General features: G+C 49.5%; 3 protein-coding genes across 3 annotated transcripts; all 3 read left to right on the forward strand.

The window, feature by feature from the left end:
* Positions 1-644: 644 nt before the first annotated feature.
* Positions 645-2453, forward strand: IMP3 (IMP U3 small nucleolar ribonucleoprotein 3). Its single transcript, XM_029066806.1, has 2 exons — positions 645-1496; positions 1573-2453. The coding sequence occupies exon 1, from the start codon at positions 698-700 to the stop codon at positions 1250-1252; it is 555 nt and encodes a 184-aa protein (XP_028922639.1). The 5' UTR covers positions 645-697; the 3' UTR covers positions 1253-1496; positions 1573-2453.
* Positions 2454-9119: 6666 nt separating this feature from the next.
* Positions 9120-25424, forward strand: LOC100086972 (snurportin-1). Its single transcript, XM_029066641.2, has 9 exons — positions 9120-9292; positions 9688-9853; positions 12794-12950; positions 17285-17389; positions 18290-18386; positions 20188-20285; positions 22862-22936; positions 23580-23660; positions 24236-25424. The coding sequence occupies exons 2-9, from the start codon at positions 9696-9698 to the stop codon at positions 24365-24367; spliced, it is 903 nt and encodes a 300-aa protein (XP_028922474.1). The 5' UTR covers positions 9120-9292; positions 9688-9695; the 3' UTR covers positions 24368-25424.
* A 2939-nt stretch (positions 25425-28363) lies between these two features.
* Positions 28364-52914, forward strand: LOC100090260 (snurportin-1-like). Its single transcript, XM_029066659.2, has 9 exons — positions 28364-28448; positions 29727-29892; positions 32246-32411; positions 40306-40410; positions 40504-40600; positions 42673-42770; positions 44238-44315; positions 46337-46417; positions 51159-52914. The coding sequence occupies exons 2-9, from the start codon at positions 29735-29737 to the stop codon at positions 51477-51479; spliced, it is 1104 nt and encodes a 367-aa protein (XP_028922492.1). The 5' UTR covers positions 28364-28448; positions 29727-29734; the 3' UTR covers positions 51480-52914.
* Positions 52915-65297: the final 12383 nt, after the last annotated feature.

Here is a 65297-nt window from a genome sequence, read left to right on the forward strand (position 1 = left end):
CCCGCCCCCCCCACATGCCAATCACCAGCGACCCGGTGACGGAGACCAATGAGGGCGGGTGGGGGGCGGGTCTCCCGAGCTCGCTGGCCAATAGAGAGAGCCTGCGAGGAGGAAGTTGCGCGTCCGTCTCCCCCCCCACATGCCAATCACCAGCGGCCTGGTCACGCGGGCCAATGAGGGCGGGCGGGGGGCGGGTCTCCCGAGCGCGCTGGCCAATAGAGAGAGCCTGCGAGGAGGAAGTCGCGCGTCCGTCTCCCGCCCTCCCACATGCCAATCACCAGGGGTTTCGTCATGGGGGCCAATGAGGGCGGCTGTGGGGCGGGTCTCCCGAACGCGCTGCCCAATAGAGAGAGAGCCTGCGAGGAGAAAGTCGCGAATCCGTTTCCCGGCTCCGCACATGCCAATCACCAGCGGCCCGGTCACAAGGGCCAATGAGGGCGAGTGGGAGGCGGGTCTCCCGAGCGCGCCGGCCAATGGGAAGAGAGCCTGCGAGGAGGCAGTCGTGCATCCGTCTCCCGCCCCCGCCCATCCCCAACGACCCGATGACGGGGGCCAATGGGAGCGGGCGGGAGGCGGGCCTCCCGAGCGCGCCGGCCAATAGAGAGAGGGATCCCGGCGGGCGGCCTCCTCCTCGTCCTCCTCCTCCTCGTCCTCCTCCTCCTCGTCCTCCTCCCCGTCCTCCGCCGCCGCCGCCGCCATGGTGCGCAAGCTGAAGTTCCACGAGCAGAAGCTGCTGCGTCGCGTGGACTTCCTCAACTGGGCGTCGACCGACCAGAACCTGCGCGAGCTGCGCGTGCTGCGGCGCTACCGGCTGCAGCGGCGCGAGGACTACACGCGCTACAGCCAGCTGAGCCGGGCGGTGCGGGCGCTGGCCCGCCGGCTGCGCGACCTGCCCGAGGGCGACCCCTTCCGGGCCCGGGCGTCGTCCGCGCTGCTGGCCAAGCTGTACGGGCTGGGGCTGCTGCCCACGCGCGCCTCCCTGGAGCCCTGCGCCCGCCTGTCCGCCGTGGCCTTCTGCCGCCGCCGCCTGCCGTCCGTGCTGGTGGCGCTGCGCATGGCCCAGCACCTGGAGGCGGCCGTCGCCTTCGTGGAGCAGGGCCACGTGCGCGTGGGGCCCGAGCTGGTCACCGACCCCGCCTGCCTCGTGCCCCGCGCCCTGGAGGACTTCGTCACCTGGGTCGACTCCTCCAAGATCAAGCGACACGTGCTCGACTACAACGACCAGCGCGACGACTTCGACCTGGACGCCTAGCACGCCCTCTCAAATCCCCTCCCCGGGCCCTGCGAGGTCGACCCCCTGACCTTTAACCCCCGCCCCCGGGACACGCGACGTCGACCCCTGACCTTTAACCCCCGCTCCCGGGCCACGCGAGGTCACCACCTGACCCTTAATCCCCTCCCCGGGCCATACGAGGTCACCGCTTGACCTTTAACCCCCTCCCCGGGCCACGCGAGGTCACCCCCTGACCTTTAACCCCCTCCCCGGGCCACGCGAGGTCACCCCCTGACCCTTATTCCCCGGGCCATAGGAGGTCACCGCTTGACCTTTAACCCCTCCCCGGGCCACACGAGGTCGACCCCTGACCCTTAATCCCCTCCCCGGACCATACGAGGTCGACCCCTGACCTTTAACCCCCGCTCCTGGGCCACGCGAGGTCACCGCTTGACCTTTAACCCCCTCCCCGGGCCACACGAGGTCGCCCCCTGACCTTTAACCCCTTCCCCCAGATCACACGAGGTCGCCCCTTGATCTTTAACCCCTTCCCCCAGACCCCACGAAGTTGCCCCCCGACCTTTAACCCCCTCCCCCAGGCCACGCAAGGTCACTTCCTGACCCTTAACCTTTCCCCCAAGCCACACGAGGTCGCCCCTTGACCCTTACCCCCCGTCCCCCAGGCCACCTAGGGTCACCCCCCGACCTTTTCCCCCTTCCCCCAGTCCACCCGGCTTCGCCCTCTGACCTTTAACCCCCTCCCCCGGTCCACCCCGGGGTCGCCCCCCGACCTTTACCCACCTCCCCCAGCCCCAGGTGATGGGGCAGAGGAGAGGGTGGCGGGTGGGGTTAGGAGGGCCCCGCCTCTCCCCGAAGCGACGGGATCTCACCCTCTGACTGCAAACCTCCAGGCCCGCAAAAGTCACCACTGTCAGGGTGCTCCCCGCGGGTTGCCCGGAAGAGAAGAGCCTCAAGGAGCCAGAGGGAAAGGCGACCGACGGAATCCGGGTGTTCCCAGTTGCACTTTGGGAATTGGTGTCGACGGGGACCACGGGCTTTCTCTTCTCCCCAGTTTGGAGGAAGACAAGACGGGGACAGAGCCGTGGGGGCCCTTCTCGAAAAGGACCAAAAGTTTCTCGCCGTCCATTTGCGGCTGCGGGGTCCCAAGGACTGTTGCCTTTTATTTCCCTCTTTGTTTACATAATAAAATAAGGGCTGTGGCAGCCTCGTTCCTCGAGAACCGTTTCTTAAGATTGTTTCATTGTGTTAACTTAGAGATTGAACCAGATTATCTTGGTTTTACAAGAAGGCCTAACGGCATCTCTGCCGATTCTGAACCTATTTGAGAGAGTATTGGTGGTGGCTCTGTGCCGCTTTACCAGGGTCTCTGTCGGTGCTGCCCGTAGAAGGGCAGTGGATAAAACTGGCAGTTGGAAAAATTTCTTGGGGATGAAAAATTGGGTCAATGGACTCTTATCAGGACATAGTTAAGTGCTTACAATGTGCCCAGGCACTGTACTAAGCACTGGGGTGGATACAAGCAAATGGGGTTGGACACAGGCCCTGTCCCTTAAGGGGCTCACCGTTTCCATTCCCATTTCACAGATGAGGGAACTGAGGCACATTGAAGTGACTTGCCCAAAGCCACGCAACAGACAAGTGGCAGAGCTGGGATGAGAACCCATGACCTTTTGACTCCCAGGCCCACGCTCTATCCACTAAACCACGCTGTGTCTGACCCGATTTATCCTGTGTCTTTCCCAGGGTTTAGTACAGTGCCTGGCACATAGTAAGTGCTTAAAAAGTACCGTTAAAAAAAAAAAAAAAATACTCAGACTTTGGACTGGCCAGATAGTGGCTGTCCGACCTGATTTGTGTCTTCCCCCAGGTTTAGTACAGTGCCTGGCACATAGTAAGTGCTTAATAAGTACCGTTAAAAAAAAAAACAATACTCAGACTTTGGACTTGTCAGATAGTGGCTGTCCGACCTGATTTGTGTCTTCCCCCGGGTTTAGTACAGTGTCTGGCACATAGTAAGTGCTTAATAAGTACCGTTAAAAAAAAAAAAACAATACTCAGACTTTGGACTGGCCAGATAGTGGCTGTCCGACCTGATTTGTGTCTTCCCCTGGGTTTAGTACAGTGCCTGGCACATGGTGCATAACAAATACCGTTGAAAAAAAAACCAACACTCAGACTTTGGACTGGCCAGGTAGTGGCTGTTACCTTAAAAATGGTTTGCATGTTCATGATGATGATGGTATTTAAGCGCTTACTATATGCCAAGAAAATCTCTGAAATGTTGGTATTATCTTTAAAGCACTCAATGAGCCCTCGCCCCATCCTACCTCCCCTCAATAATCTGACAGTCCAGCCTGCACGCTCAGCTCCTCTAGCACCAGTTTCCTCACTGTCCCCTGGTCTTTTCTATCCCTCCTCTTGTCCGTGATAGTAAGCGCTTAACAAATGCCGCTATCATTTCATGCGGTTAACAGGCAGAGAAGCCAAGCCCCATGGTCACGCAGCAGACACGTGGCAGAGCCAGCTCCCAGGGCTTCAACGGATGATACCCAAATCCACGTCTTCTCCCGTTCTCCCCCCTTCCAGACTCACATCTCCTGCCTCCAGGACGTCTCCACCTGGATGTCGGCCCGCCACCGAAAACTCAACGTGTCCAAGACTGAGCTCCTCACCTTCCCTCCCAAACCCCGTCCTCTCCCTGACTTTCCCGTCCCTGTGGACGGCACGACCGTCCTTCCCGTCTCCCAGGCCCGCGACCTCGGTGTCATCCTTGACTCTGCTCTCACCCCACACATCCAATCCGTCACCTACGCCTGCCGGTCTCACCTGGGCAACGTGGCCAAGATCCGCCCCTTCCTCTCCATCCGAACTGCTACCACGTTAGTACAGTCACTCATCCTAACCCGACCGGGTTACTGCATCGGCCTCCTTTCTCATCTCCCAACCTCCTGTCCTTCCCCACTTGGGTCTATATTTCACTCCGCTGCCCGGATTATCTTTCTACAGAAAGGCTCCGGGCAGGTCGCTCCCCTCCTCAAAACCCTCCAGTGGTTGCCTATCAACCTTGGCATGAAACAACAACTCCTCACCCTTGGCTTCAAAGCTGTCCATCCCCTTGCCCCCTCCTACCTCACCTCCCTTCTCTCCTCCTCCAGCCCAGCCTGCAGGCTCCGCTCCTCTGCCGCCGCTCGCCTCCTCCCTGGGCCTCGTTCTCCCCCGTCCCGCCGTCGACCCCCGGCCCACGTCCTCCTGCTGTCCTGAAATGCCCTCCCTCCTCCCCTCCGCCAAACTAACTCTCTTCCCCCCTCCAAAGCCCTCCTGAGAGCTCACCTCCTCCAGGAGGCCTTCCCAGACTGAGCCCCCCTTTTCCTCTAGTCCTCCTCCCCTCCCCATTCCCCCAACTCCCTCCCTCTGCTCTTCCCCCTTCCCCTCCCCACAGCACTTGTGTTCATATTATTCTATTCATTTTACTAATGATATGTATATATAATTCTACTTATATTACTTGCCGACTTGTTCATTCCAAGCGCTTAGTACAGTGCTCTGCACATAGTAAGCGCTCAATAAATACTAGTGAATGAATGAATGAACGATTCTACTTATATTGCGGCTATTGATGCCTGCCTTTTTGTTTTGTTGTCTCTCTCCCCCCTTCTAGACTGTGAGCCCGTTGTTGCGTAGGGATTGTCTCTATTTGTTGCCATATTGTACTTCCCGAGCGCTTAGTACAGTGCTCTGCACACAGTAAGCGCTCGATAAATATGATTGAGAAGCAGCGTGGCTCAGTGGAAAGAGTACGGGCTTTGGAGTCAGCGGTCATGCGTTTGAATCCCGGCTCTGCCACTTGGCGGCTGTGTGACTGCGGGCAAGTCACTTCACTTCTCCGTGCCTCAGTTCCCTCATCTGTAAAGTGGGGATGAAGACTGTGAGCCCCCCGTGGGACAACCTGATTCCCCTGTGGCTACCCCAGCGCTTAGAACAGTGCTCTGCACACAGTAAGCGCTTAACAAATACCAACATTAACATTATTATGATTGAATGAAAGAATGAGTAGAACCCAGGTCCTCTGACTCCCAGGCCTTTGCTTTTTCCACTAGATGGTACCGTTTCCCTACACACTTGTCTGCTGTGTGACCTTGGGTAAATCACTTAACTTCTCTGTACCTGTTTCCTCATCTGTTGAAAGGGAATTTGATAACTGCTCTCCCCCTTGGACTATGAACTCCATATGGGGCAGGGGCTTCCTTGTTCTGATTATCCTGTATCCACTCCAGTGCTTGGCCCATAGGAAGAGCATAATACTAAAATTATAGAGAAGTAGCGTGGCTTAGTGGCAAGAGCACGGGCTTTGGAGTCCAGGGTCGTGGGTTCTAATCCCAGCTCCGCCACTTGTCTCCTGTGTGACCTTGGGCAAGTCACTTTAACTTCTCTGTGCCTCAGTTCCCTCATCTGTAAAAATGGAGTTTCATTCATTCAGTAGTATTTATTGAGCGCTTACTATGTGCAGAGCACTGTACTAAGCAGCATGGCTCAGTGGAAAGAGCACGGGCTTTGGAGTCAGAGGTCATGGGTTGGAATCCTGGCTCTGCCACTTGGCAGCTGTGTGACTGTGGGCGAGTCACTTCACTTCTCTGTGCCTCAGTTCCCTCATCTGTAAAATGGGGATTAAGACTGTGAGCCCCACGTGGGACAACCTGATTCCCCTGTGTCTACCCCAGCGCTTAGAACAGTGCTCTGCACATAGTAAGCGCTTAACAAATACCAACATTATTAAGCGCTTGGAATGTGCAAATCGGTAAGACTGAGCCCCACGAGGGACAACCTGATTACCTTGTATCTACCCCAGAGCTTAATACAGTGCTTGGCACATAGTGACTTAACAAATACTTTAATTTGTTTAACAAATACTATTTGTTATTTATTTAAGCAAATACAATTTGTTTAACAAACGCTTAACAAATACCATTATTATTACCACTCAGAAAGAATATGAGGGTGAGAATTAGCCGGGGTTCTTGTCTCCCAAGAGGCTCACAATCTCTAAAGAGAAGGAGGGGGCCTGTGATGGATATTGAGAAAATAAAACAAAGAAACAATCAATGAATCATTTATTGAGCACTTCCTCTGTGCAGAGCACTGTAACTAGCCGTTTGGGAGAGTGCATTATAACAGTGTTGGTTGACACATTCCTTCTTCACAAGGAGTTTATAGCCTGGGGGGGAAACAGACATTAATGTAAATCAATTACAGCTATATACATAAAAATAATAATGGTATTTGATAAGTGCTTAAACACTACTAAGCGCTGGGGTGGATACAAGCAAATCGGGTAGACAAAGTCCCTCTCCCACATGGGGGCTCACAGTCTTAATCCCCATTTGACAGATGAGGGAACTGAGGCACAGAGAATTTAAGTGACTTGCCCCCTAGTCACACAGCTGACAAGTGGCAGAGTCAGGATGAGAACCCACGATCACTGACTCCCAAACCTGTGCTCTTTCCAGAGAACCACGCTGCTTGCCACACAGTAAGCGCTTAACAAATACCATCATTATTATTATTCTGTTTAACCCAGTGCCTAGCACATAATAAGCCCTTCACAAATATTAATAATGACAATAACACCAGTAATTATTAAATGCTTACCATGTGCCATTCATCCATTCGATCGTATTTACTGAGCGCTTCCTGTGTGCAGAGCACTGCACTAAGTGCTTGGATTGTACAATTCGGCAGCAGATAGAGATAATCCTTGCCCAACAACGGGCTCGATTTGGGGTCGATAAGCGAAAACCAAAGCAGACCTAGGCCCTGTCCTTCCTTCATTGATTAATTCAATAGTATTTATTGAGTGCTCACTATGTGCAGAGCACTGTACTAAACGATTGGAATGGACAATTCGGCAACAGATAGAGACAATCCCTGCCCACTGACGGGCTCACAGTCTAATCACCGCCTTGCCTGACATATAGGAAGTGCTTAACAAATACCATTATTATTATTACCATTATTATTTATTATTATTTTGGGATTCGATCCAAGAGGGATGAAGCTCTGCCTTCCTTCCAGCGCTTTCCTTCCCGGTCCCGGGGTTGAGGCCCAGCGGATCCCCTTCCCCTCCCCACAGCACTTGTATTAGTACATCTTTATTGCTCTATTTTATTAACGATGTGCATTTATATATACATTGATATTTTGATGGTCTTCTTTATATTGATGAGGTGTATCTATGATATGATGGTGATCGGTTCTAATCCCCGCTCCACCACTTGTCGGCTGTGTGACCTTGGGCGAGTCGCTTCACTTCTCTGAGCCTCAGTTCCCTCATCAATAAATTGGGGTTGAAGACTGGGAGCCCCACGTGGGACAACCTGATTCCCTTGCATCTCCCCCAGCGCTTAGAGCAGCGCTTGGCACATAGAAAGCGCTTAACCAACACCACCATGATTATTATTATTGTTTCGCTGCCTTTCCCCTTCTCGACTGTGAGCCGGCTGTGGGGCAGGGACTGTCTCTCTCTCGCCCAATTGTACTTTCCAAGCGTTTAGCCCAGTGTTCTGCACAGGGGCAATAAATCCGATGCAGCGCATGCAGGAGGCGGAGGATGGGACTGCGCCGCGGGGGCGCGGCCTCGAGGGGGCGCTCTCTCTCCCTCCGGGCAAGGTGGAGCTCGCGCCTGCGCAGTTGGGGCCTCTCGCCCCCCCCCGGGTCCCGCCCCCTCCATGACGTAATCCCCTAACGCTGGGACGGCCCGGCCTCCGGCGTAGGCCGCGTCTAGGCCGGCCGCCGCCCTGCCGAGCGCTTGGCCCGGCTTCCCCTCGCTCTCCTCAGCCTCCCGCCCGCTCCCCCCTGCTTCCCGCCATCCTCCAAACGCACTGCCTCCCCTCAGCGTCCCGCCATCCCTCCATCGTCCCCTCGGCTTGCCTTCAATTTCCCGTCATCCCCCTCTTCCCCTCGGCTTGCCTTCAATTTCCCGTCATCCCCCTCTTCCCCTCGGCTTGCCTTCATTTTCCCGTCACCCCCCGCTTCCCCTCAGCTTTCCTGCCCCCCCCCTTCCCTCATCCTTCCCGCCCCCCCCTTTCCCTCATCCTTCCCGCCCCCCCTTCTTTCCCTCAGCTTCCCGCCCTCCATCCTCTCTGTGCCTCCCCCCAACCCTCCCTCAGCCTCCCGCCATCGCCTGAGTCTCCCTTCAGGCCCCCCCTCAGCCTCCTCCCATCTTGCCCGCCTCCCCTCAGCTTCCTGCCCCCCCCCCCCCAGCTCTCTGCCAACCCCAACCTCTCTGCTTCCCTTCAGCTCCCCTTCACCCTCCATCTTCCCTGCCTCCCCTCAGCTCTCTGCCATCCCCATCCTCTCTGCCTGCCCTCAGGTCCCCGTCACCCTCCATCCTCTCTGCCTTCCCCTGAGGCTCCCTTCATCCTCCTGCTGCCACCATCATCTCTGGCTCCTTTCAGCCCCCCCCCCCCAAGGTTCCTCCCTTCAGGCCCCCCATCTTTTCTGCCTCCCCTCAGCTCTCTGCCATCCCCATCCTCTGCCTGCCCTCAGCTCCCCATCACCCCCCCATCCTCTCTGCCTCCCCTCAGCTCCCCATCACTCCCCCATCCTCCCTGCCTGTCCTCAGCTCCCCATCACCTCCCCATCCTCTCTACCTCCTGTCAACTCCCCATCACCTCCACATCCTCTCTGGCTCCCCTCAGCTCCCCATCCCCTCCCCATCCTCCCTGCCCTCAGCTCCCCATCCCTCCCATCCTCCCTGCCCTCAGCTCCCCATCCCCTCCCCATCCTCCCTGCCCTCAGCTCCCCATCCCCTCCCCATCCTCCCTGCCCTCAGCTCCCCATCCCCTCCTCATCCTCCCTGCCCCCAGCTGCCCATCCCCTCCCCATCCTCCCTGCCTGTCCTCAGCTCCCCCTCCCCTCCCCATCCTCTCAGGCTGTCCTCCGCTTCCCGCCACCCGCCCTCGCCTGTGACTGCCATCAGTCCCCCCTCCGCTCCCTCCCGTCCTGTCGGCCTCCCCTCCGCTTCGGGCCCTCGCGCGTCGGCCCAACCGGCGCTAGAGAAAGGTGACCGGGATCGGGCCCCATCTCCCCCGGACCGTTGTCTTCCCCCTCCGTCCACCCAACTCTTCCATCGCTCCCGCCATCCACCCAACTCTCCCCCTCCCTCCATCGCTCCCATCTCCTGTCCCGTTCTTCCGCAGGCCTCATTTCCCGTCACCCCCTGGATTTTCCATGGTGGGGGGGTCCCCACCGCCATTCCTTTCCCCCCACTCGCGCGAGGCTCAGCTGTCCACCGTCGGGTGCCCTTTTCCTTCCTCCTTGGAGCATCGCCGCCCCTCCTCAACCCTCCACCTTTGCTTTTCCTCGCCCGGCCGTCCGCAGAGCCGTCTCTAGCCTCGGAGACGGAAGGCGCGCTTGGCTTTCCCGTTTTCATCCTCTCTCCCGTTTTCCCGTTGCAGATAACAAAATGGATGAATTGACCCAAGCCCTGGCCAGCAGCTTCTCGGTGTCCCAGGAGCTGAACAGCACGGCGGCCCCACACCCTCGCCTGGCCCAGTACAAATCCAAGTACAGTTCTCTGGAGCAGGGAGAGAGGCGACGCCAGTTACTCGAGCTCCAGAAATCGTAAGTGACTCCTAGACAAGACTGATCGACCTTCTTAATATGGGGAGGCAACACCGAAGACACTCGGAATGGCCCACTCTCAGCGCCGTCTTCCCAGTTCACTGATATCAGTGATATTCAGTGATGGTATTCAGAGAAGCAGCGTGGCTCAGTGGAAAGAGCACAGGCTTGGGAGCCAGAGGTCATGGATTCGAATCCAGGCTCTGCCACTTGTCAGCTCTGTGGCTGTGGGCCAGTCACTTCATTTTTCTGTGCTTCAATTCCCTCATCTGTAAAAGGGGGATGAAGACTGTGAGTCTCACAGTCTCACCTGGGACAACCTGATTACCCTGTATCTCCCCCAGCGCTTAGAACAGTGCTCTGCACTTAGTAAGCACTTAACTAATAATAATAATAATGTTGGTATTTATTAAGCGCTTACTATGTGCAGAGCACTGTTCTAAGCACTGGGGTACATACAGGGTAATCAGGTTGTCCCACGTGAAGCTCACAGTTAATCCCCATTTTCCAGATGAGGTAATTGAGGCACAGAGAAGTGAAGTGACTTGCCCACAGTCACACAGCTGACAAGTGGCAGAGCTGGGATTCGAACCCATGACCTCTGGCTCCCAAGCTCGGGCTCTTTCCACTGAGCCACGCTGCTTCAATATTATTATTATTATGATGTCAGTGGTATTGAGCTCTCACTCCATGCCCAGCCCCAAGGTGAGAGCTTGTTACGATACAACAGAGTTGGTAGACACGTTCCCTGCCCACAAGGAATGTACAGTTTAGAGGGAAAGGTAGACATTAGTAGGAATGAATAAATTTTGGATACGAACAGGTTATTCATTCATTCAGCAGTATGTATTGAGCGTTTACTATGTGCAGAGCACTGTACTAAGCACTTGGAATGTACAATTTGGCAACAGATAGAGACAATCCCTGCCCAATGACGGGCTCACAGTCTAATCGGGGGAGACTATGGATATGTCCTGACTCTTCCAACTCTTGGGGATTGATGGAGTGAAAGGCGGGACCAGTGTGTGGTTTTTAATAATGATAAGAAGAAGAATAAGAGTAGTAGTGTTGATATTTAAGTGCTTACTATGTGCCAAGCACTATTCTAAGCACCGGGGTAGATGCAAGGTAAACAGGTTGTCTCTCGTGAGACTCACTGTCTTAATCCCCAAGGATCAGATGAGGGAACTGAGGCACAGAGAAGTTAAGTAATAATAATTATAATGATGTTGGTATTTGTAAGCGCTTACTATGTGCCACACACTGTTCTAAGCGCTGGGGGAGACACAAGGTAATCAGGTTGTCCCACGTGGGGCTCATAGTCTTCATCCCCATTTTATAGATGAGGAAACTGAGGCACAGAGAAGTCAAGTGACTTGCCCAAAGTCACAAAGCTGACAAGTGGCGGAGCCGGGATTAGAACCCGCGACCTCTGACTCCCAAGCCCGGGCTTTTTCCACTAAGCCACTCATATTTCAGGGAAAGGTAAATCAATTCCAACAGTGGCATTTACTGAACACTTAGTGTGTGCAGAGCACTGTACTGAGAGCGTGGGAGAATACGGTGGTGTAATAATGTCTGATTCTTGCCCTCAAGAAACATACAAAAACTATCATCATTACCCCGAGTCTTTGACTTAAAACAGATCTGATGATATTCATCATTATCTCATAGAAAGAAATTCCATTGAAGCATGACTTTTTAAAAACATTCCTTTCCATTTCTTCATTCTCTTCAGGATTATCCCCTCCCCTTAAAATAAAAAGACTTCAGATGTATTTATTCTTGGAATAAAAGATTGTGTGTGTGTGTGTGTGTGTGTTTAGCTTGAAATAGTTCATGAAAATCTGGTTATAGTACTTTTGGGGTTGGAAAATTCATGTAAAGGAGATGCTGTTAATAAGCTTCAGGGTAACTTTTTAAGTGATATTTGTTAAGCACTTACTGTGTGTCATGCAATGTATTAAGTGCTGAGCTAGATTTAAAATAATCAAGTTAGACGTCCATAGCGTGGCTCAGTGGAAAGAGCACGGGCTTTGGAGTCAGAGGTCATGGGTTTGAATCCCGGCTCTGCCACTTGTCAGCTGTGTGACTGTGGGCAAGTCACTTAACTTCTCTGTGCCTCAGTTACCTCATCTGTAAAATGGGGATGAAGACTGTGAGCCCCACGTGGGTCGACCTGATTCCCTTGTGTCTACCCCAGCGCTTAGAACAGTGCTCTGCACATAGTAAGTGCTTAACAAATACCAACATTATTATTATTATTACATGGGACTCACAGTCTTAATCCCCATTTTACAGTTGAGATAACTGAGGCACAGAGAAGTGAAGGGACTTGTCCAAGGTCACGTGGGGACTGTAGGGAAGAGTAGCTTTAAAGAACATGTAGATGTCAGATAGGAAGCCAAGTTGCCTTCTTTAGTTTGATGTTTATAAATGAACTGGTGGAAGAATCACATTCCCTGCCCTGGGAAATGAGGAGCCACAAAGTTGGGTTTGGAGCACATTTCTTTTTCCCAGAGCTCTCTGAGCTTTTCTGCTCCTCTCAGGCCTCAGTAAAGCCAGGTTACCGTGGGAGATTCCCACAGAGAGAGGTCGGGCCCAACTTATTCTTTGCATGTGATGCTTGAGGGAACTCAAAGTCATTTCTGAAAACTGCCTGGGAGATTCCCTTTCCTTCTCTGTTTCTATTTAGGAAACTGCAGTTTTAATCTCCCAGAAATTTCTGGAGCTTCCCTTGGGTCCCGGGGTGGTGGGAGGAGGTGAGATTTGTTCCTCAGTAAGGCTCCATCACAGCTGGGACTTAGCTGGATGCCCTTTGCTCCCACTGGAACCCTCGAAGCCGCCTCAGCAGCTGGAACTCCAGAAACAAGAGTCCGAGTCGCTGCTTGTCAGGTGTTTGCGGGTGAGAGGATCTGACCCTCTCTGTGCCTTTTTAAGCAAGCGTCTGGATTACGTGAACCATGCCAGGAGGCTGGCCGAGGACGACTGGTCAGGAATGGACAGCGAGGAGGAGGAGCAGGAGGGAGACAAAAAGGAAGATGAGGAAATGGACATTGATGTCAGCAAGAAGTTACCAAAGCGCTATGCCAACCAGGTGAGTGAGTGGCCACCTCTGCCTCCTGGAGTGTCCTCATGTCTGGTGACCGATGTGACAAATGCATATGATCATGGTTCCTTCTGGGCGCCGTATCTTAGATAAATCATGCAAGGGACAGTTCACTTGGCCAGAAGCAGTGTAGCCAATCAATCCATCAGTTGTATTTAGTGAGCACTTAATGTGTACAGATAAATGCTTGGGAGAGTACAACATAACATAGCGGTAGATATGTTCCCTGCCCACAACGAGTTTGTGGCCTAGAAGGGAAGAAAGACATTAATATAAGTAAATTATTTATATGTACATAAGTGCAATGGGGTTGAATAAAGGGAGCAAATCAGGGTGACGCAGAAGGGAGTGGGAGAAGAGAAAATGAGGGCTTAGGGAAGGCCTCTTGGAGGAGACGTGCTTTTAATAAGGTTTTAGAAAGTGGAAAGAGTGAACATCTGTTGGATATGAAGAGGATGAACATTCCAGGCCAGAGGCAGGATGTGGGCAAGAGGTTGGCGGTGAGATAGATGAGATCAAGGTACAATGAATAGGTTGGCATTAAAGGAACCAAGTGTGCGGGCTGAACTGTAGTAGGAAAGCAGTGAGATAAGGTAGGAGGGAGCAAGGTGAGCGCTTTAAAGCCGGTGGTAAGGAATTTCTGCTTCATGTGGGTGAGCAACCACTAGAGGTTCTTGAGGAGTGGGGAGACATGGTTTTGTAGAAAGTCTATCCGGCCAGCAGAGTGAAGTGTGGACTGGAGTGAGGAGAGACAGGAGGCAGGGAGGTCAGCAAGGAGGCTAATAAAATAATCGGGGCCAGGTAGGATAAGTGCTTGGATTAACATGGTAGCATTTTAGATGGAGAGGAAAGGGAGGATTTCAGCAGTGTTGTGAAGGTTTAACTGACAGGGTTTGGGGACAGATTGAATATGTGAGTCGAACGAGAGAGAGAAATCGAAGTTAACACCGAGATTACAGGTTTGTGAGACGGAGTATGGTGGTGTGGTCTACCACAATGGGGAAGTCAGGAGGAGGACAGGGTTTGAGTGGGAGTAGGAGGAGTTCTGTTTTGGACCTGTTAAATTTGAGGTGTCAGCAGGACACCCAAGTAGATTGTCCCAAAGGCGGGAAGAAATGTGAGACTGCAGAGAAGGAGAGAGATTAGGGCTGGAGATGTAGCTTTGGGAAACATCTCATAGAGATGGTGGTTGAAGCCATGGGAGCGAGTGAGTTCTCCAGGGGAGTGGGTGTAGATAGAAGGGGATCCAGAACTGAACCTCAAGGGAATCCTACAGTTAGTGGTGGGAGGCAGAGGGGGAGCCCGTGAAAGTGACAGAGAATGAGCATTCAGAGAGATAGGAGGAGAAACCAGGAGAGGACGGTGTCAGTGAAGCCGAGGAAAAGGGGGTGGTTGATAGTGTCAGAGGCAGCTGAGAGGTCACAAAGGATTAGGGTGGAGTAGAGACTGTTTGACTTGGCGGGAGGGAGGTCACTGCGGACCTTAGAGAGGGTGGCTTCTGTGGAGCGAAGGGAGAGGAAGCGGAGATGGTGGGTGTAATAATAATGATGGTATTTGTTAAGCGCTTTGTATATGCCAAGCGCTGGTGTAGTTCCAGGGTAATCAGGTTGTCCCACATGAGGCTCACGGTCTTTATCCCCATTTTACAGATGAGGTAACTGAGACACAGAGAAGTTATGTGACTTGCCCACAGTCACCCTGTTGGATTAGAACCCAACAACTCTCTCCAGAAGTTTGGAGAGAAATCTTTCAGGAGGGAGATGAGGCAATAATTGGAGGGAGCCATATAGTCCAGGGAGGGGTTTTTTTTAGGATAGAGGAAACATGAGCATGTTTGAAAGTAGTGGGGAAACAGCCATTGAAGAATGAAGAGTTGAAGGTGGCAGTCAGGGGGTGAAGATGGAAGAGGGCAAGCACTTTGATAAGGTGTGAAGGAATAATGTTGATATTTGTTAAGCGCTTACTATGTGCAGAGCACTGTTCTAAGCACTGGGGTAGACACAGGGGAATCAGGTTGTCCCATGTGGGGCTCACAGTCTTCATCCCCATTTTACAGATGAGGGAACTGAGGCACAGAGAAGTTAAGTGACTTGCCCACAGTCACACAGCTGACAAGTGGCAGAGCTGGGATTTGAACTCATGACCTCTGATTCCAAAGCCCAGGCTCTTTCCACTGAGCCACGCTGCCAGAGGCACAGGGCAAGTCACTTAACTTCTCTGTGCTTCAGTTTCCTCAACTGCAAAATGGGGATTGAATATCTGTTCTTCCTCCTGCATTGATAGTGAGCCCCATGTAGGTCAGGAACTGTGTCTGACCTGATTTATCTTGTGTGTGTCCTAGAGCTTAGTACAGCGGGTGACATACAGTGAGTGCTTAACAAATGCCATACAAACCAATAAGTAAACATTTCAGCCTCAGTTAGTGCTCCCTTAATTGGTTCCATGAAAATAGTGTTAGGTGAAAGAGTGCTAAATTAAATATATGTTGTATTAAATTGATAAAAAAATACAATTAATATTAGCAAAGAACAAGGTAAATATATATCAATCATAAAATACTTTGTAAATAACCAATTAACATCTACACCTAAAAAACATAATTGCCCTCTTCAATAAAATGATGACATTTATTAAGGGCTTACTATGCACCAAACACTGAGAAGGTAGAAGGTAATCCCATAAAACACAATCTCTGCCCTTCTCCTGCAGGGCAGGAGAGCAGGGATTGTTTCTTTGCTTTGCAGGTGATGAAGATGATGGTATCTGTTAAGTGGTAACTGAGTGTCAAGCGCTAGTTCTAAGCACTGAGGTAAATACAAGCTAATCAGGTTGGAGACCCGTTCCTGTCCCATGTGGGGTTCACAGTCTTAATCCCTGTTTTACAGATGAGGAAATTGAGGAGCCGAAAGGTTATGCGACTTGCCCAAGATCCCACAGAAGGCAAGTGGGAGAGCTGGGATTAAAACCTAGGTCTCGGGGCACCTAGCCCCAAACTTTTCTCACTAGGCCACCCAGTCTCAACCAGGCCTTTGAGTTGATGCTTAACTGAATTCAGACATTTCCACACACCTAATTTATTACCAGACTGTAGCTCTTTTGATGGTGGCTACTGGCAGCACCTGACTCTGCTTAGAGCCACCTGATTGCTGCATGTCAGGTCATCGTTCAATCAATAAGTAGCATTTATTGAGCATTTACCGTGAACAGAATACTGTTCTAAGTGCTTGGGAGAATGCAACATTGTAAGTAGACATTATCCCTGCCCTCAAGTAATTTACAGTTTAGTACTGCATCTGTCCCTGTGGCTTCTCAGCAGGGTATCCGAGATTGGCTCTGAAGTCATGATGCACTGAACTCTGAGGAGTAACTAACCTCAATGCAAAGCACAGTGACTGCGATTGTGTGTTGTGAATTGTATGTGCATGTTGTGTGTATGTGTGTGCAGTGTGTACATTTATGCTGCTCACAGCGCATGCACGGAAAAAAAAATGGTGCTCGTGTGACTTGTGCAACCACTCTTAGAAACAGCAGCCTTAAAATTCAGCAGGACCATGACGGAAGAATGTTTCAAGGAGAGTATTAAAATGGGGGATGACTGTATTTTAAAGCTCCTCACCCATCACTGAGATGCTCTGTTGAGAAGCGCTCCTCCGGCCATCCTGAAGGAAGTTCTCCAAAGAAGTTTACTGTCCTTTTTTCCCTGAATGTATTCCAGTGATGACCACGGAGAGAATTTTATACATTTTAGAATTATCCTTTAATGATTGCAGAGGGCTAGGTCTTAGCAGAGGCCCTGCAACCTTTAGTTATATCTCACAGTATCTTAGGGGAGATCATTTGACTGGCAGGGTCGTGTGATCTAAGCTCACTGTGGGCAGAGAACGTTTCTACCAACTTGTTGCACTGTACTCTCCCAAGTGCTTAGTATAGTATTCTCACCCAGTAAATGCTCAATCAATACCACTGATTGATTGACGTCATGGACAGATTGTTGCGACACGGATCAGAAGAAAACTCTCTGCAAAAACCACTCTTAGCTCTCCCAGCCACATAAAAAGTTCTTGTAGTGTTCAGCTCTGCGTATGTCCAGCTTTGTGTATCTACCCCATTAGAGTGCAAACTCCTTGTGGTCAAGGAAACTGTCTTATGCCTCCATTTTACTTTCTAGGGACTTTGAAGAGTACATTGCATTGAATAAATTCCATTACATCTACTACTATATGTACTGCTTTCTCATTTTTTTAATCAAAAATCATTTTGCTGTCAGCAAATGCGGTCTTCTCCCAACCTCTGCCTTTCCATTACCTGGATCTCTTCCCCAGCTGATGCTCTCCGAGTGGCTGATCGACGTCCCTTCAGATCTGGTGGAGAAGTGGATCATGGTCGTGTGTCCCGTTGGAAAACGGGTCCTTGTTGTGGCTTCTCGGGTAAGAATCAGCTTCACTCAGCAGGGGATCATGTGTGTCTCATAGAAAAACCCCCTTCTTCCCACTCACTGAGCACTTTCTGTTGGTTTCCCGATTGGCACAATATCTGCTTTGGTGCTTTTTGTTATAATAATAATAATGATGGTGTGAAGTGAAGCACTGTTCTAAGCGCTGTGGGGGGATACAAGGTGATCAGGTTGTCCCACGTGGGGCTCACAATCTTAATCCCCATTTTACAGATGAGGTAACTGAGGCACAGAGAAGTTAAGTGACTTGCCCAAAGTCACACAACTGACAAGCGGCGGGGCCCGGATTAGAACCCATGACTTTTGCCTCCCAATCCCGTGCTCTTTCCACTGAGCCGCGATGGAGGCTTGAGTGTTGTAACAGTGTCCCAGCATAGGCCTTTGGGTTTGATTTTGTTTGTTATGTTTTTGGGGGGGTTTTGTGGTTGTTTTTTTTTATAGTTTTAAAGTGCTTATTATATGCCAGGCACTGTTTTAAGCACTGGAGTAGATACAAGCTAATAATAATGATGGTATTTCTTATGCACTTACTATGTGCCAAGTCCTGTTCTCAGCACACAGTTCACGTCCCACATGGGGCTCATAGTCTTAATCCCCATTTTGCAGATGAGGTAACTGAGGCACAAAGAAATTAAGTGACTTGCTTAAGGTCACACAGGAGGCAAGTGGCGGAGCTGGGATTAGAACCCAGCTCCTTCTGACTCCTGGGTCCGCGCTCTTTCCACTAGACCACGCTACTTCTCAATTTTTGACCATTTTATTGACTGCTCTTTGGAATAGACAGCCCCACTGCCAAATCCGGGCAGTGGAGGGGAAAGGCGGAAAAGGATAGCAGCAAGAAAATAACCAAGAATTTTGGCTTCTTTCATTATAGGGCTCTACTGCAGCTTACACCAAGAGTGGATATTGCTTCAAAAAATTTGTTTCCCTTCTGCCAGGAGGCAGCAAAGATAGTTCAGGGACAGGCAAAGGTAATAATGCAGTAAATCTTAACATGAATATAATAATAATAATAAAACCCTTCAAAGCCCTATTAAAGTGGCATCTTCTCCAGAGGCCTTCCCTGACTAATTCCTCATTTCCCCTACTCGTTCTCCCTTCTTTGTTGCCTGTTCACTTTGATCTGTACCCTTTAAATACTTGAGATTCACCCCTTTCCTCAGACCCACAGCACTTCTCTGGAATTTATTTTAATATCTGTCTCCCTCTGTAGACTGTAAGCTCCTGATGGCCAGAGTTTGTGTCTGTCAGCTCTGTTGTATCGTACTTTCCCAAGTGCGTGGTACAGTGCTCTACACACAGTAAGCATCCAATAAATGCTTGCTTGATATGAAGACTCTAACAAATGGAATTTATTGAACAATCATTTTGTGCAGAGCACTGTACTAAGCTCTTGGGAGATTAATAGGCAGGGAAAACCCGCACTAAAGCAGGTCGGAGGAGATAATATATGTAGGATATGCAGTTAAGTACGGGACGAGTGGGATTTTAAAGGTGGGAAGAGCTGAGGTTTGTCAGATATGAATTAGGAGGGAAATCCAGGCGGGGAGAGGAAGTAAGGAGAAGGTCGGAGGTGGGAGCTTAGCTTGAGAGGAATGAATGAATGAGTCTATCAATCAGTAGTATTTACTGAGCGCTCACTTTGTGCAGAGCCCTGTAGTAAGCAATGGGACAGTACAATAGTGTTAGTAGACATAATAATAATAATGATATTTTTAAGCACTTACTCTGTGCCAGAAAATGTACTAAACGATGGATCCCTGCCCTTCAAAGGTTTACAGTCTAGTGGAGGAGACAGACAATAAGATATGTAACAGGTAGGGGAGAGCAAACGATTTAAAGTACGCTAGTGCTCCAGGGGACTGGGTCAGGGCAGGCAAGATGCATACTCAAGTTCCTAGCTGATGCAGCGGGGCTGAAGTGGCCGATGAATGATTAATCAGAACAGGCCTCCTGGAAGAGTTGTGATGTGAAGACGGGAAGAACAGTGGTCTGCCCGAGGTGAAGTGGGAAGGGTGGTCCGTGCAGAGGGTGGGGAAGGGCTTGAGCAAGAAAGGAGGAATGAAGTGTGCCAGCTGGAATCTGGAGGGAGAAGAGAATGGATAAAGAAGAGGGAGAGAGTTGATTGAGTACCTTAAAACCCGGAGTCTAGAGTTTCTGTTTGGTGTGGAGAGGGTTAGGCAGTAAGCTCGTTGTGGGCAGGGAATGTTTCTGTTTATTGTCATATTTTTACTCTCCCAAGTGCTTGGTATAGTGTTCTGCTCAGTAAATACCACTGAATGAATGAATTCAAGGCTTCTGTCATTTTTAGAAAAATAATCAGGATGGCATTCTGAAGTATGGAATTACCTCTAAAGTAAGAGTAGCACCTAAGAGGGTGGAGACCCTTCCTTCAGGATTTTCTTAGGGGTCTTCCATCCATAAACTATTTGGTCCTGCCCTTCTTAACCACAGTGGCCACAGTTTGAATACCTCCCTGGGGGAAATGACCATTTGGCATTTTCCAGTGGCAACATTTCTTAAACTGGCCGCATCCGTAGTGGAAGCGAGAAAGGAGTGCTCTTCCCCACCTATTTCAGAGCCTAAACGGTCATGAAGAGTTTCAGTCTCCAAGGCAGGAGAACCCTTTGCCTAAACGCCATCCTGTGCTAAAAGCTTCTTAAAGGCGACGTCCTCACAAAACTTTTGGCCGCTGTTGCAACGGAGAGCTGCAAGATTGTACTTTGAGTTTCGAAAGCTGTTTTGCTGAATTCATTGCATTTTTCTCCCTAGACTTCACCATCCTGGATTGCATCTACAGCGAAGTGAACCAAACCTACTACGTTCTGGATGTGATGTGCTGGAGGGGACACCCCATCTATGACTGCCAGGTAGGGATCTTCTGCCTCGGTCCCCTTCTCATCTACGGGGTTCCTTCCTGGAGAGAGTCCCTGTTACCGCCTATGTGACCTGCTCCTGAGTTTGTGTGGGATGCGGCGTATCGAAACCACGATCCAATGCTTCTTCCGCCTCAGTCTTTGTTTTGTTACCTGGCTCTGACGTAACTCTGTAGGGAAAAAAATGAAGTATGAGAGGAAACATAGGAATCGTGAGACGAGGTTCAAAGTGAAGCTTTCTGAGAGCAGCTCCGGTATTCTCCTCTCTAGGAAGACAGAGTCCGGCAGGGAGGGGAGAATTCCTGGCAAAGGAGGAGGCTGCATGGTGTAGTGGATAGAGCACGGGCCTGGGAGTCAGAAGTTCACACGCTGTAATTCCAGCTCCACCACTAATCTGCTTTGTGACCTTGGGCAAGTCACTTGGCTTCTCTGTGCCTCAAGTTACCTCATCTGGAAAATGGGGATTGAGACTGTGAGCTCCATGTTGTGCAGGGACTGTGTCCAAACTTATTTGCTTATATCCACCCCAGCACTTAATATAGTAGCTGGCGCATAGAAAGCGCTTAACAAATACCACCACTGATATTATTTTTACTCCTATTAATTATTATCATCCGTCTGGGACCATTAATAAAGTTTTCCTGAGCACCAAGAGTAAAGAAAAACCTAATTTACTGATCATCGTGCCTTAAGATATGTTCACTTCTAGGGACCATTTGCCTGACTTTGTCTCAGGGACAGAACAATCAGTTGTATTTTTTGAGCACATACTTTACTTAGTGCTTTATATTGTACATATTGGGAGAGTATAATATAACAGAATTGGTAGAAATGTGTCCTGCCTACAGAGAGCTTAAATACTTCCTAGAGGGGGAGACAAATATGAATATAAACAAATAAATTACAGATATGTACTTAAGTTGTGGGGCCAAGGGATGGGTGAATAAAGGGAGCAAATCCAAGTAAAAGGGTGAAGCAGAAGGGAATGGGAGAAGAGGAAATGTGGGCTTAGGGAAGGCCTCTTGGAGGAGATGTGCTTTTAATAAGCCTTTGAAGAAGGGGAGAGTGATTGTTGGTAATGAAGAGCGAGGGTGCTCCAGGTCAGAGGCAGGTGTGAGCTAGAGTTGGGTGGAGAGATAGAGGAGATTGAAGTACACTGAGTAGGTTGGCAGGGACACTGAAGCAGAGAATAATAAAGATTCATTCATTCATTCATTCAATAGTATTTATTGAGCGCTTACTATGTGCAGAGCACTGTACTAAGCGCTTGGGATGAACAAGTCGGCAACAGATAGAGACAGTCCCTGCCGTTTGACGGGCTTACAGTCTAATCGGGGGAGACGGACAGACAAGAACAATGGCAATAAATAGAGTCAAGGGGAAGAACATCTCGTAAAAACAATGGCAACTAAATAGAATCAAGGCGATGTACAATTCATTAACAAAATAAATAGGGTAACGAAAAATATATACAGTTGAGCGGACGAGTACAGTGCTGTGGGGGATGGGAAGGGAGAGGTGGAGGAGCAGAGGATGATGTAGGTCAAAACCAAATCTCAGAAAGGGGGAGAGATGGGGATACCCAGAAAAAGTCAAATGGGAAGAAAGAAGAATAGATTCAATAACAGAGGAACAGAGATAGGGAATAGAGGCAGAGACACAGACAGGCAGATGCATCAATCAGTAATATTTGTATTGGGGTATGGTACTTTCCCAAGTGCTCTGCACATGGTAAGTGCTCTATAAATACAAATGAATAAATGAATAGTATTTGAGTGCCCACTGTATGCACTTGGGATGGTACAGTGGTATTAGTAGACATGATCCCTGTCCTCCAAAATATTGCAGACTACCAGGAAAGACAGACACTAACTTGTTTGATAGGAGGAAGTGATAAGGTCTAAAGAGATGTACATCGGGAGTTGGAGGGCGGTGAGAGTACTGAAATGCTTAGATGGCAATCGGGGGAGGGGAGCAACAGATAGAGGCAGGAACAGACAAAAACAGGCAGATTCAGAGAAGGACTGAGGCACAGACGGGCATTGTAACACAGATAGGGAAACAAAGGAAGGCCAGGAGACCCAAACAGGAAGACACCGAGCCACCAAGGCAGATCACGAGAGGGATTTGAGACACCACGTGGTTTGGTAGCAGTGTGTGTCTTGTTGGGTGGGTAAAAGGCAGGAGGGATAAAGGTCAGGTAAGGAGACATTGCCCTCATTTTAAAAGTCACGAAGAACATGCATTAAGTTCTTGCACTGCGCTGCGCCATGAACAGAATACATGGACGCTGATTCCAACACCGTCCCCGACCCGGGAGGGACTGACCATCTGTAGGAGACAGGAAAAAATAAAAAAAACTGGTCCGAGACCGTGCACGCATTACACGTGTCAGCTAGTCGTATGAAGTGACAAACTCGGCAGAATCAAAGCCATTCACAAGATTGGCATCCTGTAGGGAAACTCAGATCAGTTGGGTGAGTGTGTGGAGCGGGTTGCGGACTGCCCTTCCTAAGGTCAGTGAGTTATAGATCAACTCCATTTTATTCTCTTTTTTTCCCCCTTTCCAGACAGATGTCCGATTTTATTGGATGCACACTAAGCTGCTAGAAGAGGGACTGGGAGAAAAAAGCAAGCACAATCCGGTAAGTTGTTCATATCTAGAGCTCAATTTTTTGGAAATCTAATCTATTTCAGTGAGGAGCTTAACTTCTCCGTGTTGCTGCTTAACAATATTTAATATGTGCATTAGCTCTTTGCAATTTTCAGACTGTTTTGCAGTCACTAATTAAGCCTTGAAAACGATCGTGGCTTAGATGCCTAGACGGGTTTCCCCGGCCGACAAGGCAATTGATCCACTGGGGGAAGTGGTGGGGGAAAATCTGGATCGTTGGCTGCATCTGTGACTCAGGAGAACCAGCGGCTTTGAAAAGCCTCAGGGGTCAGGGAGGGTGGGCGGAAGGGTCCCTCCAGCCTGGAAGGGAGGGGTGAGAAGGAGAAGAGAGTGGGGAGAGGGAAAGGACAGGGAAGAGAGTCAGCAGCAATTGCAGTTAGGCTAGAGAGAGAACCCATTTCTTCCAGTGAGATTTTACCAAGTCAGGAGACAGGGCCTTAGCAAGCAGATCCACGGAGCTGAGGAAGAGGAAAGAAAGCCCAGCGTCATACCGCCCATTCCTGTTCTGCGGTTGCTAGGTCAGGCTGGGTCCCTTTGTGGCTCTCGTGAAAGGCTGGAACAAAAGAGGGATTACCCCTTGCATCGCTCCAGTTACTCTGTCCTTTCTCTTCTAGTTCAGATTCGTGGGCCTGAAGAATTTCCCATGTACCCCTGAAAGCTTATGCAAAGTCCTATCCACGGACTTCCCTTTTCAGGTAAGACCCGTCTGGCGTCGACGAGCCCAAGCGTCGGGAGAACTGAAGTGGCTTGTAACCACTCCAGCGCTTAGTAGAGTGCCTGGCACATAGTAAGCGCTTAACAAATATCACAATTATTATTATCCCTATAATATATCCCTATCCTATAATTATTATTAGCCCTTGACAAACCCAACTAGCATTTCTTGTAAATCAGAGCTGCCCTTTCCACCTGTTTTAACGAGACACAACTTTTCCGGGCTGTCCTGCAGTTTTCCTTCCTTGTTGGTTGCCCGCCTGTCATTCTTGGGTTCATAGTGTTCCACATGGTTCAGAGCTAATGGTGCAATGTGTTTTTTCAGGGTGATTACCCTGGGTGGTGATCAGTGGGGAAAGGTGTGTGATAGGACATAATTGAAATGTTTCCTCTTGGTGTGGAAGCCTTGGTGAGGATGCACTTTGATCCATAGGGGTGATTGGTTTTTCAGTCAGCTGTCCCCTTATGGTAGTCGGGCTTCTTGAAACTTTTAATCTCCTGTACTGCCCATGTTCGGCAGATTCCTCTTCATTTCTCTCTCTGTCTCTCTCTCTAGGTGGATGGGCTCCTTTTCTACCACAGGGCCAAACACTATAGCCCCGGGTGCACCCCCCTGGTAGGTTGGCTGCGCCCCAACATGGTGTCGGATGTGCTGGGCATAGCGGTGTCCATAGGCCGCTGGTGCTAGAAGCAAGTGGATGCTCCAGTTCCCTCGGTAGGAGCTCCAGAAGCCAGCCGCTGACCACAACTCGCCCCAGCCCTGGGCCCCGCACCGGAATTGGCCGCAGCGGTGGGTGGACTACACCCGCGAGAGCCAGTTGAGCCAGGCCTCGTGGGGACAGACTCCCCCGCTCGCTCTCCGGATCCATCACGGGTACGGGCCCTGTCCCGAACTGCCGGATTACCGGCGAGCCCCGGGGTCGGTCCACCGAGAGCTCCTGCTTCCTGCTGCCAGGAAACCAACCGTGCAACCTCGTCCTTCTGCCACCCGAGACGGGACCACCCGAAGGCAGCTGTCATCTCCGGGGTCGGGGGGGGGGTCCCCGCCCCAGAGAGGCCGTCGGTTGCCAGGGACCTGGCCGAGCTCGTCACCTGCAGAGCGAAGGACTCCATCACTGGAGATTCCTGGCCACGTCATGAACTACAAAACGGGGCGGACGGTTTCAACCCGAGTTCCTAAATTTCCACTGTGGACTTGGGTCTTCATTCCAGATGTGGGCAGAGGCTAACAATAACTGGAGCACCACCGGTGATGGGGCGCTCCCGGGTTTCCAGTTCGAGCAGCCAGCCGGTCTTTATTGAAGAGCGTCCCGGGGGCTGAGCTTACACCTAACCCCTGGGGTCGTTTAAGCCTTGGTCTTTGCCCTCAAGAAGTTTACAGTCGAATTGAGTAGACGAGTCAGTAGCCTAAAGGAGCATAAATTTGAGCTGAGAAGAAGGCGACGACTCCCATTGGCATGTCGAACATTTTTAGAACGTGTAGCAGCCGTGATTGTAGAAGGACAGTTAGATGTGGGGGTTTTTTTTGACTTAGTAAGTCAGGACTGTTCTTAGGAAAAAAAATTGTAAAATTGCGTTACTCGTTCGCTCCAATCTTTTAAAGGTGAAATGGCCTTCTCTGTCTTTATATCAGGAAAGAGTCTGTACTGTTTGGTCTCAGTTGGTTTTTTTGTTTTTTTTAGCACTTTTCTTTAATTGTAATAAGAGATGGATAAAGTTGACTTGTTAAAAATAGGAGCAGTGTATATTTGGAGACTCCCTGTGAAGTGATGGTGACAGAAAAATGCTGAAGTTCCTTGCGGAGTCGTCAAAATAGATGACGCCTACCTTGTAGGCTGCCCACCTACTGACTTATTGCAGTGATTTTCAAATGAGTCACAGTAAGAACCCCGACCTTCAGTTTCTGCACACCCAGATAGCGGGGTTATTTTAGACATGCAGAACTTGAGCATTAAAACGGGATTAGGGTTAAGTGTCACGTAACTACTTCTCACTTGGCCTGGAACCACGGGCCACTGGAGGTCAGCAACTGACCTAAAGAGAACCTGTCGGTTCATTCATTCAATCGTATTTACTGAGCGCTTGCTGTATACTAAGCGCTTGGAAAGCGACAAAGAGAGACAATCCCTGCCCAAGCAGACTCATGGCCTAGAAGCGGGGAGACAGATCTCAAAGCAGGTTAATAGGCATCGATAGCATCGATATAAATAAATAGAATTACAGATATATACATAAATAGAATTATAGATATACACATCAAAACAAGTAAACAGGCATTAATATAAATAAATAGAATTATAGATATATACATAAATAGAATTATAGATATATACATAAATAGAATTATAGATATATATACACATCAAAACAAGTAAACAGGCATTAATATAAATAAATAGAATTATAGTTCAGTGCTCCTGCAGGAGAAGCAGTGTGGTCTACTCCAGCGCTTAGAACAGTGCTCTGCACATAGTAAGTGCTTAACAAATACCAACATTATTATTATTATTATTAGGAGAAAGCCCAAGTCTCCTGGCTTTTTCCGCTAGGTCACGTTTTTCCGCCGTTACCACACACTGAAGAAAGGCTAGGGAAGGAGAATCAGGCAGAGGCCTATTACCCATTCCTAGCTTGGGCAGTGGCTAGCGAGTGGAAGGCGATCTGCTACAAATCCAAACTCACCCGTGCCGGGCAGGAGCGGCACGGGAGAGAGTCAAGGGCGGAGACTCGAATTTACTGCGCGGAAGGCGGCAATGGTAAACCACTTTGCTATTTTTAGCAAGAAAACTCTCTGGATCCACGACCAGAACAATTGCAGATGGAGGTGGGGCGTTCTGGGAGAGAGATGTCCGTGGTGTCGCTCTGGGTCGGAAACCACCCGGCTGCCTAAAGCCAGACAAGAGAGCAGGTAGCAAACCAGCTGCTAACTGGAACCAACAAGCTGGGAACATGGTCATTATGCAGAGAGTGGGCTACGAGGAACTTGAGGAGCCTAATTCGGGACAAGAGTAGCCTAATAAAAGCAAAATAATAATAATGATGGCATTTGATAAGCACTTACTACTACTAATAATAATGACACTTGTTAAGCACTTACTACTACTAATAATGATGGCATTTGTTAAGCACTTACTACTACTACTACTAATAATGATGACACTTGTTAAGCACTTACTATTGCTACTATTCATTCAATAGTATTTATTGAGCGCTTTCTATGTGCAGAGCACTGTACTAAGCGCTTGGAATGAACAAGTCGGCAACAGATAGAGACAGTCCCTGCTGTTTGACGGGCTTACAGTCTAATCTACTACTAATAATGATGGCATTTAAGCACTTACTACTACTACTAATGATGACATTTGTTAAGCGCTTACTATGTGCAAAGCACTGTTCTAAGCGGTGGGGGGGGATACAAGATGATCGGGTTGCCCCACGTGGGGCTCACAGTCTTCATCCCATTTTACAGATGAGGTAACTGAGGCACAGACAAGTTAAGTGACTTGCCCAAAGTCACACAGCTGACAAGAGGTGGAGCTGCGATTAGAACCCATGATCTCTTGACTCCCCAGCCCGTGGTCTTTCCATTGAGCCACGCTGCTTCAATCTATATATCTACCCCAGCGCTTGGAACAGTGCTTGGCACATTGTAAGTGCTTTAACATTCAAGCGCTTAGTCCATTCATTCAATCGTATTAATTGAGCACTTACTGGGTGCAGAGCATAAGGATTGTCTCTATTGCCAAATTGTGCCTTCCCGGGGCTTAGTACAGTGCTCTGCCCCCAGTATAAATAATGTTGGTATTGGTTAAGCGCTTACTATGCGCAGAGCACTGTTCTAAGCGCTGGGGGAGATACAGGGTCATCAGGTCATCCCACGTGAGGCTCACAGTCTTCATCCCCATTTTACAGATGAGGGAACTGAGGCCCAGAGAAGTGAAGTGACTTGCCCACAGTCACACAGCTGACAAGTGGCAGAGCCGGGAGTCGAACCCATGACCTCTGACTCCCAAGCCCAGGCTCTTTCCACTGAGCCACGCTGCTTCCCCCATGCACTCAATAAAGATGATTGAATGAATAGACTAAGTGCTTGCCCTTTTAATAATAATGACAATGATAATTATGGCATTTGTTAAGCGCTTACTTCAAATCCCGGCTCCGCCGCTTGTCCGCTGTGTGACCTTGGGCAAGTCACTTCACATCTCTGGGCCTCAGTTCTCTCCTCTGTAAAATGGGCCTGTGAGCCCCACGGGGGACAACCTGAGGCCCCTGTATCTCCCCCAGCGCTTAGAACAGTGCTCTGCACGTAGTAAGCGCTTAACAAATACCAACTTTATTATTATACAGGGCAATCAGATTGTCCCCCATTTTTTCATGCCCATTTTGATGAGGTGAGGTGAGGCTCCCAGTCTACCTCCCCATTTTCCAGACGAGGGAACTGAGGCCCTAAAGGGGGGCTCGCCCAAGGTGGCGCAGCGGGCCAGTGGCGGAGGCGGGATTCGAACCCACCACCCGGGGCCGCCGAGCCTCGCGCCTTCTCTGGGCCAATGGGGGGCGGGGGCGGGGTCCGGCGCGGCGGGCGCGAGGCGACGTGAGGAGGGGGCGGGGCCGGGCGCGAGGCGGAGCCGGAGCCACGTGGCTCGCTCGGGCTCGGCTCGGCTTCGGCTCGGCTTCGGCCCGACTTCGGCTCGGCTCGGCTCGACTTCGCCTTCGGCACCGGCTCGGTTCCGGTTCGGCTTCGGCTCCGCCTCCTGCTGGTCGGGTGTTGGGTGAGTGTCGGTGTGGTTGTGGGGGGTCCCCGGGCCGAGCCGCCTCCGCCCCCGCCGCCTTCCGGACCCCAACCCCCGCAAGACCCGGGCACCCCCCGCCCCAACCAGGGCCTCCTCTCCCCCACCAGGCCCGGGGCTTCCCCTGACCCAGGATCCTCCCCAGACCCAGCACCCCCCCAACCCAGACCCAGGACCTCTCCATTTCCCCGCCCTCCCCAGACCCGGGTCGCCCCCTGATCCAGGCTCCCTCCACCCCCAGACCCAGGACCCCCCCACCCCAGACCCGGTGCGCCCCCGACCCAGCATCCCCCCCACTCCCAGACCCAGGACCTCCCCTCCCCCCTGACCCAGGATCCCCCTCCCAGGACCCAGGACCTCCCCAATCGCCCCCCCCCCCCAGGCCCGGAGCCCCCCCGACCCATTCACCCCCACCCTTGAGCCTCACCTCCATCCACTCACCCCCCTGACCTAGGACATCCCTGCCTGGAGCTTCCCCCAAACCCCCCTGACTCGGGACCTCCAGGCCCAGGCCTCCCCATGACAGCCACCCCTAGCCCGGGTTCTCCCCTGACCCTATTACCCCCTGACCCAGGACCCCCAGGCCCAGGGCTCCCCATAAGTCTCCCCTGACCCTATCGGCCCCTGACCCAGGACCCCCAGGCTCAGGGCTCCCCATGACAGTCACCCCCAGCCCGGACTCTCCCCTGACCCGGTCACCCCCTGACCCAGGACCCACCCACTCCCCAGGTCCAGGGCTCCCGCTGACCCGTTCACCCCCACCCCCGGGCCTCCCCTCTATCCAGTCACCCCCTGACCTAGGGTATCCCCAGCCCGGAACTTCCCCCAGGACCCCCCCCAACCCGGTCACTCCCTGACCCAGGCCTCCCCCTGATCTAGGTCACCCCCTTGTCCTGGGACACCAGATCCCCAAGCCAGTCCTGGGCCTGGGACCACCTCCTGACAATTGATCCATCATAATTCATTCATTGAATCAAAATTATTGAGTGCTTACTGCAGGCAGAGCACTGTACTAAGCACTTGGGAAAGCACAGTGCAACAGTAAGCAGTGACATTCCCTGCCCACGAGGAGCTCACAGTTTAAAGTCTGTTATATTGAACTGTCCTAAGCGCTTAGTGCTTAGTGCCGCTTAGGCGGTGTTCCCCTCCCACTGATCCCTTTTGCCAGTGAATGATGCCTCCACCAACCCAAAAAGCAAATCCCTCCTCTTGCTGTCCTCATTTTCTCCCTGACCTCCTTTTCATGTTTCTCCTTTGCAGGCGTCAAGATGGATGAGCTCAGTCAGGCCCTGGCCAGCAGCTTCTCGGTGTCCCGGGAGCTGAACAGCACGGCGGCCCCGCACCCTCGTCTGGCCCAGTACAAATCCAAGTACAGTTCTCTGGAGCAGGGAGAGAGGCGACGTCGGTTGCTTGAACTCCAGAAATCGTAAGTGACCCCTTAGCTGATCCCCTAGAGCAACTCTGAAGGCACTGGGGTTATCTATTAATCAACCAGTCCCAATCGATAAGATTTATTGAGAGCTTACTCTGCTCAGAGCATAGAGTGTGCCTTCCTGCTGCCCGTTTTTCCACTGGCAGAGCAGTTTAAAGGTAGAAATCATGACAAGGGACACTTCTTTTTCTTTTTTCTTTAATGGTTTTTGTTAAGTGACTAGTATGTGCCAGGCACTGTACTAAGCACTTGCGTATATACAAGGTACTCAGGTTAGGCACATTTCATGTCCCACAGTCCTAACCCCCATTTTGCTGAGGAGGTAACTGAGCCGCAGAAAAGTGAAGTGATTCGCCCAAGGTCACCCAGCAGACAAGTGATGGAGCCGGGATTAGAACCCAGATCTTCTGACTCCCGGGCCTGGGCTCTTTCCCCAAGGTCATGCTGCTTCTCTGTATGGCCGGTCCTCAGTAGTGGCTCCTTTCCCCCAACAAGACTGGTTGTCCAACTGAGAGGCCGTGTTGGGACAAAAATTTGCCCTTTGCCCTGTCCTAGATGCCAAGATGAAAATAGCAGGCGAGCCATTGTGAATTCAGCCTGTAGGATCAGTTGATGAGTTGCCTCTTGGACAGAGAGTCTGATTTTGTTCTGAGGGCGCTATGGCAGTCCAAACCGCAGTGAACCGCTGCTTACTAGAAATATTAAGAGTTCCAGGGAGGCCTGATAGTCTAGCGTCAGTACCCAGTTCACCTCACTGTTCAGAAAAGCTGTTTCTTCATGGCCTTGGGTTCATTCCAGTTTGTTCTTATTCATGGAGTAAATCAAGCGGTGGTATTTACCGAGCCCTGACTGTCTGCAGAACACTATTACGCCCTTGGGAGTGAACAGTAGGAAAGGGTTCAAAGACATTTTCTCTGCCCACCAGGAGTTTACAGTCTAGAGGGGGAGGCAGACATTGAAATAATTTATGGATCTATACAAAAGTGCTGTAGGGATGAAGGTGGGGTGAATATCAAGCGCTTAAAAGGCGGTGCCCAACTATTTATAAATATTTTTAACTCTTTGAGGAGCAGCGTGGCTTAGTGGAAAGAGCACGGGTTTGGGAGTCAGAGGACATAGGTTCTAATCCCGGTTCCACCACTTGGGTAAGCTACTTAACTTCTCAGGGCCTCAGTTCCCTCACCTGTAAAATGGGGATTAAGACTGTGAGCCCCACTGATTACCTGACAACCTGTCAAACTGAGTGTGTCTAAGTGTGAGCTTGTGGTGTTTTCTGAAACACTGGACTGTAGTGCTGTTGTCATTGGGTTGTTCATTCACTTGGGGTGCTCTTAAAATTAGATTAGAACAGCCTAAGAGACGTGTAATTTAGCCTTAAACTGCTCAGGTGACTTCATTTTGTGGGGGTTTTTTTTGGTGGCATTTGTTAAATGCTTTCTATGTTCCAGGCACGCTACTAAAAGCTGGGGTAGATACAAGATCATCAGGTTGGACACAGCCCCTGGCCCACATTGGGCTCACAGTCTTAATCCCCATTTTACAGATGAGGTAACGGGCACAGAGAAGTCAAGTGACTTGCTGAAAGTCACACAGCTGAAAGTGGTGGAGTGGGAATTGGTACCCAGGTCTTCCTGACTCCCAGGCCCATGCTCCTTATGTTTTATTATTATTATATTGTTATTATTATGTTTTTGATATTCTCTCCCTCTAGATTGTAAGCTCTCTGTGGGCAGGGAGCACGTCTACCAACTCTTGCGGTATTGTACTCTCCCAAGCATTTAGAACTGCACACAGTAAGCCCTCAATAAATACCACTGATTGATGGATTATGAATGAACTGTTGAAAGGATTGATTTCTTCTCCAGAAAGCTTGGGAAACTGGAGAGCCACAAAGTTGGGTTTGGAGCATTTTTCTCTTTCCCAGAGCTCTCTGAGCCTTCCGTTCCTCTCAGGTCTCAGTAAAGCCGGGTTACTGTGGGAGACCCCAACTGAGGGAGGTCGGTCCTAGCTTTTTCTTTCCATCTGATGCTTGAGAGAACTCAGTGGCATTTCTGAAAACTGCCTGGGAGATTCCCTTTCCTTCTCTGTCCCTGGTCAGAAACTGCAGTTTTAGTCTCCCAGAAAGCTAACTCACATCGCCGGACCTTCCCTTGAGGGGCCTGCGAGGGGGCCAGGACGTGATCCTCTCTAAGGCTCCATCGCAGCCGGGACTCAGCTGGTTGCCCTTTGCTCCCGCTGAAACCCCCGAAGCCACCTCAGCAGCTGGAGCTCCAGACACGGAGCCCGAGTCGCTGCCTGTCGGGTGTTTGCGGGCGAGAGGATAAGACCCTCTCTGTGCCTTTTTAAGCAAGCGTCTGGATTACGTGAACCATGCCAGGAGGCTGGCCGAGGACGACTGGTCAGGAATGGACAGCGAGGAGGAGGAGAAGGAGGAGGAGGAGGGAGACAAAAGGGGAGATGAGGAAATGGACATTGACGTCGGCAAGAAGTTACCAAAGCGCTATGCCAACCAGGTGAGTGAGCGGCCACCTCTGGCTCCTGGGGTGCTCTGATGTCCGGTGATGGTTGCAGCAAATGCATATAGTGACATTAGTAGTAATACTGATGGTAATAATAATAATGTTGGTATTTGTTAAGCGCTTACTATGTGCAGAGCACTGTTCTAAGCGCTGAGGGAGATAAGGGTAATCAGGTTGTCCCATGTGAGGCTCATAGTTAATCCCCATTTTACAGATGAGGTAACTGAGGCACAGAGAAGTTAAGTGACTTGCCCACAGTCACACAGCTGACAAGTGGCAAACCCATGACCTCTGACTCCGAAGCCCAGGCTCTTTCCACTGAGCCACGCTGCTTGTGCAGAACACTCTAGCAAGGCCCAGTGGAAAGAGTACAGGTCTGGGAGTCAGAAGACCTAGGTTTTAATCCCGCTCTGCCACTTGCCTGCTCTCTTACCTTGGGCAAGCACTTCTGTGCTCCATCTGTAGCTCACCTCCTCCAAGAGGCCTTCCCAGACTGAGCTACCCCTTTTCCCTCTGCTCCCTCTGCTCCTCCCCCTTCCCCCCTTCACCTCCCCTCAGCTAAGCCCCCTTTCCCTCTGCTCCTCCCCCTCCCAGTTCCCTTCCCCTCAGTACTGTGCTCATTTGTATATATTTTTTATTCTATTTATTTTGTTAATGAGGTTACATCCCCTTGATTCTATTTATCGTGATAATGTTGTCTAGTTTTTGTTCCGTTCTGTTTTACTCTGCCGTCTGTCTCCCCCGATTAGACTGTGAGCCCGTCATTGGGCAGAGATTGTCTCTATCTGATGCCGAATTGTACATTCCAAGCACTTAGTACAGTGCTCTGCACATAGTAAGCACTCAATAAATACTATTGAATGAATGAATAAATAAAATAGGGATTAAATACCCTTTCTCCCTCCTACTTAAACGATGAGCCTCGTGGTATTAATAATTGTTGTATTTTTCAAGTGCTTACTTTGTGCCAAACACTGTCAAGGAAACCAGTCTAAGGTGGGGAGAAAGAACAAGGATTGAATCCTCATTTTACAGGTGAGGAAACTGAGTCCCCGAGGAGTGACTTGCCCGAGGTCACACAACAGGCAAGGGCAGAGCTGGGATCAGAACCCAGGTCTTCTGACTCCCAGAGCCACACTCCTTTCTCTAGGCCATGCCGTCCTCAGGGTGGGGAGAGAGGCTGCCCCGGTTCTCAGTTACCTCCCAGAGGATCCCAGAACTGAGGCGGAGAGGAGGGGGTTCCATGCTGGATGGCTGCAGGATTGCCCGATTCGCTGCCCTGCTCCAACTCTTCCGCTGCTGAAAAGGAGGGACGAAAACCAGGCACGGGCAGGGTGGGAGGGTCACCTGTATACACACAGACTGTCTTTCTCACTGTAGCTCCAGCTTTATCCGGAGTCGAGGGAAACAGGACATGCATCCCTGGGCTGGAACTGTACGACATGGGAGGAAGGGGAAGCTTAGGAAAGCAGGATATTCGGACTCGCGGAAACGCTTGAGCCGAGAGGGCCAGGAGGAAAGCCGCGTGAGATTTCCAAACCCACCCTCCAACCGGAATTGTTTCCCCTGGGGTGTGTCTCAAGGAAAAAGGCGGGATGAAAATGCTTTCATGAGTAGGGTGAAACGAAAAAATTCTGCACACGGCAGTAGTACACATTTTGCCCTGAAGGTGCCATTGGTTATAAGCTTACTCACCTCAACGTTCACCTCCAGAACCTTTTCCTCACTTGAAGACTCAGACGTTTGTCACGAGCAGACTCCCGGTTACTTGTCCGGGCGTACTGTCCCCACGGGACCCATCGACCGGCAAGGGGGCCCACAATCTGGCTCCCCTCCGGCCCCCAGACCCAGCCGAAAGTAGCCCGAAGAAGCACGGACCTGGGAGTCAGGAGGTCATGGGTTCTAATCCCCGCTCCGCCACTTGTCTGCCGTGTGACCTCAGGCAACTCACTTCACTTCTCTGGGCCTCAGTTCCTCATCTGTAAAATGAGGATTGAGACTGGGAGCCCTATGTGGGACAGGGACTGTTCTAATGGGATATGCTTGTATTGACCCCAGCGCTTAGTACAGTAAGTGCTTAACAAATACCATAATTATCATTATTATTATTACCGCTGGGGAAGGAGAGCATGGGCAGGCTTCCAGACTCGCTGAGCGGGTGTGGAATCTGACCTGGGTGCCTCCTGGCTTCCACTCACCAGGTCCTGGCATAAGGAGATGAGAATCAAAGTCATAGACTTTCCTGTTGGTTCAGGATCATCTCTACAGTAGCATTTTCAGAGACTGAGCCAAAGCCCTCTTAAAAGCCCACCCCCTCCAACAAGCCTTCCTGCATTAATCAATCAATGGTATTTATTGAGCGCTTACTGTGGGCAGCACACTGTACTAAGCACTTGAGAAAGTACAGTACAACAGAGTTGGTAGGCACGATCCCTGCCCTCAAGGAGACTTTGGTCTAGTGGATTCATTCCCCAGCACCCTGAGCCTTAGTGCCCCTAAAGTGCCCCCTCTAGCACTTATCAACCCTATTTATGCCCACCTCAGCTTTTTGCGTTTTATGTCTGTGTGATTTATTGCCATTATTTAGAGAGGCAGTGTGACCTACTGGAAGGAGCACGGCCCTGGGAGTCAGAGAACCTGGCTTCTCAGCCCAGCTCCGCCAATGGTCTGAGGTGTGAACTTAGGCAAGTCACGTCACTTCTCTGCGCCTCATTCCCTCTTCGGTAAAATGGGAATTAAGATTTTAAGCCCCATGTGGGACATTGACTGGGTCCAACCTGATTAGCTTGTATCTACCCCAGCACTTAGTACAATGCCTGGCACAGATTAAGTAGTTTTCAATTACCATTTTTTAAAAATATTCATTTTTTTTGAGGAAACCGAAGCACAGAAAAGTTCAGTGGCTTGCCTAGGATCACACAGCAGGCAGATGGCAGAGCTGGGATTTGGAACTGGGTAGTTTGTGCTCAAGGAGAGCCTGAAGAAATTAGCATCTTTAATTCTGGAAAGACAAAGACAGAGTGGGGACATGATTGAAGCCCATGAAATCGGAAAGGGAGAGAATAGGGTACGCGTGGAATTGCTCTTCAACAAATCCCCCAGTTCCAGGCCCCAGGGACAGGGTGGGGGCGAGGAGGGGTAATTAATGCTTGCAGGTGATTAAGTTCATGACACGCAAAAGGAAGCACTTCTCTACCCTGAGGTAAGCATGCGGGTTTCACTTCCACAGGAAGTTGTGTCGACTGAAGCTCGCAGGTTTCAAAAGAGGCTGAATACATTTCTGGGTGAAAGGTCCATGTGGGCTATTAGAAAGAAAGGTTAGGGATGTTAGAAGGTCCATCCCCAGCCATGGGTTTGGCTGACCAGCAGGGCCACTCGCACACTGTGCCTCAGAATGGTCACTGGCGCCTTTGACAGAAGCCAAATTTGGGGCTGGACAGACCATTGGTTTGTTTACATTCTGGCAAATGGGGTTCTTGACGCAAAAGCTTAGGCAGTGCTGTCTTAAGACTGGGCACCTTTTCATGGATTTTATGACCCTAAAACTTTTTAGGGGCCCAGAACAGGTTACGGGTTGTTTTTGGAATGATACAGTATTTGAAAATTGCTGGATTTTTTTTCCATTTTGACCTCGTAAAATCTCAGAGAGAAACAAAGAGAAAGAAAAAATATGTATTTATGTAGAGTTGGAGTTTCCTCTGCTCCCCTCCTTCCAGGAACACTTCCTTCAGGAGCGAGAAAAAAAGTTTTGCCAATGTCTGAAGGACTCCGCCTAGACTAGCCTAGCTTAGCCGGGGAAGAAACTGTCTGCACTTGTAGCCACACTGTGTCTCCGACCCGACCCCGAGAAAGAAAAAATATGTACGTATGTAGAGTTGGAGTTTCCTCTGCTCCCCTCCTTCCCGGAACACTTCCTTTAAGGGCTTTCACACCGCTTCAGCTGCCCCAAATGCTCTCTTTTTAGAGCCTTTGTATTCCCTGAGAGAGCTTTCTCACCCCCTTCTCCTTGTGGTCCATAGTTTTTCTTGTTTCTCCCCTTGACTGGAGCATTCCCTAAAAGGGCTGGTTCACCCACTCTGGGCATCACCAGGAGCGAGAGATTAAGTTTTGCCAATGTCTGAAAGACTCCGCCTAGGCTAGCCTAGCTTAGCCGGGGGAGAGACTGTCTGCACTTGTAGCCACACTGTATCTCAGACCCGACCCCGAGGTAGGGAAGGTGTAGAGGGAGGGCTCTTCCTAAGGGGGCTTCTGTGGCCAGATTACTGTCGCTGCAGCCTCCTTGCTCACCTCCCCGGTTCCAGCCTCTCCCCTCTCCTGTCCACATTGCACTCTGCTGCCTGGATCACTTTCCTTAAACATCGTTCTGCGAACATCTCCCCACTCCTCAAAAACCTCCATCCACTTCCACATCAAGCAGCACTCCTTTCTGTTGGCTTTAAGGCACTCATTCACCTCTCCCCCACCACCCCCAGCTAACCTCGCTCCTCTCCTACTACAGCACAGCCCTCACACTTCACTCCTCTAATTCCAACCTGCTGACTTTCCCTCGCGTTGCCTTTCTTTGCCACCTCCTCCCTCCTCCCACCTTCCTTCCTGCCTGAAACTCCCTCCCACCTCATATCTGACAGATCAGCACTCTCCCCCTTTTCGAAGCCCTTTTGAAATCACACCTCCTCCAGGAAGCCTTCTCATCTGTTCTTTCATTTCCCCACCCTGCTCTCCCTTCCTTCTGCATCATCTGTGCATTTGCATTCACACCCCCTAAGCACTTCCTCTACCCCCAGCCCTTTTGTCCATATCTATCAATCAGTCAGTGGTATTTATTGAACACTTACTGTGTGCCAAGCACTGTTCTAAGCACTTGGGAATGTACAATACAACAGAATTGGTAGACCCGTTCCCATATCTTTTTACTCGTTGTGGGCAGGGAACGTCTGCCAACTCTGGTACATTGTACTCTCCCAAGTGCTTAGTACTGTGCTCGGTACCCAGTAAGCACTCAGTAAATACGACTGATGGATCGATGATACTCCGCTGCTTCCCCTACCTATAATTTATTTTAACTTCTGCCTCCCCAACTAGACCGTATGCTCTTTGAGGGCAGGGATCATACATTCCCAATTATTACACTCAATTTACACTTTACACTCAATTATACTCTCAAGCTCTTAGAACAGTGAGTGCTGTGCGCACAATAAGCGCTCAGTAAATGCCACTGACTGACTGAGTGTTGTAGCCATCTCTCCCCACTTCAGAGAGAAATTTCTCATTGTTGGCTTCAAGGCTGTCCAACAGCTTTCTCCTCAGTACTTGTCACCACTCCCCACCGCATTGCCAAACTCCTCACACCTTCTAACGTTCACCTTCTAATTGTACCCCACTCTGGACGCTCCCACTTCCTACGTGATGCTTATCCTGCCCCACCCTGCCCAAATTCCCCAGATCCGACTCTCTCCATCTTTATAGTCCTGTGAAAATCCCACCTCCTCCAAGAAGGCTTCTCCCCATTCATTCCCAACGGCTCAGTCTCATCAAGTGCACACCCACCTGTTGCACTTGTACATTTTATTCCTGTTATCATCCCTTGGGTATATGTGTTTGGTTTGCATTTATATACGAATCTGTACTCAGTCATTTGTTCAGCTGTTTCATCCCAGTATGTTTTTACTGCTTCCTGCTCTATTCTTGGGCTTCCTCTTGCTTTCATTATCAGTCTGTCCATGTCTTTCTACTCTATTTCTTCCCCCTACTTATAATTTATTTTAGCATCTGTCTCCCCCACTAAACTCTAAGCTCCTTGAGGGCAGGGATTATGTCCCAAGTACATAGTACAGGACTCTTTAGATACTAAGAGCTCAATAAAAGACATGTGGATTATTTAATTGACTATGCCTCTCTCCCCTGTTCAACTGTAAGGTCTTTGAGAGCAGGGCATGTTTATCTCATTATTTATGTACTTTCCCAAGTACTTAGTATAGTCTGCAGCACTCAGAAAGTGCTCAAATACCATTGATGGAATGACTGATTAAGAACCTAGGGATGATGATGATGATTATTATTATTGGAATGGTCTTGGGAGCAAATAAATGAACGTTGGGGGGCGGGTGGAGGATGGTGGGGGCAGGAGTTTTCCGGGGTTTTTTTTAATTTTTCTAGGATTTTTGGGAGACTAAATCTGTAGAGAAAAAAAATCTTGATGGTCACCCCCACTAACCCATTAATACTAGTCATCGCGGTCTTTTTTCACAAGAAGTATCACAGCAGTTGAGTCAATTGTTGATGTTAATAGCATAACTTTTTGTCATAGGTTATTGAATTGGTTTGAACTAACACTTCCTGAAAAGCTACTAATAAAATGATGTGTGTCATCACCCTTAACAATAATACAATAATGAGGTGGTAATTGTGGTATTTCATTCAGTCATATTTACTGAGTGTTTACAGTGTGCAGAGCACTGTGATAAGCACTTGGAAGAGTACAATACAACAATAAACAGACACATTCCCTGCCCACAGTGAGCTTACAGTCTAGAGGGAGGGAGACAGACATTAATGTAAAAAAAATAAATTACGGATCTGTACGTAAGTGCTGTGGGGTAGGGAGGGGGGGGATGAACAAAGGGAGCGAGTCAGGGCGACGCAGAAAGGGGGACTTAGGGAAGGCCTCTTGGAGGAGAAGTGCCTTCAGCAGGCTTTGGAACGGGGGAGAGTAATTGTCAAATTTGAGGAGGAAGGGTGTTCCAGGCCAGAGGCAGGAGGTGGGCGAGGGGTCCGCAACGAGATAGACGAGATCAAGTCAAATTGTACTTTCCAAGCGCTTAGTACAGTGCTCTTCACACAGGGAGTGCTCAATAAATACGATTGAATGAATTGAGAAAGTTAGCATTAGAGAATCGAAGTGTGCGAGCTGGATTGTAGTAGGAGAGCAGCAAGAAGAGGTGGAGGGGGCAAGGTGATTGAGTGCTTTAAAGTCAATGCTGAGGAGGTTTTGTTTGATATGGAGGTGGATGGGCAACCACTGGAGTTTTTTGAGGAGTGGAGAAACGTGTCCTGAACGTTTTTGCAGAAAAATGTTCTGGGCAGCAGAGTGAAGTGTGGATTGGAGTGGGGAGAGACAGAAGGCTGGGAGGTCAGCAAGGAGGCCGATGCAGTATTCCAGGCAAGATAGGATGAGTGATTGTATTAATGTGGTAGCAATTTGGATAGAGAAGGATTTTCGCAGTGTTGTGAAAGGTGGGACTGCCAGGATTTAGTGATATCTGGGTTGAATGAGAGAGAGGAGTCAAGAATAATGCCAAGGTTATGGGCTTATAAGACAGGAAGAGTGGTCGTGCCGTCTACAGTGATGGGAAAGTCAGAGGGAGGATAGGGTTTGGGTGGAAAGATAAGGAGTTCTGTTTTGGACATGTTACCAGGCGCTGTTCTAAGCACAGGGGTAGATACAAGATAACTGGATTGGACACAGTCCCTGTCCCACAGAGAGTTCACGGTCTTAATCCCCATTTTACAGGTGTGGGAACTGAGGCACAGGCCTCTTAGTTATCCACAAGGACTTTTCTGTTTCCTGTAGAAAACCGAAAAGCACCATGGCCTAGTGGATAGAGCCCCGGCCTGGGAGTCAGAAGTACCTGGGTTTTGATCCCAGCTCTGCCACTTGCCTGCTGTGTGACCTTGGGCAAATCACTTAACTTCTCTGTGCCTCAGTTTCCTCATCTGGAAAATAGTGATTGAGACTGTGAGTCCCATGTCGGACAGGGACTGTGTCCATCCTGATTAGCTTGTATCAGGCTTAGAACAGTGCCTGGACCATAGCAAGTAGCAAATAACCATTTTTTTTTTTTAAAAAAAGGAAATGCTCAGCCTCACCTCCCGTCTGTCTGTTTCTTAGCTGATGCTTTCCGAGTGGCTGATCGACGTACCCTCGGACCTGGCCCAGGAATGGATTGTGGTGGTGTGCCCTGTTGGGAAACGAGCCCTTATTGTGGCTTCTCGGGTAAGCACTTGAGGGGGTTCCTGCCCGAGATGGGGGCTGTTCTGCCTCCTCGGGGTCCAGGTGAGTGAAGGTTTGGACTTGCTTTCTTCACAGGGCTCTACTGCAGCGTATACCAAGAGTGGCTTCTGTGTCAACAGATTCCCTTCCCTGCTCCCAGGAGGCAACAGGCATAACTCAGTGACGGGAAAAGGTAATAATCCAAACCCTCTTCTTTTCCTCCCCAAATGGACCCCTGCCCAGCCTGTTCTCTACATCAGTCCTCTGTTGATTAACTGATTGATGATTGATTAACTGATTGATGTATTTATTGAGCATTTTCTGTGTGCAGAGAACTGTTTTAAGCACTTGGGAGAGTATTTTTTAAATGGCATTTGCTTACTATGTCCCAGGCACTGTACTGAGTGCTAATCAGCCAGTCAGATTGGATACAGTCCATGACCCATATGGAGCTCACAGTCTTAATCCCCATGTAACAGATGAGGGATTTACACAGAGCAGTAAAGTGACTTGCCCAAGATTACATATATTAATGTCTGTCTCCCTCTCACCCACAGACTGTAAACTCACTGTGGGCAGGGAACGTGTCTGTTTATTGTTGTTTTGTACTTTCCCAAGCGTGTAGTACTCCCTTCAGTAAGCGCTCAATAAATACGATTGAATGAATGGATGAAGTGGCCAAGCAAAGATTAGAACTCAGATCCTTCTGATACCCAGGCCTGTGCTCTTTCCATTAGGCCCTGCTACTTCACACAGCCCGCATAGCCTTAATAAAAGCAAATCTCCTCAGAGGCCTTCCCTGACTAAGCCCTCATTTCCTCTCAATAATAATAATAATAATAATGTTGGTATTTGTTAAGCGCTTACTGTGTGCAGAGCACTGTTCTAAGCGCTGGGGTAGACACAGGGGAATCACGTGGGGCTCACCAGTCGTAATCCCCATTTTACAGATGAGGTAACTGAAGCACAGATAAGTTAAGTGACTTGCCCACAGTCACACAGCTGACAAGTGGCAGAGCCGGGATTTGAACCCATGACCTCTGACTCCAAAGCCCGTGCTCTTTCCACTGAGCCACGCTGCTTCTCTTCTCCGGCTCCTTTCTGTGTCACCCTTGCCCTTGATCTGCACCCTTTATTCACCACCCCTCACCCAACACCGCACCACTCAGGTACAAAGCCACAGTTTATTGATTTATTTTCCTGTGTGTCTCCCCCTCTAGGCTGTAAGCTCATTTTGGGCAGAGATGAGAATGAGGCTAATAGGAATGAAGCGTGCAAGCCAAGGTGTTGTGGGAGAGGAGCGTGGTTAGGTGGAGGTGCCAGACCTGGTTGAGTGACTTAAAGCCGATGGTCAGGAGTTTCTGCCGGATGGGGAGAGGAAGAGGAAACGATTTTAGGTTTTTGAGGCGTGCGGAGACAGGCCCAGAATGATGTTTTAGAACACTGATTAGGTTGGCAGGCTGAAATACTGACTGGAGAAGGGGAGGCTGGAGGTAGGGAGGTCAGCAAGGAGGCCGTCGCAGTAGTCGAGGTAATAATGATGGTATTTGTTAAACGCTTACTATGTGCCAAGTACCGTTCTCAGCGCTGGGGTAAATACAAGGTAAGCAGGTTGTCCCACGTGGGGCTCCCAGTCTTCATCCCCATTTTCCCAATGAGGTAACTGAGGCACAGAGAGTAATAATAATAATGTTGGTATTTGTTAAGCTCTTACTATGTGCAGAGCACTATTCTAAGCGCTGGGGTAGATACAGGGTAATCAGGTTGTCCCACATGAGACTCACAGTTGATCCCCATTTTACAGATGAGGGAACTGAGGCACAGAGAAGTTACTTGACTTGCCCACAGTCACACAGCTGACAAGTGGCAGAGCCGGCATTCGAACCCATGAACTCTGACTCCCAAGCCCGGGCTCTTTCCACTAAGCCACGCAGTTTCTCATATGTCCAGCTTGCCTGGCCCAGTGTGTTGGCTGTTTGAAGAGCGGAAGGGGCAGGCTCTTGCAGTGTTGCAGAGGAAGTTGCTAGTGGAGGTCTGAAACAAGAGGGTTGGGATTTCAGCCTGGAGCTTTTCCAGGACTCTTCCGCTTAGTCAGTGGGATCAGAATTGGGAAATTTCCTGTAGCCCAAAGTAACTGTGAAGCAGCAACTTTTCTTTGGGTCTAATAATAATGGTAATAATAGTAATGAAAAAAACAGCCACCCTGAAATCGAACCCTGCATTTCAGAGTCTGTTTTGCTGAATTTGCTGTGTTTTTCTCCCTAGACTACACCATCCTGGATTGCATCTACAGTGAAGTGAACCAAACCTACTACGTTCTGGATGTGATGTGCTGGAGGGGACACCCCATCTATGACTGTCAGGTAGGGATCTTCTGCCCCGGCCCCTTTCTCGTCTACGGGGTTCCTTCCTGGGAGGCAGCATGGCCTAGTGGTTAGGGCCTGGGTCCAAGAGTCAGAGGACCTGGGTTCTAATCCCAGCTCTGCCACTTGCCTGCTGTGTGACCTTGGCCAAATCACGTAACTTCTCTGTGACTCAGTTCCCTCGTCGGCAAAATGGGGATTCAATCCCTGTTCTCCCTCCTACTTAGACTGTGAGCCCCATGTGGGACCTGATGATCTTGTATCTATCCCAGCGTTTAGTACAGTGCTTGGCACATAATAAGTGATTAAGCACAGACCTGGGGTTCAGAGGACCTGGCTTCTAATTCCAGCTCCGCCTCGTCTGTTGTGTGAACTTGAGCAAGTCACTTTACTTTTCTGTTACCTCTTCTGTAAAATGAGGATTAAGACTGTGAACCCCATGTGGAACAGGGTCTGTATCCAACCCGATTATCTTGTCCCTACCCCAGAGCTTAGTACGCTGCCTGTCGTAGTTAAGCGCTTGACAAATTCCGTGAAAATATTGTTTACCTTATTATTATAATGTTATTGGAGAGCTTCCCCGTTACCATTTACGTGATGAGCTCCTGAGTTTGTACGGGATGCTGAGAATCGAAGTCATCGATACTTCCTTGGGAAATGAGTAAACTCAGTCACAGAGAAGTGAAGTGACTTGCCCCAGGTAATGCAACAGGCAAGAAGCAGAACTGGGATCATGACCTGGGTTTCCTGACTCTGTCCTGTGCTGTTTTCAGGAGGCCTGGTTGGTGGTCTACCAGTTGTTCCCTTCGGACAGCCTGCCTGAACTGTGGGGGCTTGCTGGAGGCTCCAAGGTGCCAGCAGGGAGTGTGGGGTGGTGGCATTTCAGGCTTTCCCAATCACATATGTCTGTCAAATGGCCTTCCCGATATATGGGTGCCCTACCCCCTCACCCCAAGTAGTTTCTGGAGGAAGGCAAGTGGGAAGTGGCTCCGTTGTGGCCCTATGGCCTCCGTCTACCAGGTTTTGTGGCTCTGTGGCCTCCGTCTACCAGGCTGCAGTAGATTCTCCCCTTTCAGTCCCAGAGAAATCGTCTAACGCAAAAATCCTCCAGAAAAGTGCCACGGTCCCAGGCAGACCCGGCCCCTTGACTCTTATAAAGTCCCTTCGTTTTGCTGGGATTCCAAATCCTCGCTGCCCTTCCTCGGGCAGACGTGTTTTTGGCAGGGAGGAGCGCAGGTGAAAGACATTCTGAAAATCTTCCAGCAAGCCTCAGGGGCCGGGCTACACCCAGCAGAAAATGCAGAAGCGCTGACTGGAACAGGCCTTTGGGAAGAGGGTCCAGCTTGTAAAATGGGCAGGGTCCTCCGGGTGTGTGTGTTTGGGGCAGGTTGTGGGTTGCCCCAGTTTGGGAGATGCAGAGTTTGTAGAGGGTGAGATTCTAATCTTTTGTTTCTTCCTTATCTCCAGACAGATTTCCGATTCTATTGGGTGCATTCAAAGTTGTCCGAAGAGGAGGGCCTGGGAGAAAAAACCAGGCTTAATCCAGTAAGTTTATGTCTAGAGGTTGAGGAGGTTTGGCAAATTTCATTTGTTGGGAAGGGTTTTTTGTGAGTTTTTCTTTTTCTTTTTAATGGTGGTTGCTACGTGCTAACTATATTCCAGGCACTGTTCTACGCGCTGGGGTAGATACAAGCTAATCAGATTGGACATAGTCTATGTCCCATATGGGGCTCACAGTCTTAATCCCCATTTTACAGATGAGGTAACTGAGGCACAGAGAAATGATGTGACTTACCCAAGGTCCCTCAGAAGACAAGTGGCAGAGCCAGGATTAGAATCTCTCCCACTCTCTTTCCACCCCGCCTCTCGGCAGGGAACATGTCCACTAACTTAGTTGTACTGTGCTCTCCCAAGCAGTTAGTACAGTGCTCTGCACACAGAAAGTACTCAATAAATGCCAGTGATGATGTTTCTTGGACATTGGAGGAAGTGGCATGGTCTGACCTTTTCAGATGGCCCAGTTAGCACCCAGCGAAAACATGGCAGTCTCCAGGATGCTCTGCAGTCACGCCTGAGTTCAGGTGTTCAAATTTTCAGACCGCTGCAAGGCCTAAAACATTTTCCTCGTTGATCAGGGCCGCTGGGGTTGGGGTCCTGGATCCGAACCCTGTACAGAGGAACGGAATGACAAACGAATCAATGCCGAAGCCAGCCTCCTCCTAAGGAATGAAGGGAAAAAGCTAGCCACAGCCCCAGCTCAGTCCCAAGCGACTGGTCACATCTGCCCAGGATGAAAGCCAACCGGTCCTGCCCTTCCCTAAAAAGGGCCAAGCCCGAGAAGGCTACCTTGGGAACCTGAGAGGCCTGAGAAATTGTGAGAGAGAGCAGCTGAGGAGGGAGGCTCTTGCCTCTCCCCCATTTCCCCCAGTGCCCATGAGTTAGAATAATAATAATTGAGATATTTATTAAGTGCTTGCTGTACTAAATACTGGGGTAGATACAAGATAATCAAGTTCCGCATGGGGTTCACAGTCTAAATTGGAGGCAGAAAAGGCAGCATGAAGCAGCGAGGCCTAGTGGATAGAGCATGGGCCTGGAAGTCAGAAGGTCCTGGGTTCTAATCCCAGCTTCGCCATTTGACTGCTGTGTGACTTTGGGCAAGCCACTTCACTTCTCAGTGCCTCAGATACCCTATAAAATGGGAATTTAGACTGAGCTCCATGTGGGACAGGGGCTCTGTCTAGCCTGATGATCTCATATCTATCCCAGCGCTTAGTACAGTGCCTGGCACCATAGTAAGCACTTAACAAATACCATTAAAAAAACCCCAACAACAGGCATTGAATCCCCATTTTACAGATGAGGAAACTGAGCCATAGGGAAGAAAAGTGACTTGTCCAGGTCCCAAAGCAGAAGAGGGGCTGAGTTGGGATTAGAACCCAGGTCCTCTGATTCCCAGGGTCTGCGCTCTTTCAGCTAGATCCCACTATCCCTGATCTAAGATGGAGGCGTCAGAGTGCTTCAACCATGGCTTTTCTTTACTCACTTTAATGCCCTGGCAAATGGCTACAATGCTGCTGGCCTGAATGCCTGGTTATCCAATCAATTAATCAGTCCATCAGTGATATTAATTGAGTGAGGCTTAGAGTGTGAGCTTCAGGTGGAGCAGGGACTGGATCCAACTTGATTATCTTGTATCCACCCCAGCGCTTAAAAAAGTACTTGACACATAGTAGGTGCTTAACAAATAGCAAAATTATTATCCCGGCACCTAGGGGCTTCTTGAGGACCAGAAGTGGCAGCTTTGAAAAGCCCCAAGGGGATGCAAAGAAGCTCCTCCTGCTCTGAGCGGGGACTGGGGTGAGGAGTGGCAGAGCTAGTGGTGAAGCCACAAAACTCTGCAGATAGGCGGAGGATGGAAGATGCAGCGAGAAAGCTGTTGGAGCAGGGGTGCGGGGGAACTTAAGGCAATAGTGACTAAACCTGAAATTTTGAAATGTCATAATAGAAGAGATTTACGTACATCAGCTGCTGCTCTGGAAACCTAACTTCTATTTCTCTCCTAGTTTAAATTTGTGGGTCTGAAGACTTTTCCAAGTACTCCTGAGAGCCTCTGCAAGTTGCTGTCCACGGATTTCCCTTTTGAGGTGAGGTAAAACAGCTGTTTCTCCTCATCTGAAGCCAGCGGGAAACCAAAAGAGAGAGCTGAACGGGGGCTCCGAGACAACCACCAAGCTCATGAGCTCAGAGAGGATATGTGGCCCTTGAGTTGAGAGGAAAAGCTGCCTTCTGGGTTGGGAGAGTGGTATGATCTTTACAGCTCCACGCATCACAGAAATTCTCCTTGTTTACTGCCTTACTTCCAGGTTGCAGATGAGATACTTTAGAGTCATTTAGTGCCTTGCAGATAATGTACTGACAGATAAGGTACTAACAGAGGCCTTTGCATCTTCTAACCCTTGGGTCAGAGAATGGCATTCCAGGCCATTTCTAATTCTGTTCTATAGTACTTATTAGGCAGCATGGCCTAGGGGATAGAGCATGGTCGTGGGAGTCAGAAGATCCTGGGTTCTAATCCTGGCTCCACCACTTGTCTGCTGGGTGACCTTGGGCAAGTCACTTCACTTCTCTGCCTCAGTTCCCTCATCTGTAAAATGGGGATTAAGACTGTGAGCCCTATGTGGGACAGGGACTGTATCCAACCTGATTATCTTCTATCAACCCCACTGTTTAAAATAGTGCCTGCCACATAGTAAGCAGTTAACAAATACCATAATTATTATTACTCTCCCAAGTGCTTAGTACAGAGCTCCACCAATAGCAAGTGCTCAATAAATATCATTGATGGATTTAGCCAGACATGCGGGCTACTGATATCGGTGCCTCAGATTGCCACTTTTTCTTCCTGCCACCCTTCCAGAACCCTCTTCTGTGCCCCCGCCTCCATTGCTCGTCCACCCACGCCTCTCAGTGGGGGCGGGCAGGAGCACCATGGTGGGGCCAGAGATCAATGGAGGCCAAAGCAGGAGCAGCAAGGCAGGCAGCTGTTTGTAAGTGGCATCCCAAAGCTGCTGCTCTGGAGGCAGCCCATGCCCTTCTTCTCTCCCTTCTACCACCGCAGCGGAGCCGTGCAGGGGCCGAAATCCGGGGGCCCGGCCCGAGCCGAGCTCCAGGGATGGACCTGCTAGTCAGCCCGCGGCGTCGGGTGCCAAGGAACCAAATGCCAGCCGTGGATGGCGTGCAGGCAGGCGGGATATTCCCGGGGCCTTCGGGAGCTCGTTATCTTAGCGGACGCATGGGGGACGGTCCTACTGGCTGGGAGACCCCCAAAAACATGAGGTTCGACCCCCGTGCTCTATCTTCCTTGTGTCTGGCCCCTCGCTCCACTGTACCAGTGGCCAGAAAGAGCCAGTGCGCCTCACAAACAACCGGGAAGGGCCTGGGTCCTCGGGAGACTCAAACTCATGGTTTCCCTCCACGTGTGTGGAACGTTAGTCCAGACGCTGGGGGAGCAGCACCAGGCTCCTCAACTTCCTTTTCTTGCCCATACACCATTCTTGTTCCCTTCAGCGCTGCTTCAGTGGGTCCCCGTGTGCTCTCGCTCCAGCCTTCACTAGCAAAGATCCCCCTTTCAGTCACGCAATCGTATTTATTGAGCATTTACCGTGTGCAGACCATTGTTCTAAGTACTTGGGAGAGTATGAAACAACACATTCCCAGCCCTCAACAAGCTTACAGTCTGGTGGGGGGAGACAGACATTAACAGAAATAAATAAGTTATAGATATGGACCTAAGTTCTGTGGGACTGGAAGGGGGAAGAACAAAGGAAGCAAGTCAGAGAGACGCAGAAAGGAGTAGGAGAAGAGGAAACGGGGGGCTTAGTCAAAACAGGCCCTTTCCCATCCCAGGCCCGGTTTGCCTTCTATTCCAGTGGGTGGGACAGCAGTACTGGGTGAATTGGAAGAAGATAGAATCTTGCTGACAGAATGCCCGCTTCCAAAGTGAATGGTCCCCAGGGCCCTTGGAAGTCAGGGAAAGTGGTCCTTTAGTTAGAGAGGCCACGGCCCTCCCGAAGAGTTTGTGCCTTCCCTGCCGGCTAATGTCTTGCAAAGATAAGTAATAATCATTATGGTTTGCTACATGGCAAATGCTGTACTAAGCACTGAGGTACATACAAGATCATCAGGTCCCACATGGGGGTCACCGTCCGACTAGGAGGGAGACCAGGGATTGAATCCCTGTTTCGCCCAAGGCCATGCAACAGACATGTCGTGATTAAACCCAGGTCTTCTGATTCCCAGGCCCATGCTCTTTCCACTAGGCCACACCGCTTCTATCCCTGAAATACAAAAAGGTCCTCACGTGGGGCTGGGAGAAACCCAACTGTAGGTCATAGCAAGCAGCAGAGACCCTGCCATAGTGCAGGGGAATCAATCAATCGATGGTATTTATTGAGTGCTTACTAAGGGCAGAGCACCGTATTAAGCGTTTGGGAGAATACGATACAACAGAATTTGCGGACACTTTCCCTTCCCACAGTGAGCTTACAGTCTAGAGGATGGCCACGGTAAGGCACTAGGGGTCCCATGATGCATTAATGATTCATAATAGGATCCATGGTGTTGACTGTGTACCAAGCACTGGAGTAAAGGATCATCAAGTCAGACACTGTCCCTGTCCCTCATCAGGCTCACCATCTAAGCAGGAGAGAGAACAGGTGTTTACGATCCCCATTTTACAAATGATGAAACCAAGGCACAGAGAAGCGAAGCGTTTTACTCAAGTTCGCAGAGCAGGCAAGCGGCAGTCGGCACTGGAAATCGGGTCTTCTGACTCCCATGCCTGTGCTCTTGTCTCTAGGCCGTACTGCTTCTCTATCATCATCATTTTTATTATTATAGTAAGCATACATAGCTTACAGAATAAGCACTTAAATACAACGATTACTTATTATCATTGAATCTACTCCAGCGCTCAGTTTTGTGTTTGGCACATAGTAAGCACTTGACAAATACCACTGTTATTGTTGTTTTTTATAATTATTATTATTATTATTAGTGACCTGTCACCTGTTATTATTATTACTACTGGGGTATTAAGCTCTCACTATGTGCCAAGCACTGTTCTAAGCACTGAGTTAGATACAAGATATCAGGTTGTCCCAGGTGGGGCTGACAGTCTTCATCCCCATTTGACAGATGAGGTCACTGAGGCCCAGAGAAGTTAAGTGACTTGCCTACGGTCACAGCTGACAAGTGGTAGAGGCAGGATTAGAACCCACGACCTCTGACTCCCAAGCCCGTGCTCTTGCCACTGAGCCACGCTCCTTCGCCCTGAGGTAGATACAAATCATGTCCCTCATGGGGCTCCCAGTCTGAGTAGGAGGCAAAACAGGTATTGAACCTCCATTTTGCAGATGAGGGAACTGAGACACAGAGAAGTGAAGTGACTTGCCAAGGTCACACAGCAGAGTAGGCCACATTGTTTTTATGTTCCCAGCCCTGTGCTAAGCGCTGGGGTAGATACAGAATAATACAATCGGACGCAGTTCCCATCCCACCTGGCGCTCCCGGTCTAAGGGGAAGGAGAACAGGTTTCCCAACCCCCAACCTCGTTTTACAGACGAGAAAGCCGAGGCCCAGAGTAGCTTCTGGCATGGTTTGGCTCCACCTGGAACGCCGGGGCTGCCCTGGCCAGCTGGCCACCCAGATGGGCACCCTTATCCTCTTCCCTCCTGCAGCCTGGCACTCCGGGAGCCCACCTCACCTCCTCCTTTGCGCAGCCGATGTTTACTCTGGCCTCTAAACGGCCAAAGCGAGTGTTTTCTTTCGAGAAACTTGAGAGGGCGGAGCGGTACGTGAGGGAAAGAGTCCAAATCTCTTCTCGGTGTTCAGGGCCTTGCGGAAAACCTCAGGGAAAGAGCTTGGGCCTGGCAGTCGGGAGACCTGGGGGCTGGCGCCGGCTCGGCCGCTTACCGGCTGTGGGACTGTAGACAACTCCCTTCCTTTCTCTGGACCTCAGTTTCCTCATCTGTTACTTTGGGGATTTGATACCCATTCTGTCTTCCCCTTAGAGAGTGAGCACCATGTGGGATAGGGATGGTGTCTGACCTGATTATTGGGTATCTATCTTGGGGCTTTTCTCAGAGTAAGTGCTTTAACATATACTATTGGTTGTAGCAGTAATAGTAATAATGGTAACAATAATAATAATTGAAAGGACTTGCGATCCTAAGAGGGGAACAGTTTTATCCTTTCGGAAAGCAGTGTGGCCTAGTGGAAAGAGCACAGGCCTGGGAATCACAGGACCAGGGTTCTAATCCTTCCTCTGTCACTTACCTTGGGCAAGTCTCCTTACTTCTCTGGGCCTCAGTTCCCTCATCTGCAGAATGGGGATTCAAAACTTATTCTCCCTCCTAGATGGTGAGCCCCATGTGGGATGAGAAGGTCATGTGTTCTAATCTAGTTTCTGCCACTTGTTTGCTATCTAACCTTGGGCAAGTCGTTTAACTTCTCTGGGCCTCAGTTCCCTCATCTGTAAACTGGGGACTGAGACCACGAGCCCCTGAGGGACAGGTACCGTATCCAACCTGATCTGCCTCGATCCAGACCCCAGCGCTTAGAACAATGCCTGGCACATAGTAAGCACTTAACAAATACCACGATTATTACTTATTATCATTGAATCTAGTGCTTAATTTTGTGTTTGGCACATCGTAAGCACTTGACAAATACCACTGTTATTGTTGTTTTTTATAATTGTTATTATTATTACTAGTGACCAGTGACCTGTCCCCACATGCGTCGACTTTGGGAAAGCTTCTGGGCTGGGAGACCCGGTTCGGTAACTCCCCTGACTCCTCCGCCTCTTGGGTCTTCCCTGTCTAGGTGGACGGGCTTCTCTTCTACCACAAGCAAGCCCACTACAGCCCCGGCAGCACGCCGCTGGTGGGCTGGCTCCGGCCCTACATGGTGTCCGATGTGCTCGGCGTGGCCGTGCCGGCCAGCCCCCTGACCGCCAAACCCGAGTACGCCCGACAGCAACTCCAGCAGATCATCGAGCACAAGAGAGGCAAGAAGGAGGCAAGCGGCAAGACGGCTTCCGCCGCCGAGAATGGACGCTACGAGCTGGAGTACCTGTCCACCCCCAGGCCGGCGGATTCTCCGCTCAGGAAGGACGAGGCCGGGGTACAGATGGAGAGCTGTTGAAGGCTGGGACAGGAGGAGACATCCCTCCTCCCCCGTCCCAAATCACCCCCTACCAGGCCTCCTGCCCCAGCCTCGGTACTTCTGGGGGCTTGCTGCGGTCATTCGCCAGGAGGAGAGAGATAATAATCACTATTGTGGCTGCTCTGTCTCCTAAGCCGTTCCTCCCCGGAGGCTTCCCGGCAGCTCCACTCCAGGGGAGGATCTAAGCAGGGTGCTCTGGGTCCCCGTTGGAGAAACCCAGGTGCGTCCCGGGTTGAGATCCGCTGTGTAGCGCCCTTGGAATGTTCCCAGTTTGGACGGCGTTTGGGTTGGATCGAGCAACTGTTACTGGTAAGGGGGGATCTCGGCCCGAGTGGGGAAACGTGTGCAATTCTTAAGAAAGCGGTTGTATGTAATTCTCTCTAGATGGCTGGTACCTCCCCGCCCCACCAATCCCCGAAATCGATTTTCAGAACCCCAGGCCCGAAGGGCTCTCAGGGTGGCTTTAGACAGACCAAGCTGAGCAACAGAAAATGGATTTCCGGCCAGGTCGGGGAGCTTCTGTTTCCAGGATCTGAATTGATTTCCCTCTTTTGAGAAGGCGAGCAGGATCTTCTCCAGGGACGACGTCGTTGAAGGAAAAATGCCTGGTGAGCTGACTCACACGTGAGCTACTCTGACCAAATGGCTTCTTCGTGCCGGCGAGTGCTGGGGACCATCTGCCTTGCCCGCTTCTGAAGCCTCCCCAGAGGGCTGACCCCTTGCTTTCTACTGCAAGGCCAACAGAACTCAGTTATGACCCTCTCTGGCCCAGCAGATTGTATTCTCTTGTATCTGTTCAGAATAGCACCTGAATCACTGAAAGGGGAATCGGGTCAGATTTTTACAATTTAAGGTTTTTAAAATGAGAAACTTCTCCTGAGCCAATCAGTAGTTCTGGGAATGTAAGAGGGTGTGAGAGTGGGAGAAGGCGGAATATGGTCACCCGGATTCCTTATGTCCAGGGTAAGCAGGATGGGTTTCCGGCACTCAGAGACAGTATCCTGAAAATGAATCTGTAAGACCTGAGAAGGAAATTGCTTTTCAGCTGTGCTGCTGACTGCATCACAAAGACTCCTGACAGATGAACAGTCACTCTTGTGTTAATACTTTTCAAACTTTGAAAGGATTGTCTGCATTGTGTCCCCCCTGGGTACCGAAACCCCTTTACTTGTAAGATGAGAGAAAGAAAGGATGGATGAGTGGGGAGAGAGAAAAAGAGAGAGTGTGTTTGTGTCTGTCGGTCTGTCAGTTGTCATTTACCATACTCTGGGCCACGACATTCATCTCCAAATTTCTCCTGTAACCAAGAGCCTGAAAATAAAAGGATAACAGATTAACTTGGGAATGCCAAACAGCTCTCATGAGTTAAGAGTGTTAATGACCCTGCTGAGCATAAATACAGCTGTAGCTTTTATGAACTGGTTTTCCTTGGCTGTGTTCCATGTTTGACCTGGAAAAGCATGTGGGCACCAGATCCCTTCATCCCAGGAATGATCTTGACAGAAAAATAACCCAATCTTCTGAGAAAGTACCAGGTCCTGACAAGTTGTGGTAAGAGCAGAGCATGATGCAATAGCTAGAGCTTAAAACCCTGCAATATTGGACTGAGGATGGCGTTTGTGATAGAGACGTTGTAAGGGTTAGCTCCCCTCCTCCCCTACACCACATAAATAATAATAATTACTGAGATACCTGTTAAGCGCTTACTACATGCCAAGCACTGTATTAAACGCTGGGGTAGATACAAGATAATCAGATCAGAAACAGTCTCCCTCCCACATAGAGCTCACAGTCTTAAGGGAGAAGGAGGACAGGTTTTCAACCCTTGTTTTGCAGAAGAGGAAACTGAGGCCCAGGGAAGTGAAGTGACTTGCCCAAGGTCATACGACCGGCAGAGCCGGGATTAGAATCCAGGGCCACTGACTCCCAAACCTGGGCTCTTTCCACTGTGCACGCTGGTTCTATGGTAGGGCGGCCTGGTGGAATGGCCCCGGAGGTGTGAACGAAACACGCGATCGTTATGCTGCAGGTTTCTAGGAACTCCGGTTTATTTTTAGCATTATGAAAGCAAGATAAAAGCCTAAAAATACTTTTCTCTTTACCCCAAGAACATTGTGGAGAGGAAAAAATAAGTACCGTACGGTGGGCGGGGTTTTACAGAAGCGGCAAGCTTTAACAGTAAAAAGGAAACCATCAAAACCCAGCCATTTGAAAGACTAGTGTTCTTGGCTTTCATATCCTTCTCTATGTAGGACAGGAGAAACAGACCAACACATTAAGATTTCAACCCAAATGAAGACTGGGTAGATGCTGGTCCTTTCGTCTTCTAAGAATTAAAGGAGATGAAAGGAGTTTACTTTGATTTATTGTTTTATCACCTGGGTACCAACAGTGGCCCGGAACCGTAGAAAACGTATCGAAGTGAACACTTACCATGTGCAGAGCGCTGTTCTAAGCCCTGGGGAGAGTACAATAGAGTTAGGACACTCACTCGCTACTCTCCTACTTTTAAACAGCCCACACTTGGCTCCACTAACGCCAACCTACTCACTGTACCTCGATCTCGTCTATCTCGCCGCCGGCCTCTCACCCGCACCCTGCCTCTGGCTTGGAACTCCCTCCCTTTCCATATCCGACACAGTTACCCTCCTCACCTTCAAAGCCTTGTTGAAAGCCTTATTGAAAGGGGCCTTCACTGATGAAACTCTCATTTCCTCTTTTCCCACTCTTCTGCGTCACCCTGACTTTGCTCCCTTTATTCACCATTCCTGCCCCCAGCACTAATGTCCATATCCATAATTTATTTACTCATATTAATGTCTGAGTCCCCCTCTAGACTGTAAGGTCACTGTGGGCAGGGAATGTGTTGTATTGTACTCTCCCAAGCATTTAGTACAGTGCTCTGCACAGAGTAAGTGCTCAATAAATATGACTGACTGAATGTCTGTCTCCCCCTCTACAATCTAAATTGGTTGTGGGCAGGGAATGTGTCTGTTATATTGGTGCGTTATACTCTCCCAAATGCTTAGTACAGTGTCCTGCATACAGCGCTCAATAAATACGATTGATTGGGAGACATGATGCCTTCCCTTAAGAAGCTAAAAATCTAGCAGGGAAGATACACACTAAAATAAACAAGTGGGGGAAGCAATAGAGGTTAAGGATATGACGAGTGTTGTGTGGTGGAGGGGAGTATCAAAGTGCTGAGTCTGGACCCAGTGTGTCTGTGACACAGAAGGGAGGGAGGGCAGAGGTTAATCAGGGAAGGCTTCTTGGAGGAGATTGATTTGTTATGCTGGGCACACAGTGAACCATAATGGCACCATGTTTACTGTTCTGTGACCATCTGAGGCTGCACTTCTCTGGCGGGGGGACACCTGATCTCCCCTATTCGCTCCAGAGTCTTCGCATTCTCCTCCCCAGTTTCTGCAGAGCACGGGCCCCACTAATGACCAATAATGCAGGGTCCCCAGCCGCAGTGGGACGGAAGGAGGCCGGGCGTTTCAGCTGGGAATACCAGACACATTGGTGACTGATGCCAGGTCTATACTGGCAGAGGACCGGCCAGCTATAGACTGGACAAATGACCACCTGAGACAAAGTGGGCTAGGGGTCCAAAAGCTTTATACCACAAAAATATACGATATGTCTTTATACAGTTTTTGTGTAAACAGCCTCACCTCAGTTGTTCTAGGCTTTCAAACCATCAAGCTTTTGGCTTTTAATAATAATAATAATAATAATTGTATCTGTTAAACACTATGTGCCAGGCACTGTACTAAACTCTGGGGTAGATATAAGCTAATCAGGTTGGACAGAGATGTCCCCCATGTCCCCATGGGGTTCACAGTCTTAATCCCCATTTTGCAGATGAGGTAACTGAGGCACGGAGAATTTAAATGACTTGCCCTAGGTCATAGAGCAGACAAGTGGAGCTGGGATTAGAACACTGGTTCTTCAGACTTCCAGGCCCGTGCTCTATCCACTTAACCACTGCTTCTCCTCCCCGGCCTGCTTTTGGTAACAATTTGTTGCATGAAAGAACTACTAGCGGGTGGGAAGGAAAAATCAAAGGAAATAAAATTCAAGCCAGGTCATGCTTGCTCTCTTAGCAGCTTTTGAAGAGGTTTCAGCTTCTAAGGTTTGGGGATTATCTGCTAAAGTTCATTTATCCTTTCTGGCCTACCCTCAATCTTTTTTAAATTGTACTTATTAAGCACTTAGTATGTGCTCAGCACTGTACTGGGGTAGGTACAAGATAATCTGATTGGACCCAGTCCCTATCCCACATGAGACTCAGTCTAATTAGGGGGGAGTGGGATTGAAACCCCATTTTACAGATGAGGTAAAGAGAAGTTGTGATTTTTTTATGATATTTGTTAAGCGCTTATTGTATGTCAAGCACTGTAATAAGCCCTGGGGAAGAGCCAAGCTAATCAGTTTGGACACAGTCATGTCCTACATTGGGCTCACAGTTATCAAGTTGCCCAAGGTCACTTTTTGGATTTGGTTAATGAAGTTGTAGGCCTTGCAGGAATTCTGAATGTCAGGTACAGGAGATAGAGAATGCCAGTGAGGCTGGGCAAAGCACTCTCCATCAATCGATAGTATTTATTGGGCGCTTATCATGCGCAGCACTTTTGGTAGACCTGATCCCTGCCCACAAGGAGCTTACAGTCCATCAAGGGAGACAGACGATAAAATAAATAATAATAATGTTGGTATTTGTTAAGCGCTTACTATGTGCCGAGCACTGTTCTAAGCGCTGGGGTAGATACAGGGTAATCAGGTTGTCCCATGTGAGGGTCACAGTTAATCCCCATTTTACAGATGAGGTAACTGAGGCACAGAGAAGTTAAGTGACTTGCCCACAGTCACACAGCTGAAGAGTGGCAGAGCCGGGAGTCGAACCCATGACCTCTGACTCTGAAGCCCAGGCTCTTTCCACTAGAGACCTCAGAGGACCTGGGATATAATCCCAACTGCCAGTTTTTTTATGGTATTTCTTAGCACTTACTATGTGTCAAACACTGTTCTAAGTGCTGGGGTAGTACAGATGAATTAGGTCAGATAATTAGCAAGTGATTTTCTGCTGTGTGAACTTGAGCAAGTCACTTAACTTTTCTTTGCTTCAGTTTCCTCATCTGTAAAACGGGGATTAAGACGGTGAGTCATTCATTGAGTGCTTACTGTGTGCAGAGCACTGTTCTAAGCACTTGGAAGTACACTATAACAATAAACAGACACATTCCTCGCCCACAGCGAGCTCACAGTCTAGAGCGGGGAAGACAGGCATTAATATAAATAAATAAATTACAGATTTGTAGTGCTGTGGGGCTAGGAGGGGGATGAGTAAGGGAGCAAGTCAGGGTGATGCAGAAGGGAGAAGAGGAAAGGAGGGCTTAGACAGGGAAGGCCTCTTGGAGGAGAAGTGCCTTCAATAAGTCTTTGAAGGCAGGGAGAGCGATTGTCTGTCAGATATGAAGATGGAGGGTGCTCCAGGCCAGTGGCAGGACATGGGCGAGAGGTTGGCAGCGAAATCAAGGTAGACTGAGAACGTTAGCATTAGAGGAGTGAAGTGTGTCGGTCGGGTTGTAGGGAGGTGAGGTGGGAGGGACAAGGGGGCAATGTGGGACAGGGACTGTGTCCAACCCGTTTATCTTGTATCTACCACAGTACTTTGTACAAAGCGCTGTACAGTGCCTGGCACTTAAATACCACAGTTATTACAGGGGAAGCGGCAGACTAAGGATATGGACATAAGTGCTGTGGGGTAGGGTGTGGAGTGATTGTCAAAGTGCTTAAGGATACACACCCAATTACTGAGGTGATGCACAAAGGAGGGAGAATAGGGAGGAGAAATGAGGGTTAGTCAGGGAAGACTTCTTGATTTTTATGGTATTTGTTAAGCAGTGCTCTGTACAGAGGAAACGCTCAATAAATTCCACTGATTGATAAAGCCCTTACTATGTGCCAGGCACTGCACGAAGCAGTGGAGTAGATACAAGGTAATCAGGTTGGACACAGTTCATGTCCCACTTGGGGCTCACAGCTATAATCCCCATTTTTTGACAGATGAGGTAACCGAGGCACAGAGAAGTTAAGTGACTTGCCCAAGGTCACACCGCAGACCCGTGGCAGAGCTGAAATTAGAACCCAGGTCCTCTGCCTAGGCCCATGCTCGTTCCACTAGGCCACACTGCTTTTTGGAGGAGATGTGACTTTATTAGGGCTTTGAAAGTGGGGAGGGGGCTGGACTGTTGGATATTAAGGGTGAGGAAGCTCCAGGCCAGAGGGAGGGCAACGAGGGATGAGATTGAGGTACGATGAGTAGGTGGGCATTAGAGGAGCAAAATATGCAGGCTACGTTAAACTGATAAAGCAAGAAAGTTGACTGAAAATCTGTAGACCTCTTGGCAACAGTGGAACAGACTGACAAAAGTGGTAGGCAGAGGGAACGGGGTGTGTTTGTGAACTGCCCTGGGAAAAGGCATGGGGAAAAGGCACAGGAAAAATAATGGAATGATTCACACCCAGGGATAGAAGCCTCCACCTGATCTCCCCTCAGTGACCTGTGGTGATGAACAGGCCTGGCACAATCGATTAATTAATAGTATTTATTGACCTTTATGTGCAGAGTGCCATACTAAGCTCTGGGGAGCATACAGCACAACAGATTTGGTAGTCTCGATCCCTGCCCACAAGGAGCTTAGAGTCTAGAGGGAGAGACAGATGCTGGAATAAACGACAGAGAGGGAAATCGTGTCTTTTCTTTGGTATCTACAGAGTTGTGTATTGCCATCCTTCCTCACAGTGTACCTCGAGTAGGTGATTAACTGCAACAGTGGCCCAAGACAGAATAATAATAATAATAATGGTGGTATTTGTTAAACATTTACTATGTGCAAAGCTCTGTTCTAAGCACTGGGGGGATACAAGGTGATCAGATTGTCCCACGTGAGGCTCACAGTTTTAATCCCCATTTTTCAGATGAGGTAACTGAGGCACTGAGAAGTAAACTGACTTGCCCAAAGTCACACAGCTGGCAAGTGGCAGAGCTGGGATTAGAACCCATGACCTCTGACTCCCAAGCCCTGGCTCTTTCCACTGAACCAAGCTGCCCCACAAAAAATGTCATCTTCCTGGCTCCTTCAGTGACTTATCTGACCTGAGACATTCATTCCCTCCTTCAGTGTGGATGGTTTGCCCAGTACCACTGGCATACTTTGGAACTATCGTACTTTCCCAAGTGCTCAGTACAGTGCTCTGCACACAGTAAGCGCTCAGTAAATACCACTGATTGGCAGATCAGTCCCTGCCAGTGACTAGGAACTGCCTTTATGCCCAGGACCCTTTTACAGCCATAGTGCTGTAACTGCACAGGTGGTCACCTTGGTAACCACTGCAGTTTTTGCTCTAATTAATTCTTTCCTGCAGGTTCTTGGCCCTGAAACTTGTAGAAGCTGGTCCATAACTCTCAATGGGAGGACTCCACCAATCCATCAACCTTTCTGTGTCCTGCTTTTTTTTTTTTTAATGGTATTTGTGAAGCACTTACTAATTGTCTAACAGGATTCTAAGCACTGGGGTAGATACGAGATAATCAGGTTGGTCACAAGTCCCCCCACCCCATGGGCTCACAGTCTGAATTAGAGAGAATATAGGATTTAATCTCCATTTTTCAGATGAGGGAACTGAGGCCCTTTGAAGTGACTTGCCCAAGGTCACCCAGTCGATAGGACAGGATTAGAACCCAGGTCCTCTGACTTCCAGGCTTGTGCTCTTTCAACTAGGCCCTGCTGCTTCTCCTGTTCTCAGGTAGTTTATGCCATTAGACTGTGAGCTTCTCAAGAGCAAGGACTGGATCTTGCTCTTCCTTTGCAAAATCCCACTGAGTTTTTGAATACTGTGACCACACTCTCTCTGTTGGTTCTCTGCATACCTACAGAGCTCCAAAGCATGATTTGAAAGTGTGGTTAGACAGATTTGAAAAGTATGAAAAGCATTGGGAGTCCGGAGGCCCAGGTCCTATCCCCGGCCAGGCACTCTTGAGCAAGTCTCTGCTGACCTCTCTGGGCCTCTGTTTCCTCATCTGCGGGATGGGAATTTTACAGCTGTCATCCTTGTTGGATGGTAAGTCCCATAGTGGGAAAAATACAATTACCCTGTACGTACTCCAGGGCTTAGCCTGTAAGAAGCACTTAATGCAGACCATCATTATAATGAATTAAAGCTCCAATTCATGAAAACTACATACAGTCCCTCTAGACTGTAAACTCAGCGTGGGCAGGGAATGTGTATGTTATATTGTACTCTCCCAAGTACTTTGTACAGTTCTGTGCACACAGTGACTCAGTAAATACACGACTGACTAAAACTATAGTTAGGATAAATGATTACACTGCATTAAACCTTGATTCCCCGATGATTGAGACTAATAGAATGGGAAAAGATGTGAAAGAAAGAAGACAATAAGGTGTAGAGGGTTCCCTTAAAAGATTTCAGCCATCCAGAATAGTATTCCCAGAAGAAGAAAAATTCTGGAAAGGAATTTAAAGGGACAGAGGGCAGTGTGCTTGTCCAATAGGGAAAGACGCATTTTGGTGTGCGGTCCCGACGACCTCCTCGGTTGTTCATCCTGCCCAACGACGAACATACCGGACCCTGCTGGGATGTCGGAGAGGTGACAGCAGGCCGGACGCCGCTAACTACGGGGAACCAAGTGGTATGAACGGAGACATTAATGTGCATCACAAGGTGTGCTTGGAGAACTGCTGGGTGTGATGCCACCGATCTGAATGTATCCTATTGTGTGATTTGCTGAGGTAGTTTGGCCTGGGTCTACCTTTTGCATTTCAATATGGGGAATCAATCCTCAGAGACTCGTAAATCCAAAACTACACACCACCTTTGTGTTTGCCGTAACAAGGAACACCGTGTGCTGAGACTCGTTGCCTTCAGAACAGCCTTTATTGCGGCTCTTGGATTTTCATTCCCAAGACAGATTCCTCTTTGGGGCATGTTAGGCCAAACTGGGCGATTTGGGTAATGATGATGATAATAACAACCACAATAACAACAACAACAATAGTAGTAATAATTGTGGAATTTAAGTGCTCACCAGGTACCAAGCACCATACTAAGCACTGGGATAGATACCAGATAGATCATAATAATAATAACAATGGTATTCGTTAAGTGCTCACTGTGTGCCAAGCACTGATGTAAGCGCTGGGGTAGATACAAGGTAATCTGGGTGTCCCACATAGGGCTTACAGTCTTAATCCCCATTTTACAGATGAGGTAACTGAGGCACAGAGAAGTTAAGTGCCCTGCCCAAAGTCACACAGCTGATAAGTGGGGAATAGAACCCATGAATAGAACCCATGACCTCTGACTCCCCAGCCCCTGCTCCTTCCACTAAGCCACGCTGTTTCTCAAACTCATCAGGCCCCACCTGGGGCTCATATTCTAATCAGGAGAGAGACCCGGAAACCCCCGTCTTACAGATGGAGGGAACTGAGGCCCCAGAGAAGTTAAATGACCTGCTCAAGGTCACATGGCAGGCAAGGGATGATGATGATGATGATGAAACAGTTCCACACTCACTGCCCCTAGGCTGTAGCCATTGCTCCTCCAGCAGGGGCAGGAAGGCACCACTTTTGAAATGCCAAGGTTAACTGCTATTCCAACAAGACGGGAGCTGGACCACTGAAAAATCTTGGCAAAGCAGATTTCGAAGAGCCTTGGCTTTTCCAACTTGTCTTCCACTCCAAAGGAGAGCCTGCGAGCCCGACTTGGAGAGCTTCCTCCGGAATGAACCAAATCCACCTTCCAAAACATCCATCCAGAACTCTGACGGTTAACTTTTACACGTCTTCGCCTCCACGAGCCCAGCTGGGCCCGCTAAAAACACGCCGAATGTCTTTCCTTCCTTCCTTCCTCTTTGCCTTCCTCAGATACCTCCCTCCCTCCTCTGTATCCTCTTTGACTAGCTACAGCAAATTAAACTGCCTCACGGTCCATTCTTTGCCGATTCTCTTCCCTCCATTCTCAACTACAGTTCATTGCTTATCTTCACCTATTCATAGTGGTAGTCCCTTGAGCTCTTTAGCAGTAAGCCTCTAAACAAATCCGAGCTGTTGTTATTATTATGCTCCGTCTGAGTCTGTTGCAAACTGTCTTTTATTTCCTCCTTCCATTTGGCTCTGAGCCTATTTTTCCACGCGGGGGCCCCCATCTCCGAACAGCCTCTCTCTTGTCTCCCAGCCAACTCGGACCGTCTCTTCGGCCTCCTTTAAATACCTCTTGAATACTGGCTTCTTCCACGAAGCCTCAGTTCTCAATACTTTCAAAAGGAAAGCCCCAGGGTTTCACAAACCAGAGATTTAACCTCCTCACTTCAGGTTTGCAGTGAAGTGTCCCATTTGGATTTTGAACCTTGATCGCAATTGGGGTACACCGTAGATGCTCAGCAGAAGGTAAATATTAACTAATACTACTCCCTCTAGATTGTAAGCTCGTATGGGCAGGGAACATGTCCGCTAATTCGTTCAATCGTATTTATCGAGCGCTTACTGTGTGCAGAGCACTGTACTAAGCGCTTGGAAAGTACAGTTCAGCAAACAGAGACAATCCCTAACCAACAATGGGCTCACAGTTTTCTGTTGTACTGTAAGCTACCGAGCACTTCTAACAGTTTTCTGTCTTCAGTAAGGACTCAATAAATACGATTGACTATCTGCTCCTAGCAAGTGCTCAGTAAATACCATTGACTGATTGATTGATAGATCATCCTCAGGAAGAGTTTTGCCAGAGGTCATCAAGTTACCTAGACGGCAGGGCCTAGTGGAAAGGGCACAGGCCTGGGAATCAGGAGGCCCAGGTTCATTCATTCAGTCATTCACTCAAACATATTTCTGTTTACTGTGTGCTGAGCACTGTACTAAGCGCTTGGGAAATCACGATACAACAATTAACAGATGCATTCTCTGCCCACAACGAGCTCAGAGTCTAGAGGTGGGCAGACAAACATCAGTACAAGTAAATAAAATTACAGATGTATACATAAATGCTGTTGGGAGGGAAGAGCCAAGGGAGCAAGTCAGGGTGACGCAGAAGGGAGTGGTAGATGAGGAAAAGTAGGGGTAATCTGGGAAGGCCACTTGGAGGAGATGTGCCTTCAATAAGGCTTTGAAGGGAGGGGAGAGTAATTGTCAGATTTGAGGAGGGAGGGAGTTCCAGGCCAGAGGAAGGACGTGGGCCAGGGGTCGACGGCGAGGCAGATGAGATCAGGGCACAGTGAGAAGGTTAGCACTAGAGGAGCGAAGCTGGCGGGCTGGGTTGTAGAAGGAGAGAAGCAAGGTGAGGTAGGAGGGGGCAAGGTGATGGACTGCTTTAAAGGCAATGATGAGGTTCTAATCCTGACTCCGCCATTTGCTTGTTGGGTGACCTCAGGCAAATCACTTAACTTCTCTGTGCCTCGGCTCCCTCATCTGCAAAATGGGATTAAGACACCTATTCTCCCTCTTCGACTGGGAGCCCCTGAGAGACAAGGACAGGGTCTGATCTGATTATCTTGAACCAACCCCAGCACTAGGCACATAATAAATACTCAACAAATACCATTATCATCATATTTAAGTGTACCCAAGTTAGCTGCGGTCACGAACTGGATTAAGCAAGAGCAAAGGCAAGAAACAGCATGGGAAGCAGCGTGGCCTAACAGAAAGAGGCAGGGCCCAGGAACTGGAAGTCTTGGGTCCTAATTCTGGCTCCACCCCCTGACTGTTGTATGACTTCGGGCAAGTTACTTCACTCCTCTGTACCTCAGTTTCCTCAGCTGCAAAATGGGGATTCAATACCCATTCTCCCTCCTTCTTAGACTATATGGGTCAGGGACTGTATCCAGCCTAGTTAGCCTGTATGTGCCCCGGCGCTTGGAACTGTGCTGGACCTGTAGTAAATGCTTAACAAATACCATAAAATGAAAATAAACAATTTAAAGGTTCATTTTTCTAAACTGCTATTCTGTATACATCTCCTCACTTCTCTAAAACCTCCAATGGCTGCCGCTGACCATTGCTGACCACTGGCTTTGAGGCAACTTCAGATCACTCCCTCCTCCCTTTACATCCCAGCTTTGCCTCTTCGTTCCTTGTAACTTAAGCTACTCACTGTGCCTTGTTCCCATCACCGACCTTTTGCTCAGGCCTTCACCCTGGCCTAGAACTCCCTCCTCACCTCCAAAGCCTACTAGATCGCAAGCTTCTTGAAGGCAGGGATCAGGTCTACTTACATTATTGTACACTTCCAAATGCTTAGTGCAGGGTCCTGAGCAGAGTAAGTAGTGCTCAGTACATAACATCGATCGAAATCACGTCTCCTCCAGGAGGTCTTTCCTAAGTATATATCTTTATATATACTTTATATAAAGTACTTTATATCCCCACCAACTGCCTAGTCAGCCCTTCTATGCCACCTAAGCACTTAAGTACTCACAACCTTCCCAGAGCACTTATATACAGATTTTATTATCTCTATTACTTCCTCCTATCTGTAATTTATTTAAGTGACTGTCTCCCCGGCTAGATTGTAAAATCCTTGAGGTTGAGGATCATGTCATCTGATGCTGTTGTATTCTGCTAAAGACTTGGTACAGTGATCTGCACATACTATTTTGAGTCAGAGGTCCCGAGTTCTAATTCTACTCTGTTACTTGTCTGCTGTGTGATCTTGGGAAAGTCCCTTAACTCCTCTCTGCCTCAGTTCCCTCATCTAGAAAATGAAAATTGAGATTGTGAGCCCTCTGTGGGAGATGGTCAGTGTCCAACCTGATTAGTTTGGATCTAGCCCAGCGCCTGGCACATAGTAAGTGCCTAACAAATCCCAATCCAGCACTTAGTACAGTGCCCAGCAGCTTAGTACAGTGCCTGGCTCATAGTAAGTGCTTAACAAATACAGTAATAATATTATTTTTTAAAAATCTAGGTCCTCAAAAATGCTCCTGATGGATTGCATATTTCTAAAAAAACAGATGTTTTTCAGAGGCTCTTCAGCCCAGAAATGAGGGTTTCCTTTTCCCACTACTGGTAACCCCTGTTTCACGGAAAACTAAGCGCTGGGACTAAGTGATTTCTCCAAGATTACACAGCAAGCCACGGAGCAACAGAGTCAGGGACAGAACTCAAAATTTTTATGCTAACATAAAAAAAAAACTTGGTTTTTTTTTACAAGGGAATCCGTCGCCCGTGTTGTTGCTTCTCTTCCTGCAGGGCCCACCTCTGTGATTCCAAGATCTGAGACTGCAGTCCTGGGTTAATTCCTGCCGGTCTGTACTCACTGCAGTCTGCAGGACAGGCGAGGGAGGCTGCAGCAAATGTCTTGGCTGGGGTGTCTTCCAGGGAGTGGCCAGCAGCCTGTTTGTTTGATTGTTCCACCGAATCGCCTCTGAAACTGGATGCCCAGCAAGCCACAGCCCAAGGGAGAGGTGGCCCAAGGGCTCACCTCTCCTCACCCATCCTCAAATGTTGGCTCCCAGCTCTGTCCAATCCAAGACACCTCCCCTTCCCCCCTTATTTGGGGGTCGCGTGGGGTCCATGACATCCAAAGGTCCCGAACGAAAGGCCGAGAGATTTCCGAATGAGTTTCAGAGTGGGATGTTTTCTTTTTTCAGAACCCAAAATAGTCGGGTCGAATGATGGATTACAGGATGCAGCTAGCCACCGAGGAGGGGGACGGGGCGATGATCAAACGGGCTGCTTCCTTGGACCTCAGCGTCCTTGACCTCTTTGGCGG

The sequence above is a fragment of the Ornithorhynchus anatinus genome, chromosome 5 (genome assembly GCF_004115215.2).
Source record: "Ornithorhynchus anatinus isolate Pmale09 chromosome 5, mOrnAna1.pri.v4, whole genome shotgun sequence".
Lineage (NCBI taxonomy): Eukaryota > Metazoa > Chordata > Mammalia > Monotremata > Ornithorhynchidae > Ornithorhynchus > Ornithorhynchus anatinus.

Excerpts from the sequence above, each read along its gene's own strand:
- LOC100086972 (XM_029066641.2), top strand. The coding sequence starts at position 9,696 with ATGGATGAATTGACCCAAGCCCTGGCCAGCAGCTTCTCGGTGTCCCAG. Across the intron at positions 9,854-12,793 it reads TTACTCGAGCTCCAGAAATC|CAAGCGTCTGGATTACGTGA; the intron begins GTAAGTGACTCC and ends TGCCTTTTTAAG. Across the intron at positions 17,390-18,289 it reads TCCTTGTTGTGGCTTCTCGG|GGCTCTACTGCAGCTTACAC; the intron begins GTAAGAATCAGC and ends CTTTCATTATAG.
- LOC100090260 (XM_029066659.2), top strand. The coding sequence starts at position 29,735 with ATGGATGAGCTCAGTCAGGCCCTGGCCAGCAGCTTCTCGGTGTCCCGG. Across the intron at positions 40,411-40,503 it reads CCCTTATTGTGGCTTCTCGG|GGCTCTACTGCAGCGTATAC; the intron begins GTAAGCACTTGA and ends CTTTCTTCACAG. Across the intron at positions 40,601-42,672 it reads TAACTCAGTGACGGGAAAAG|ACTACACCATCCTGGATTGC; the intron begins GTAATAATCCAA and ends TTTTCTCCCTAG.
- IMP3 (XM_029066806.1), top strand. The coding sequence starts at position 698 with ATGGTGCGCAAGCTGAAGTTCCACGAGCAGAAGCTGCTGCGTCGCGTG.